This window comes from Pleurodeles waltl, chromosome 3_1 (genome assembly GCF_031143425.1).
Source record: "Pleurodeles waltl isolate 20211129_DDA chromosome 3_1, aPleWal1.hap1.20221129, whole genome shotgun sequence".
In the NCBI taxonomy this organism is placed as follows: Eukaryota; Metazoa; Chordata; class Amphibia; order Caudata; family Salamandridae; genus Pleurodeles; species Pleurodeles waltl.
The window spans coordinates 1,816,496,958-1,816,569,046 of NC_090440.1; positions in this window are offsets into that span (position 1 = coordinate 1,816,496,958).

Genomic DNA, 72,089 nt, shown 5'->3' on the forward strand with positions numbered 1-72,089 from the left:
CTTGTTCTACCAGCTTCACCTTTCAAGGGTCCAGAGACTGGATAGGGCACCACTTGGCAGGGCCAGAGTCTCAGCAGAGAGTCCAGGTGTTGGCAGAGGAAGACTTTGATTGTGCTGATACTTCAAAACAGGAGGCAAGCTCAGTCCAAGCCCTGGGAGATTCTTCACAAGCAGGAATAAACCACAAAGTCCAGTCTTTCACGCAGAAGCAGCAACTGCAGGCCAACCCAGCAAAGCACAGTCACAGGCAAAGGGGCAGTACTCCTCCTCCAGCTCTTCATCACTTCTCTTTGGCAGAGGTTTCTCTTGGTTCCAGAAGTAATCTGAAAATCTGGGGTTGTGGGTCCACTACTTATACCCCTTTTTGCCTTTGAAGTAGGCAAACTTCAAAGGAAAGTCAATGTTGTTCACAAGATCCTGCCTTGCCCAGGCCTGGCTCCAAACATACACCAGGGGGTTGGAGTCTAAATTGTGTGAGGGCAGGCACAGCCCATTGAGGTGTAAGTGACCACTCCTCCCTCCACTCTGTAAGGGGTTCCTTACATGTATAAAAAGGGAATGTTTGGGTCTGGCAAGTGGGTACACTTTTTTTTACAAATTGGCAGTTTAAAACTGCACACACAGAAACTGCAGTGGCAGGTCTGAGCCATGTTTACAGAACTACTCATGTGGGTGGGGTACAATCAGTACTGCAGGCCCACTAGTAGCTTTTGATTTACAGGCCCTGGGCACCTCTAGTGCACATTACTAGGGACTAACTAGTAAATATGCCAATCAGGGATAAACTAATCACCAGTACAATTTACACAGAAAGCATATGCACTAGTTAACAGTGGTAAAGTGCCCAGAGTCCTAAAACCAACAAAAACTGGTCAGAAAAACCAGGAGGAAGGATGCAACAAGTTTGGCGATGACCCTGCAAAAAGGGCCAGGTCCAACAGTAAAGGAAGTGAGTTTGGGCTGAGGCTGTGCGGGCTGGTATGGGAGATGAGGTCAGTCTCAGAATGGGGTATTTTGGGAGAGTGTGGTGATGTGGTACAAAAGGGGAAGTAGTTGAAGGCTGCAGGAAGGATGGCCAAGCTCAACAGACTAAGGGTGAAGCACTGCATCCGAGGCTGGGGGCTGGTGTGAGAATTGAGTGTGGACTGCAGCCTAAAGGTGCTTTGAGGGTGGGCACATGCTATAGATGTACTTGTTGACCCTCCACTTCAGCCCTCTTGGCATTCATGATGGGTACTGTGAAGGAACAGGGTGGGGATCACATGTGGCAAGACCTATTGTTGGTATTCCTGAAGCCACAATTTAGATCAGCATGTGTGCCCCATTGGACTGAACAGTCCAGAGGAAGTATGCTGCACAGGCATCTACTAGAGGTAGGAGCAAGCTGAGGGAGTTGGGGCTGGCTCTGAAGAGGGGAGCTGGTTATGGGTGAGTCAGTGCACTTAGGGAGAGTGAAATAAGGTTGTGGGTTGGTGTGGGAGAGTGATTGGCAGGAGGATTTTGGGGTGTAGGAGCACAGGCTATGACTGCAGCAACTAGCACATCAACTGAAATGTCAGAAAGGGTGGGTGTGTCACAAAGGAAAGTGGGGAAGAAAGAACATAAACAGGCTCAGACACCACTGCATCACCATACAAGACCCAACAGCCATTTTGGATGAGGCAAAAACCCTTAATGATAAGTTCTGTTCACTAATATGTCTACCTCTCATACCACTACTGGCTCACAATCACAGCATGTTCCAGGGGTCTTACTCTAACACACTGCCATGTCATTAAACTTAATTTGAGAGTCATTCATGTTAGGCAAGGGGACAGGAGTCAAGGGAAATGTAACATGCACTCTTTCTTGTATGCAGCACACAACTTTTGCCAATCCAACTACTGTACTTAAGGTAAACAACATAGGCAGATCCTTTATGTGCCTCTTAAAGCTCTTTTTAGTTGATTACACAAGGTCAGATGACAGCTGTGCTGTCAAGCCAGGCCTAAAAATTAAGGGCCTGATTTAGAGTTCGATGGATGGGTTACTCCATCACAAAGGTGACTGATATCCTGTCTGCTGTATGTCATATTACGATCTCCATAGGATATTATAGGATCATAATTAGGGCTCCCAGTTTTATGGTATTTATTTTTTTAACATTTCTGGCTGTATTTTTCCATATTTATTTTTTGACCATTTCAGTGGTATTTATCCATATTTATTTTGTGGTTTGAGACCCAATGGAATCACAAAATGGTATATTCCATATTTATTTAACTGCTAAACATGTACTCATAAATTGATGATGTGCCCGTTGGGCATTTGCAAATTAAGCAAAACACTACATCCACAGGTAAATACTAGCATTATACACTAATGTATGTTAACATATGCCTGTATTTTGGGAATCTCATCATGTTTTTAACATATCATGGAGCTTATCTGCTTAGCAGCTGGTCTGAAATTTGTGAAGTATGGTGTGGGGAGTCACTCACAAGAAGAGCTATTGTCAGTTTTTTTTCTGCTTTTAAAAATAAATACAAACAGGAAACAGATTGTTTTCTGTCTGTATTATCTGTGAAAATCAGTAAAAACGGAAAACAGGGAGCCGTAATCATAATACAGAGGCTGGAATAAATGTCACCAAACCCTAAGTCAGGCCCTAAGCATCAGAAGTTCTGAAATACATCCATGAAGATGTTCAGAAAATGGTTTGAAGCAGTATACAAGTACAGTAAAGTTTCAAGAATTATCCATCGAGTTAAGCCATTGTTCTGGAATACTGATGGCTATCCTGAATCAGTGAAGTGCTTTTTGTAACACCATTAGTCACCTTGTTTTCACTGCTTTACTGTACTGCCTTTAGTTCTAAGAGTATTGCACCATTTCCATCTGCATACTTTATATATTTGCCTCCCATTGAAAATTTAGTATTAACTGAAGGTCAGTGACTATATAGGAGTCACACCATGCAGAGTTGTCAGTTTGATTAGATTTGCTTCCTATTTGAGGACACGTGTTAGACCCAATTCATGGGGCAAGCAAGTGCTAATGGGTTTTAGCCGCCGGGGATGTTTTTGTTTTTCCTCAGGTCTCCTCGAATCCATCTTACCCCGGCTCTGCAAACAGGGCCAAATCCAATCCATTCTGTACTTGAGTCTAACTAGTACCGATGGCAAGCAGTAATAGGCTTCTCAGGAAGGTAGTGTGGGGGTGCAGAACTCAACCACTCAGCAGCACATTATCTTCTTGTCCAGCATGGTGCTTTACTTGGATAATAAAAGTATTTAACACCACATAGGTAATCACAGAAGGTACATTAATGGGCAAGGGGACTGTTACCCAGTTCAATAAGGCGTGCGCTCAGTTTAATAGGGTCACCTTAATACAGTCTTAACTCAATGGAGGTCTCCATCTCCTTTCAGCGGCACACGTGTAATTTCTGCACTTCTGGGATGAGACAAGGTGGTTGCAGGGGTGACCCTTGATCTAGGAAGTTTGCAGCACAATGGATAGCCAGAGAGGAGAGTATGAATGCAGATACTGTTGCTTGTGGGGGTACACAGTAGATATTAAATCCCTTTCTGGGTCACTTGGTGTTGAGAGGCAGATGAGCCATTGTGTAAATGAAGACACAGCAGCACATTGGCAGCCACAGAACGCACTTTGTTAATGCAGCAGTGATAATAGCCACACACAGATCTTGGGTTCAATGCCAATGACCACCATGTTCACAGTTTTTCACTTTGTCAGCAAGCTCAGCCATCATCAGTCTTACTGCAGTTCGGTGAGGTTAGCTGCCAATCTGTGATTTCCAGTTCTGTACTTTTGGAGAGACTGCACCCATACTTTTGCACCTGCCAGTCACTCTTTGCAGTCTCCCTTCCACTAGGAGGCCCTCAGCACCAGGGTCTTGCTTTTTCTGCCATTTCCAGGACAGTAACAATTCCTGCAGAGTTGGCAGGAACTTTCTCTATTTTAGCAGCCAGATTGGTTTCTAGGCACTTAAGGTAAGAGATACAGCTCTTCCAGCAGAGCAAGCTGCCAGGTGATATCCCCTCTCATCTGAGAAACTGGGTATATGACAGACACCAGTTCTGGTACACAGGAGTCCTCAGAATATACTATAGACTACTCCATTCTTTGATCAAACAGCACTTGAAACTAGAAAAATATGGAGGTCAGTGGCTCCTCTTTTAACACAGTCAAAGCAGACAGTGGATTTGAATTTTCTGTCTGCAATCTCAAAATGGATTTGAGTTAGTCATTCTTCCAGGTGTCCTCCAGACACAGGGCCATATTTATGAACATATCACGCATCACAGCAAGTCATCTTGCTGCACTGCATGATAGGGAAAGGGCAGGAATGTGCTGTCATGAATCGCAGCAAACTACCTTGCTGCACTGCATAATAGGGAAAGGACAGGAATGCGCTGCAGTTAACGTTTTATGCCACAAGCCTGCCATTTCCCCACACTGGTGCACAATGTGTTGCCTAGCGCCAATGCAGGTACCTTGCAGCATTGCACCCTGGTTTAAGGGTCCCTGCGTTGAATGCATGAATGTTTTGTGCAGGGTGTTCCCACAAAAAAAATCCCTGCGGCATATTTCTTTTTCTGTGGGGCCAGGGAATAAAAATAGGACCTTCAGACCCTCTCTTCTGTTCATTCCCAGTCCTGTGGAAGGATTCTCTGAGGACTGCCTGCTGTTGCGACATGCTGTGCACTCCACAAGACTGCTTCGCTGCACATGGAAGGACTGCTTTTCTGCCTGGAGCTTGCCTTGAACCCTCAGAGCCCAGCCCTGATGTTCAGCCCTGCATCTTCACCTGAACCCAGATCCCCCAGAGTGACTCCAAGTGCTGGCTTGCTGTCCTCCTTCCGAGCCACAGAAACACAAATGGCTTGCACCATCTTGAACCCCAACCGTGGGCATGGCCCAGCCTGAGTAGGTCCTGAACCCCGAAGTGGTATCCCACCAGTCCTGGACCCTTGGTTGTGGTGCTAAAGGTGCCCAGTTGACCAAATCCCAAAACTGAAGACTTAGATTTTTTTTTTTAAACTCTTGGTCAAACACTGCTCTGAGAACCCAGAGGAGGCCGAAGGACCAACCTATTCTCCTATCCACCCAAGGTGCATCGCTGGGAGGACTTACTTTGGGCTTCTCCCTCTACAGTCTTCTCCGCAGCAGCAAATCCTATTCAGCGGTCGTTCACCAAAGGGGTAGCCTCATGGAACTGTCTTTGGCTACATCCCTCTGCCTCATCCTGCATGAGATTGTCAACTTCCACAAAAACGAGAAAGTCCAAACATAGAAATCCTTATCAAGACTTCTACCTAAGGCTCCCCGACAATGTCGCTCCCTCCTCAGACACCTCCAGCAGCCCTGCCCTGCTTAACTTTATCTTCACAGAACATTTTACTCAAAATACCTTCTAAGTCTAATGGTAAGCAATGACTGGGCCCAATCTACTTCTCTTATCTGAACCATGTACCATTGTGGTCAGCCATATTTGTTTACTTTTTTACTTTGACCCAATCTCCCATGACTAGAATGCCACTTTGATCTTTTAGTCTCTAGTTTTTACATAAAAATATTAATAATTATGATCCTTCTGATTGGATTTTTGTTTTTTGTGTCCAATAAGTTATTAACATTTTATCTATTTTTATCAATCAATGTGGGATTTTTTTGTGTTGTGTTTTTGCTTTATTACTGCGTGTGTGCTGGATAAACACTTTACACGTTGCTTCTAAGTTAAGCCTGACTGCTTTTTGTCCCAAGCTACCCAGGGTTAAGCATTGGTTTACTTAGTGTCTTCACCGTGCAAGGGATTATGGCTGTTGCTTGACTACGACCCACACTCTGGACAACCAACAACCCAATTTCCACAACCAAGCACTGTCTTACTTACCACCAATGACATGTAATAGTGGTAGTCAATAATGTTTTGTGATATCTTGCACAGATAAAAAGTTATGGCAACAGCAAAATATCGTATGGCAGGTAATTAACTCCAGCCTATATGATTTTGAAAACAAAAACACTGACACTACAAAATAGGGACATTTATTTAACCCTTCCCATGCACGTGTAGGCCAATAGTCGCCACACTCACACCCTCCATGGTTCGGGCCTGAACCATTGCCCAACACAAGGGAGTGCTTTTAGAAATCCTCCAGTGCTTTGCACCAGAGGTTTTGTTCATATTTAAAAACCCTGGGAAGACATGGAAGAGCCTTGGTGTCTTGCATCAACCCCACCACCCGCCAATCTGTGACATTAGAGCGACGAGAGACGTGCTGACATCACACTTGTTTTCCTCATCAGAGCAGGAACCAGCAGGTAAGGACGCTTTCTACTCTTGTGGGAAAAACGGGCCCAGACAGGCCTCCCCAACTCTCAGAGAGGCCTTGTTTAAAAGGGGAGAGTCTCCCCCTTCAAACAAGGCCTTCCTGAAATGGTTCCTTGCCATGGATGGTGGCCACAGTGCAATCCATGGCCAGGAAACCCCCGAGAAGCCATGGATTACATTTGGAGGGGGGTCGGTACTTGCGGAAATGGGCCGTACACCCTCCCCCCGGGGGGGCATGATTTAAAAAAAAAATGATATGCAGGTTCATGCCTGGGACTATTTAAAGCACCTGTGAGTAAATGTCTATATCTTTACCGGCATTTGAGAAAGGCAATCTGATGAAACGCGTCCTGCTGGGTGTAATGAATTAATGAATGTGGCTGAGAATCCGGAGAGTGCTCCTTTTTGGCTCTGAAGTGGAGTCTGTTTGGTTGATATATATATAAATATATATATATATATATATATATATAGAGAGAGAGAGAGAGAGAGAGAGAAAGAGAGATAGCGAGGTCACTTTAGTCAATGTGTGGTTTCCCTGGGGGCTGCGATCGGCCGCCAGGGAGACCACACAGACATAAAAAAGTGATCTGTTTACTTATACATATGGCGAAAAAGACACTTTCTCCATATATATATATATATATATATATATATATATATATATATATATATATATATATATATATATATATAGGTTATGTATATGTATGTATGTATATGTGTACATATATATATATATATGTATATATATATATATATATATATATATATATATATATGAATATATATATAGATATATCTATATATCATTTAGGCATCAATCAAAATGTCAAGATATCTCTTGTGATCAGATCTGTATTTTATGTGAATAGCTGAGTGGATTCGGAAAGCCAGCCATTACCTGCGCTTTAAAACAAATTCAATGTATGTGCGAGGTGTCTATGGAGAGATGAAGGGCAATTTTTCTATGTGGTAGTGGGGGAATCCAAGGATGAGGTAATGGGAGGGGGAGCAGCACAAAAGCTAGTCGCACTGGGCGCTGTAGGAGGCTGGCCTGGCTTCTAGTGGGTACCTGATGGTACTTACACCTTGTGCCAGGTCCAGTTATCCCTTATTAGTAGATTAGTAGTGTTCTAGGCTTAGGTTGATAGAGGTAGCTATAGCAGAGCATCTTAGGCTGAACTAGGAGACATGCAAAGCTCCTACTATACCACTTATATCACTTAGCACTATATCATAAGAAAACACAATACTCAGAGTTACTGAAAATAAAGGTACTTTATTTTAGTGACAATGGGGGTCATTACAACATTAGCGGTAAAAGCCGCTTACTGCCATGCAGAAGACCGCCAATACACCGCTGCAGAAATCCGCCACAGCTATTATGACCCACATCTCGGAATCCGCAGAAATTCAGACACCCACACAAGTCCGATACACCAAAGGTCAGTGATAAACTGGCGATAACAAAACCTCCTCCGTCACGCCAACAGAAACACGCCCATGCTATCACGACCCACGAATCCACGCGGCAGTCTTTCAACTGCGGTATTCCATTGGCGGTACACACCGCCACGCTCAAAATACACACACATCTCCAAAACACCGCCACATTGGACAAATCGAAATACACACACCTGATACACATACAAACACCACTCCCACACACCCAACACAATATAAAACACACACCCACATCACCCACAAACCCCTACGACCAAAAATTTTGACGAAGGCCAGAGAGACAGCACAGCATAGACAACCCCACCACACAGAGGCACACACCACCATCACCCACACAACATCCATGCACAAAACACCACACACCACTACACATCACCACACTCATCACCACATACACCACCCCACACATCACCTACACCACCCCATGGCACGGCAAAGACACCACAGGTTCTCGACGGAGGAGCTCAGGGTCATGGGCCATGAACTCATATGGGTAGAGCGACAGCTATTTGGATCACAGGTGCAGCACACCTCCATAGCTAGGAAGATGGAGCTATGGTGAAGAATAGTCGACAGGGTCAACGCAGTGGGACAGCACCCAAGCAATCGAACGACATCAGGAAGAGGTGGAAGGACCTACGGTTGAAGGTGCGTTCCGTGGTCTCCAGGCACAACATGGCGGTACAGCGGACTGGCGGCGGACCCCCACCTCCTCCCCCACAACTAACAACATGGGAGGAGCAGGTCTTGACCATTATGCATACTGAGGGCCTCAGAGGAGTCGGTGGAGGATTGGACTCTGGTAAGTCAAATATTAACTTTCATATCCTCCACCCTACCTGCATGCTATCACAGACCCCCACCCTCACCCCTTCCCCTATCACTCCAACTCCTCACTAATGTACTAATAACACAAACCACCCATCCCAACACCAAGCCCTGCATGACACAACAAAGCATGGACACCCTTCACTAAAGCATGCCCACTGCACATACCCATAACACCTCCCCATCCATCATCACACAAGCCCCCACACAGGAATGCTAGCACTGGGGTACATGCTCACCCACCCATTGCACACCATGACACACAGAGATAAAATAATCATGCTTTTACACCCCTGCAGGACCACTACCCAACATCACTAGACAGGAGGGTCCAGACATCTCTACCCCACCCACAGAAGAGGCCCACAGTGATGACAGCGGCTCTGGCCAACTGGATCCAGATGACCAGCCCGGCCCATCGTGGGCCTCGGGACAGTCGATTCCCCTCGCACAGGCACAGCCCAACACAGACCTTCCACCCTCTGGAAACACCAGCACAGCACACACCCAGCGGGCCCATACCTCCGTACCCAGGACACGTCAATAAGCTGTGTGTCCACCACTACAGGGAACCCAGGAAAACCCACCACCCCAACAACAACAGGGACCTTGGGGCAGTGGTAGTGGGCACACGGTCCAGGGGACGGAGGCACAGGAACACAAGGGAACTGGGAGGGCTGCTGTGCGACAGGGGGCGGACAGGCCAAGGGAACCCACTCTCCACGAGGCCCTCTCCTCCATCATGGGAGCATACCACCACTCCCAGAAGACGATGGCTACAGTCCTGGCCAAGTTTCAGGAGACCCAACGCCTGCAGGAGGAACAGTATTTGGGCTTCAGGGAGGAACTCAGAACCATCAGCTCCGCCCTGGGCACCATCGTAGGGGTGCTGAAGGACATACAAAACACCATGAGGGACACCGTGGCACTCCAAGGGGCCCCTGACACTAGCATGGACGATGAACTGGCCACCACCTCCGCCGGCACAAGTGGACAGGACACCCTGCCACAGGACCACCACACCAGCACCCTACCCCCTGCAGACGGAGAACCACCCCGCAAGCGGTCCCTGAGATCCAGGAACAGGACAGAGCACGATGGCAAGACCTCCTCCAAGAAATTAGACCACCCTGATTGTCATCCCACTGTCCCAATTTGTAACCCTGTCCATATTGGAACTGCCCCAGCTCCACTTCATATGCCCATATGGGCAGTGCACCTGTGAGACTAATAGACTGGACTCTGCCATGGACATTCCTCCACCATCACCCCTCACCATTTTACCACCCCCTCCAATAATTAGCACTTTAATAAACACCCTTGAAGCACAAAACAATCTGGAGTCAGCCTGTAATTTTGAAAATGTGTATTAGCTATGACAGTGACAAAATCCGTTCTCAAATGTAATGTCAACATACCTATGTCACACATCACAAGTCCATGAAGAATGCAAGCAGATGACACACGTTGGTAACCACACCTGTGAAACCGTAATGGAAATGTACAACTCAGTTACCAAATACTGCTTGAAATTGACAGACAGGATAGAGGTAGAAGTGTGAAAGTACTTGTAGTAGGCAAGAAAGTGTTCTCACCTGTGTGTCACTGGAAATATTGCTGGATGACTGAGTCCCTGTTGTCAATGTCTTCTTCCTCTGCTTCCTCCTCATCCCTGTCCACAGGCTCCATAGCTGCCACAACACCGTCATCTGGACCATCCTCCTGCAGAAAAGGCACCTGGCATCGCAAAGCAAGATTGTGAAGCATACAGCAGGCGACACCTTCCTTGGTGAGTAGAATAGGGAACCACCTGTCATATGGAGGCACCTGAACTTGGCCTTCAGGAGGCCGAAGGTGCGTTCGATCACCCTCCTAGTCCGCCCATGGACCTCATTGTAGCGTTCCTCTGCCCTGGTCCTGGGATTCCTCACTGGGGTCAGTAGCCATGACAGGTTGGGGTAACCAGAGTCACCTAAGAGCCACACACGGTGCCTCTGGAGTTGACCCATCACATAAGGGATGCTGCTATTCCACAGGATGTAGGCGTCATGCACTAAGCCAGGGAACATAGCATTTACCTGGGAGATATACTGGTCTGCCAAACATACCATCTGTACATTCATCGAATGATAACTCTTCCGGTTCCTGTACACCTGTTCACTCCTGTGGGGGGGGACCAAAGCCACATGGGTCATATCAATGGCACCTATGATGTTAGGGATATGTCCAAGGGCATAGAAGTCACCTTTAACAGTAGCCAAACCCTCCACCTGAGGGAAAACGATGTAGCTCCTCATGTGTTTCAGCAGGGCAGACAACACTCTGGACAACACGTTGGAAAACATAGGCTGGGTCATCCCTGATGCCATGGCCACTATTGTTTGAAAAAGACCCACTTGCAAGGAAATGGAGCACTGATAGCACCTGCCCTTGAGGGGGGATTCCAGTGGGATGGCGGATTGCTGACATCAGGTCAGGCTCCAACTGGGTACACAGTTCCTGGATTGTGGCACGGTCAAACCTGTAGGTGATGATTAAATGTCGCTCCTCCATTGTTAACAGGTCCACCAGCGGTCGGTACACCGAAGGATTCCGCCATCTCCTCACGTGTCCCAGCTGACGGTGCCTAGGAAGGACAACAGCGACCACAGAGTCAAGCAGCTCAGAGGTATGTACCCACAGCTACACAGAACACGAAACATAATCCAAAAAGTTGTCTGTATGTGTGTTGAGTCCAGGCCTAGGTATGTGTGACGCAGTTGAAAATGAAGCCATATGGGCCCCCGAAATGGCGGCTGCCTGACCTCTAAAGTGGGACAAGGGGATGTGAGGTAACTGCGCTGGCGTTGTACACAGTCGCGGTAGGCGGTCGAAGACCGCTGCACAATGCTGCATTGGTTAACATTGGACCCTATGGGTCCCAGGAGCCAATGACGAAGTGCGCCGGCGGTGATGATACGCACCGCCGCAGACGTCACCGCCGCGGACGTCACTGCCATTTTCTATCTGTTGAATCACTCGATACCTGATCTTTGACAGTAGAGGACCTATACTGCGAGTGCTGCTGTGACCTCGGTCTGGAAGAGACAATGGCTCGTGCATCTGGGGAAAGGGACCCTGCCTTCACTGCACAGGAGATGGAGAAGCTCGTGGACGGGGTCCTCCCCCAGTACATGCTACTCTACGGTCCTCCAGACCAACAGGTGAGTACATAGGGTGCAAGTTGTATGGGCTATGCCTGGGTGGAGAGGGCTGGTTGTAAGAAGGAATGTGCCACATGGCAAGGGTAGGGATGTGGGCCACTCACTTAGATGGTGCAGTTGGTAATGACTTCTCTTCTTTCCCTGTACATGTCATGTAGGTCAGCGCCCACCAGAAGAAGGATATTTGGCGTGCCATCGCCAAGGACGTCAGGACCCTGGGGGTCCACCACAGACGGAGCACCCACTGCCGGAAAAGATGGGAGGACATTCGCCGCTGGAGCAAAAGACGGCAGAGGCTCAGCTGGGGATGGCCTCCCAACGTGGGAGGGGTGCCCGTCGCACCATGACCCCCCTGATGTTCCGGATCCTGGCGGTGGCCTACCCTGAGTTGGATGGGCGCTTGAGGGCATCACAGCAGACACAAGGGGGTGAGTACACTCTCATTCAGCTGACTTTGCGCACAGTGAAGGTGTCTGGGTGTGGGAGGAGGGCTGTGGGTTTTCCTAGGCCAGGGCGAGTTCCGTAGACTAGGCCCCCCGTAAAGCAGGCCATGTGGCACTCCACCCCACCTCTGTAGATTGCCAAGTACAGGTATACATGCCCCTGTGTCATCTATGTGTGCTGATGTCCACCATAGCCATGTAGGCCATATCCCAGGAACTGCATCAGTAGAGCCCAACAGCACGGCGTAGTGCAGGGGGCTGCTGTGTCTGTATTGTCTGCCAACGGTAGCGGTAAGCCACGCACTCAACCTGTCTTTCTTCTGTCGTCCCCCCACCCCTTATTGTGGTCTCCCTGTTCTTGTGTGCACCAGCATCATCAGGCGGAGGTACAGTGGCACCGGAGCACGAGGGAACTGCATCCCACATGGCCATGGAGGGCCAAACCACGGACTCTGAATACACCAGTGGGACGGAGGGCGAGGGGAGCTTCACGGCGGTCACTGGATCAGCAACCAGCGACACAGACTCGTCCTCCGTGAGAGCTCCCTTGTGGTGGCGGAAAAATCTGTGACCCCCCTCTTCTCAAGGTACAGCGGCCCCCCCCCCTACCAGCACCACCCTCCCAGCAGCCCCTCAGCCTTCGCCCCGTGCCCTCTCACTCAGGAGGGTGGGCATCACCTTCTCCCCAGGCACCTCAGCCCCCGCCCGTCACCTCTGCTGCCCTCAGTGAGGAGGCTATTGACCTCCTTGGGTCACTCACTGTTGGGCAGTCTACCATTGTGAATGCCATCCAGGGTGTAGAAAGGGAGTTGCAACACACTAATGCATTCCTGGAGGGCATTCATTCTGGTCAGGCTGCCCATCATCGAACCCTGCAATCTCTGGCCTCAGCACTGATGGCAGCCATTGTCCCTGTCTCTAGCCTCCCCCCTTCAAATTCCTCCGCCCAGACCCAATCCCCTGTACCTCTGCCTATCCCAAGCACACCATCAGACCAGCCTGCACACACATCAACACACAAGGGAAGCTCAGGCAAACATAAGCACCACACATCCCACAGGCACTCACACAAGCATCACACACATACAGACACACCAACATCCACTGCCTCCACTCTGTCCCCCTCCTCATCTTCTCCCTCCTCCCTCCCAGTGTCGTTTACACTCTCACCTGCATGCACTACCACTACAGCCACTAGGTCCTGCACCAGCACACCCACCACCACACCCCGCTCACCTGCACTCACCACCCCCACTCCGATTTACACATCCCCTGTGTCCTCTCCCAGTGTGTCTGTGACGCCCCCTCCCAAAGCACACAAACGCGGGCACACACCCACCCAACATCCATCCACCTCACGACAGCCTCCAGCGCATGCACCTGCACCCAAAGCAACAAAATTTACACCTCCTACAACCACCTCCTCTTCCTCCACTACCAGACCCCCTCCAGCTACCCGTCCCAGTGTTCGTAAGAAACTTTTCCTGAGCAACCTTGACCTCTTTCCCACCACCCCCCCAATTCAGTGATGCACTCTGGGCACCAGTCCCCCTCCAGAACCAGTGGAGAACAGCATCCACTCCGTCGGTCCTCAACAGGATGAAGCACTCTGGGCACCAGTTCCCCTCCACATCCTTTCCCTGGGCCCTTAAAAGGTAAAGCTATTGAACCCAAGGTAACTATCCAGGCACCAGAGTCGAGCATCAGACAAATCAAGGCGACACATGCATCGTGGCTGAAAAATCGACACAGTGCTGGTGAAATAGCCGCATGGCCAGCTCAGTGCGGATTCATTGCTGCTGTGTGTCCGGATTTTCCACACATCATCTCTGGATGTCAAAATCTTCATCACTGCACAGATCTGAGGCTGCTTGTCCGGTAATCGACGCATCCCTTTCCTGCGAAGCAAGAATCGGCACACGGCTTCACTTGAAAGTAAGAAATCGACTCATTGCTTGCTTTTCTGAAACACGATTGTCCGTGCGGCTTTATTTTTGGTCCATACCAGGTACTTTGTGCTAAAACAATGCATCCATTGATTTCTATGGATTAAGATGCTTTTTAAGTTACAAATTCATACCTTTGCTTCTGTATGTTGGAATTTTGTTGTTTTGGTCTTGTTCGATTAAGGTAAATATTGGTTATTTTTCTAAACTGGTGTGGAGTTTTTTTGTGGTGTGTTCACTGTTACTGTGTGTCTTTTTTCAAATACTTTACACATTGCCTCTGAGATATACCTGACTGCTTGTGCCAAGCTGCCAAGGGAGTGAGCAGGGGTTATCTGAGCTGTGTATCTCCTTTTCCCTGATTAGAGTGAGGGTCTCAACTTGGACAGGGTAGAAACTGACTACCATCTAGAGACCTCATTTCTAAATCCTACCCATTCAAGGGGGTACCATTTTTATGGGGAGACTTAGGGAAATGCGTGGAAGGAAGTTTTTGACTCCCCTCAGATTTCAGAACTTTGCATCGCTGAAATGTGTAGGTAAATGTGTTTTAAAACACATTTTGAGGTTTGCAAAGGATTATGGGGATATAATCTGGTGAGAGCACCATAAATCACCCCATTCTGGATTCCCTTACATATCTAGTTTTAAAAATGTATGGGTTTGCTAGGTTTCTGTGGGTGCCAGCTGAGCTACAGGCCAAAATCCACAGCTGAAAAAAACACATCCGTTTTAATTGGAAAAATGTGATGTGTCCATGTTGCATTTTGGGGCATTTCCTGTTGTGGGCACTAGACCTACCCACAGAAATGAGATAGCATTTTTATCAGGAGACTTGAAGAAACACAGAATATAAGAACAAATGTTATTGCCAATTGTCTTTCTCTACATTTGTGACTTCCAAAAGTTAGACAGTGTGTAAAAAATAAGTAATTTTAAGAAATTGACTCTTATTCACATGCTAGTATGGGTAACCCCAATTCAGAGATGTGCAAATAACCACTGCTTCTAAACTCCATATCGGAAATACACAGATTTCCTTGAAACCTATTTTTTCCTCTTTATATTTACCAAATTAATTGTTGTATACCCAGTTTACAATGAAAACCCATTTCAAGGTGCAGCTCATTTATTGGTTCTGGGTACCTTGGGTTCTTGATGAACCTGCAAGCCCTATATACCCCGCAACCAGAGGAGTCCAGCAGATGTAACGGTATATCACTTAAAAAAATCTGCCATAGATGAAAAAAGTTACAGAAGAAAATGTTGACGGAAATGGTTGTTTTTTAAATCAATTTCACTTTTCTTTTTATTTCAACTGTTACTTTCTATTGAAAACCTTGAAGGATCTACACAAATGATCCCTTGCTGAATTCAGAATGTTGTCTACTTTTCAGAAATGTATAGCTCTCCAGGATCCACCATTGGTTTTACACCCATTTCTGTCACTAACTGGAAGGAGGCAGAAAGCACAAAATTTTTTAAAAATGGGGTATGTCCCATTAAAATGCCAAAACTGTGTTAAAACATTTGGGGCCATATGTAGCAAACTTTTTGCATTCGCAAGTGGTGTGAATTGCAAAAATCAGCCGTTTGTGAATGCAAAAATGGTCCCTGCGATGTATGAAAGGCATTCGCAGTGTGAAAATATGGAATCGCTAAAATTTATATTTTTTGCAAATATGACATGGTTTTGCGTGTCGCAATCAACGTATCGCAAATAGCGACATGAAATACCGAATCGCTATTTGGGAGATGCAAACTGCGACACAGTTTAGCGAATCACAGATAGCAAGACGCAAAATCCAGGCACAATTTGCGGAATGCAGATTGTGACACGCAAAACCATGTCGCAATGGGATGCATCAAAAATTAGCAATTTGCTAAAATTCTCAGAATGGCCTTTTACACATGCAATTTACCATGAATTGAAATCAGGTAGTAACCAGGTGCAACCTAAATAAAGAGGCCCAGAATGACTCATCCGCTCTTCCACAATGGCTGCACTCTACGTGATGGCGAGGAGATTGAGGATCTTGACAGGTTTGAGGAGAGGGAGGAGGAGACAGGAGCGCATTTTCAGAGTGCGCAGAACCCTTTTTGACCAGACTGAGGAGAAGATATATGAGAAGTATAGGTTAAGCTCAGCCATGATACTTGACCTGATAGCAGATCTACCACCCCTACTGCAGCGCACCACACACAAGACCAATAGCATACCCACCCATATGCAGGTGCATCAATTAGCATGAGGGATATATCAAGGGGTCATAGCAGCAGCAGGAGGGGTCTCACAGAGTGCTCTCTCACAATTCTTCAAAGCATTTCTAAATATCATGCTGAGCAAAATACAAGAACACATAAGATTCTCCAACATCCCCACAGGAATTATAACAAACGAAAATACATTTTTATCAGATTTCACAATTCTCACATGTCATAGGTGCCATCAATGGGGCACATGTAGCTATCTGTCCACCATTGGCCACCGAGTATGTTTTTTGCAACTGTAAAAACCATAATTCCATGAACATGCAGGTGATTAGCAATGCCTCTAACATCATTACCGATCTTGTGGCCAGATACCCAGGTAGCACACATGACTCGTACATCTTTCGCCACAGCGGGATTCACACAAGAACGCTAGCTGGGGAGTTTGGCGAAGAATACCTACTGGGTAAAGTAATAGATGACTATGTTGCATTGAAGTTATATTGACTGTAGATTCCAACATTACTCATTTAACCCTCTGTTCATTCCAGGAGACAGTGCCTATGCAGTGCATACCTATATACTGACACCCTACCTGAACCCTGCAACGCCTGCAGAGAAGAGGTACAACGCTGCACACATGGCAACCCGCAGTGTGGTGGAGCGGACTTTCGGTCTCCTGAAGAGCCGCTTTAGGTGCATCCATAAGAGTGGAGGGGCACTACAGTACAGCCCAGAGACGAAGAACTGCAAAATTGTTGCTACATATGCAATGTTGCACAACATTGCAATGAGAAGGAGCATACCTGTTGAACCAATGGAGCCGGACTCAGATGAAGATGGTGATCCCTTACCACCCCATCACCCAGTAGACATGACTAGTGCAGCAGAGGGCAGGCAAAGACGTGCTGACATCACACACAACCATTTCTGATGTACATAATGACAACACCATTGCAATTTTATGTCTTTCTGTAGTTGGTAACTTTATTAGCTTGACTTCAGGTAACATATATGTCAATAGGACATAGCCATGAACCATAGGCCACCATGTGCAAAAAACTGTGTCACACTATTAGCATCATAGTATAACTGTAAAGCTACATGTTACGGTGGTCCCCTGTAGGCCTTCAAATTACTTCCTATGTCCATGCACCCCACTTGAGTGCTCAGTGGCCTCACTGGCACCCCTTGTAGCAGGTTCACTGGCAGTACTGTGTCTGGTACTGCGACACCTAGGATCCATCACAGGAGCTTTAAAACTGCTGAAGCTAGAGAACTCCTCACTATCTCCACCACCCAGTTTGCTGTTTGTAGCAATGCGTGCTGTCTGCATTGCAACCAGGACATTGGTTATTTGTACCAAGCCCTGTACAAAGTCCAGACTGCAGTGTGCCATCTCCACCTTTATGCCCACAGCATGTCGTGAGATCATAGCAGTTGAGCTAGCGAGCCGATTGACCGGTCTGCAAAACCCATCAAACCTTCTCATCAATTGGTGATGGCACCTACGGTGGCTTTCACGCTCCTGCTGAATCTCAGGGCAGAGGTCCTTAATGGCATTTGTCAGGTCCTTCGTGTTTTCGGCTGCTGTTTGCTGTCCTTCATTCAGTGACTCCAACTGCTTGCTCATTGCGCCATGCTCTGATTGAATGACACCAACTGCCTGTGCATTAACCTCATGTGTTTGCATTGCAGGAGCTGCACGTTCAGCATGGAAGCTTCAAGGCTGCCAAATATTGATGGGCTCTCTCCTTCCTCTGTGCGCTGACTGCCTGCATCGTGACGCCTCCTGAGGGGAGTTGACTGACGTTGGGGCAGGGACTGCTGTATTCCTATAGATCTATCCTCTGGGGGTGGTGTGGGGAGTTCATCCAGCATCTCATCTGAGTCTAAGTTGTACATCCTTGCCTTGTGTCTGGTTGGTGCAATACTGAGAGACTCACTTATGTTGGAGTCGGACTGTGGCTGTGTTTCAACATCCCCCACATTTCCATCTTCTGCTGCTGCAGCAGGGCCCGGGACATCTGCAGTGACAATGTGCAGCATGTCATTTATTTATATCTCACAACAAGTAGCACACTAATGAATTAAGCACTCTGACATCCTATCACTGTGACTTGTGTGTGTTGTTTCTCTATGTGGCTGAACACTAAGTTGTTTTTAATGTGGTTTATTGACCTTAGGATTGTGGACCATCACTCCCATAAGGCATTGTTGCATTGAATGTAAGATGTGGCATGGGCTACTTATCACGCTGCATCAAGCCAATAGCTATTTCTAGGGGACATTTGTACATGCATATATGGGAATTCACATCGTTACTGCCCTTACCTTTGCTGGGTGTCCCTGAGGTGTCAATGTCTGGAAGCAGTGTGGACTCCACCATGTTTTCCATTGGTGTGGACGGTGTCTGGGTGGGTGGTCCTCCTCTGGTGCTCCTTGCCTCCTTTAGCCTGCTGGCTACCCTTTCTTTGGCCAGGAACGCAGGTCAAACCATCTTTTGCATATTTCCTCTTCAGAGCTCTGCGCAACACCCACTGCACAGATTTTTGTTTGGATTTCCAACCATAGTTTTATTTTCTCACTTTCAGGGTCCTGTAGTGAGTTCTTCCAAAGAGTTTGTCATGGTTCCTGACAACCTCCTCAGTGAGCACCTCCAATTCCTGCTCCCTGAGTTTGAGCTTGCGCTTCCTGTCTCCCTTGTCCTTCACCTTCCCATCAGTGGCCATGTTGAAATTTGGTTCTGGCAGGATCACAAAGCTGGCTCCCTGGTGCTGGGCTGTGTCTCCCTGCCTGCTCCTGTGGGTGTGGCTCCTGAAAACAGAATGGGCTGACTCACCTCCTGGTTGTGATGTCATCAGGCTGTTCAGGGTTGCCATTTTCGCAATTTGCGATTTTCAGATACCGAATCACAAATTATGCGATTCGGTATTTGCTAATCGCAAATTGCATTTGCGAATTTTAAGAAATTGTAAATACCACTCACAATTTTGATACATCCCATTTTGCATTTCTTAAATAGCAATTTCTTAAAATTAGCTATTTAAGAAATGCAAACCAGGAGCTTGCTACATCTGGCCCTTGGTTTTCTGATTCAAGTCTGCCTGTTCCTAAAAGATGGTGATTTTAGCACTACAAACCCTTTGTTCACTTTTTTCCCATTTTTCCCCCCAAAAAACAAATTGTAATTGTATTTTGGCTGATTTCTCAGTCTCCTCTAGGGGAACCTGCAAACTCTGGGGACCTTTAGAATCTCCAGGATGTTGGAAAAAGAAGGATGTCAATTTTGTGTGGATAGCTTATGTGTACCAAAGTTATGATGCCCTCAGCGCGAACTACCCCAAATAGCAAAAAAGGAGCTCAGCACTGGGGAGAGGGGAGGCCGAGCAGCTAAGGGGTTACAATGTCTAATAATAAATAAAATATCAGAAAGAAGACACTTGTTTACTTTTAGCAGTTAAAGTGATTTAAGCGGGTTTACCATAGCAATTAAGCGTTACAAAGGAATGCTAATGCTTATGATGACTATTCACTAAAAGAACGGGAAGTAGCAAGCACACAATTAAAAAGCACCTGTATGCATTATTTTATATTTATCAAAGTCATACACTGATCACACACTTTTTAGTTTTTATTCAGTAATTTAACAAGGATAACCAGTTTCCCGTTTTACAAGTTTAGTTAGAGTGCAAAACATCACTACTTCAAAAGCGATCAATTTTAGAACAAGAACATTTCTTAGTGAAGGGTTGTGCTCTTAGTGCTATTAAATATAATCTTCATGACTGGTGTTAGATCTGGGCAATCTCGTGTACTTGTTCGTAATGAACTCCCCTTGGGCCTTCTTCCTGCTCGCACTGACAGCGCAACCGCACTTAAACGATTGCACTGACCTTTGTTCAGTCAGCATCAGGCGCTTACTTTTAAATGTGCCACCTGCAGACAATAACAGATGAGTCATCTTGTTGTTAAAGTCTCCCTGAAGATATCATGTGGGCCGCTGCTGCCTACACTTAGTTATGCAATCATTAAAACATCTCAAAAACACGACCTACTTCCAATCAAAATTAGAGGGTACTTTTCTTTGCTTTCATAGTCTGCGAAATCGCTCTGCTGAGAGCGACTTGTGGAGGGATTCTAATTAAATTCCTGCAGTGCCATGTATTATTGAATATGCAGAGGAATGCGACTGATTGAGTTCTAGAGTTGTGCTGCTGTGCCACTTTGAGGACCTGCGTTGCTTCCCCAAAACCCTGAGAGATGAAGTTCATGAATCTCAGGTAAAAGCCTGCCTCTATTCCACAAAAGAGAGCACTTTGACGTGTCAATTTCCTGGGCACTTTGCTATTCAGCATCAAAACATATGCTGCAAGCAAATAGGCACCCTCTTTTCTCTCACAAAGAGAAGAATATGTAATACCAGTTTCAGGATAGTTATTATTTTGGGATTGTGCTGCAATGCTACGATTCCGATAGCTAGCTGCAAACTATAATAGTCAGAGGTGTAGCTCGGTCAGTAAGATTAGGGGAGTGTGAGCTTCAGATTTTCAAATAAGTAGGAAAGGCAGGGCTCATGAGAGGGACTAAAGGGGCAGTGGAAAGGAAGACGAATGTGTATTAGCAAGTATAGTAAGTGAGAGATGACACCATTTTCTGAAAAATTAGCAACTTTTTTGAAGACTTTCAGAGTGGAAAGGAAGAAAGTTTGCGTGAGTTTTAGCCTGTGTTTACTTAAAAAATTCCTGGTGAAATCTGACAGGTACCTCACCGTCCCGGAAAGCACCTGTACCCGACTATTTGCCACAAAATACATTTATTGGGGGGTGCAGCACCCCAAATACCACTTCTGCAGCCATTTCCCCGATAATAATGTCCTTCACATTGAATACCTACTATTTAAACTGCAATATTGATATATACACAGTGCTTTAAATGGAAAAATAGAAGTGCAGGTACTCTGTACCAGAGTACCTGCTTGTTTCTGAGAAGTGCCGGTACTCTCCAATTAAAAGTATTACGTTTTTCTTGAGATATGCCGGTACTCTCCCTCTCAAAATAAAAAAGTGCCGGTACTCAGTACCGGAGAGTACCGGCCCATTTAAAGCACTGTATATACAGATAATAAATAATCTGCAGGTTTCCTAATGCCATAGGCTTAGGGCACATATAAGCATCCATATCGGTCCCATTACCACCTGGTTAAAGGATCTTGTGGTTTTCAGCATTTTATGAAGTCTCTTCAACCACTGCCTTGCTCCATATACAGCTAACTCTTTTTCCAGTGCGCAGAATAACAACTGCCGTTAATATTAATAAGTATTCGAGGTAGGTATACTACTGCTTTGTTCTCTGTCAGCCGACGCTGGCAGTGGGGTAAAGTGGCAGGACAGGGGCAGGTGTGTGAACAAACAAAAAGAAAAAAAAATCTTACCTGAATCACTGCCGCATCCGCATTGCCGCTCCTCTGGCTCCACAGGGCGCAGGCTCCCAGACTGCGCTGTGGCCAATCCTAACACTACTCTCATGCTGCTGGCAGCAACAGAGCTGCATCAGGATTGGCCTGAGTGCCCTCACTTTGAGCTCCCAGACAGACTGGGAGCCTGTCACTTCTGTCTCCAACCCAGAAACGTAGCTCGAGTTGGAGAGAGCTCGGTCCTGAGAAGGCCGGTTAAACCCACATGCGCACTGACAGCAGTGCCTCCTCTCCTCCTCTCTGCCTGTTATCCCCCATGGCCCCTCACCCTAGATTAATAAAATGATAATAAACATTGTCATTACTGTTTCATATTTAAAGTTTTGCAGCTGCTGCTGCTGGAGAGAGGTGATACTCCTTTGCCGTAGCGGAGGGGCCGCGAGCCGCCCTGTAAAGAACCATGCTGAGTGACACAGCCACAATGAAACCGTTTGTCTGTAATTATTGGTCTTCTTCATTGTACAAATTATGCTTTTTTATTATGAGAGCCCTGGTGTGCATCAATTCATAACGCAAAATGTTCACAGAAGTGAAGCTTGGCATAAAGCAGAGGATTTTTAAACCATCACTAAAGTACTCTTGCTTGAGATTTTTTGTCATGCTTGTGCCCGCCTAATGACTGAGACAATGTTTCTCAGAGCCCCACTCAGCTTGGCGTCCAACAGCACAGCAACTAACCATCAACACTTAACGGTATTTACCAGCATGTTAATGTGATGCTGAAACGGAGTCAGGTGGCACCGCAGTTCATGCCCCAACCGGAGAATGATCATGATAGTCATGGTTCTGGCCTCATACTACAGCAGATAGGGAAGAGAATGCCCACTCTGAAAGCTACAAGTCTTCCCCATCCTCTTGGTGCATACTCGTACTCCCTTGAGAAGTCAGGAATGAGATTCATTCGAAGTAATAGTCTAAGAACTGGGAAATCAATAAGCAAAAACTCCAGTCTACAGCCTCATTAAGAGAAATTCTATCTTGGAATTTGAAATCTTTACATGTATTGATCATAGGACTGCCTGCAGAAACAATTGACATGACTAACCAGAACACCTCCATATTCGATGTAGGTTTCACAGAAGAAGATGAGGATGTAGAATTAGCTAGGCCTCTCCTCCATCCACAGATTACTATGGAGTACACAAATGACCCCACAACCAACCCAATGGTTTCGATAAAGTAACTGATAAAACTTAAAACTGTTCAGTGGTCAATTGTAATCTGAAAAATTCACTAGACAACAGCTTTCTGCAAAACACCTGGAGCAAAGTAAATAACAGTGAAACGTAGATGCCTACCGTAGGGAGATAACTACTAGAGAAACCTTGGTGGACAAGTCTATTCCCAAATACAGAGGAAAACCTGTTCATTCTCTTGTTGAAATTGGTATTAATGCAATTAACCCTTTCTGCCACCTTAGACTCAAATATTAAAGCTGCTAATTTTTAATCTGCTCATACTCATTATTTAAGGAAGATTGAGGGAAACCAACACTAACTGTAATAACATACTATTGTAGTCTCCATTTAGAAACATTGGTGGTCATTATGACAACGGCGATCAGCTGACTGCCACGCCGGTGATGGTGGTAGTACAGTTGCCATGCCGGCAGTAATGACTGCCAAATTATGACCATAACGGTAATCCCTCCCATAGACAGCCAATGTACCACCCCAACTGCCAGTGCCGCATGACCACTGAACACGGCAGTAGCCATCTCCAGGCAGGGGGAAGACAAGGATCCGCCAACCATATTATGACATAGAAGACCGCCAGGATTTCCGGGGCGTTAGCAAAGCCACTAAAAGCCTAGTGGAAACACATGATATAAAAGGAGACACTCACCTCCAGGGACACAAAGGAGTCCACGGCCGCCATGGAACCAGAAATGGAAGTCTTCCCAATGCTGTACAACGCCATAGCTGCCTAACACACAAGGGAGAAAGGGAGGGGAGAGTGACACACCCACATGCACAGCACACACCATACACACACACCATACACCCAGAACAATCTGCAGAGTAAACAACAGCAACATCAGCCAGAAGTAAAGAAATCCAGGACACATACCTTAGGTCCAACCTCTGTATTTCACTGGACCAGCACCCACAATTGAGGCAACTAACTACAAAGGGCCATTGTGCAGTCCAATGTCAGCCATTAGTCAAAGGGCAATGTCCAAGGCCCAACTTGACTCTTGACAGCCCAGTCACTCCACTGGGCCGGGGCATCATGGTGATGGTAGGCAGGCACCTCAGGGGCTGGGGGTGTGGGGATAGGGGTGTTTCTTCTTTGTAGGGAGGTTCCTGGGTTTGGGAGGGGGCTGGGCCTTGCTCTTCTGTCCTGGGGCAAAGGAGTGGCCTTGGGATGGGGTCAGAGTGCCACCCTACTTCTCCTTAGTGGCAGGAGTAATGTTAGGGGGAGGAACAGGAGTCGATTTGGAGCTGGAGGTACTGGGCTTGGGGGGGTGGGACTTTTCTCTTATGGGCAGGACGGGGTTAGGCGAGGGAAGAGGTCAAGGTGGGAAAGGAAAAGCTTCTTAGGACCAGTGGGGAGGGCTCTGGAAGGAGGTATGGGAGAGGAGGAAGAGCAAGTGGTTGTTGGTGGAGTAGGATTGCTGGACCTGAGTGCCAGTGCATGGACAGTGTGCATGTGGGAGGTGAATGGCTGTTGGGGGTCTGAGTGGGAGCGTTTGTGTGTCTTTGAAGAGGGGGCAAACACGGTGGGAAAGGACAAACAGGACCTGTGGATGTATTTTGAGGTGGTGTCTGCAATTGAGGTGGATGTGCTGCATGAGGTGGTGATGACTGCCCATGTGGTGTGTGGGGTGCATGTCTGAGGGTCTGCTGTTGTGGCAACTCTGGGCAAGGCTGTACTGGTGGCAGGATCTGGGACTGTTGATGCTGTGCATGCAGGTGTGAGTGCTGATGTGACTGTGAGAGAGGAGGAGGAGGGGGAGACAGTGTAGGCAGTGGCTGATGTTGTGTGTGCATCTGTGTGTTGGCTGTGTGTGTGCTTGTGGACTGAAGTGTGGTGCCTGTGTTTGTCTGAGCGAGTCCTGTCTGTTGTTGTGGTTGCATGCTTGTCAGAATGTGTGCGTGGGACGGGTTTGGGGAGAAGAGACAGGGACTGGGAAGAGGTAGTTGGAGGGGGATGAATGAAACAGGGACACTGGCTGCCATCAGAGAAGAGGCCAGAGCCTGAAACGATCTCTGTAGGGCCGCCAAGCCACTGTGAATGCCCTACAGGTAGGCATTGCATTGCTGCACCTGGTATGCCAGCCCCTGGATGGCATACCAGGTGCTGGTTGACTGCCCTACAGAGATGGATCTCAGGAGGTCAATAGCCTCTTCACTGAGGGCAGCAGGACTGATGAGTGCAGGGCCTGAGGTGCCTGGTGTGAAGAGGGAGGGAGAGAGAGAAAGGGAACACAGGGTCAATCACAGCATCAACAGCACATATGGCAGACACATCACATTCATTCACTGGGACTAATAACGGGCAGTATGGACCACAGTGGCATAACATTGCCTCGGAACTACAGCGGGTAGGACCCAAACACTAACATCTGCAGACCTACTGGGACCAACTAAGCTCTGTCTGCCATGACAAGCTAACTACTGAACAATATCAAAAATGCAGGAATATCTAAACCAGCATATTGGGGCATCCACTGACTAAAACCTTGCAGCCAAATCCCATGCCAGGAAACAAACTCACCAGTGGCTGCTGTGATGCCCTCAAGCGCTAATCTAGCTCTGTGTAGGCCACCGCCAGTATGCAGGTCATTAGCGGAGGTCAGGCTCCGATGAGCACCCCTCCCTCGTCGGGAGGCAGTCCTCAGCTGGGCCTCCATGGTCTTCCAGGCCCAAAGTCTTAGGTCCTCCCACCGTTTCCTGCAGTGGGTTCTCCGCCAGCTATGGACCCCCAAGGTGTGCACGTTCTTGGTGATGGCATACCACAATCCCTTCTTCTGATGAGCGCTGACCTGCAGAGGAAACACAGACAGAAGTACGCCATGAACCAGACAATCCAACCTGTCACACATATGGCCTACATACTGCATTTGCCCCTCATCAAACACACACATGACCTGTACCTCTGCATTCACATTGCCTGCAGCCATACCCCACCAAATGACAGACTGCTAGCACATACCTACATCTACATGCAGCCATGTAGCATGCAACGTACCCATGATGTACTCACCTGTTGGCCTGGAGGCCCATACAACAGCCCATGAAGGGGAAGGACCACATCTACAAGTCTCTCCAACTCCTGACGTGAAGGCTGGGGTCCTTTCTCCTGTTGCACAGGCCATGGCAGGTTCCAGACACAGGTCACAGAAGCACACTCAGTTGAGATGTCATCCTGTGGAAAGTCGGGAATCAAGTGAAGTGGTAGAAAGAAAATGGGGGTCACGTCTGCGGCGGTGTACACAGTCACCGCCGACGTTGATCATCATTGGTTCCTGTACTTCATAGAGCCCCATGTTAGGCAATGAGGAATTGCACGGTGGTGCAGACCACCGTCCGCCATGACACCTAACGCTGGTGGAGTGAAGTCACTTCCACCTGTCCCTACATACAGATAAGGGGGTTGTTATTTCCTACTGCTAGTACTCATGTATTGAAATAAAATGTGCGTCACTGGTGTCGACTGTCCACACTTAGACAATTCTAGTGTCCAACATACATAGATGCTCTGTGTACTCTGATGTAGTGTGTCCATAGGTCATGTTGTCACACCCATTTTACTTTTGGCTCACTTAAATACCAACCACTGCGGAGAAATAGGAGGCAAGCACCTGTGTACAGACCCTTTGTGGACTTGGCTACACTTGAGGACGGTCACATCATACTCACCTATCGTCTGGACAGGGCCACAATCACAGAGCTGCGTGCACAATTAGAGCCTGATCTTCTACCTGCTATCTGTTGCACCACAGTAATTATCCCTCTTGTGCAGATACTATCGGTGCTCCATTTCCTGGCAACAGGTTCTTTCCAGGTGAATGTGTGCTTGGCAGCAGGAATGTCACAACCAATGCTCTCGATTTGCTTGGAAGGGTTTTGGCTGCCATGCCCAAACACATGTGCAGCTACATCACATTCCCACAGGTTGATGATTTGCCCACTGTGAAGGCTGGATTCTACACAATGGGACACATACCATATGTAATTGGGGCCATTGACGGGGCCCATAGTGACTTAGTCCCTCCCAGGGCTAGTGAGCAGGTGTACCGGAAAAAGGAAAAGTTTCCACTCTCTCAATGTCCAAATTGTGTGCCTTGCTGACCAGTACATCTCCCTTGTCACTGCCAAGTATCCTGGATCTGTGCGTAATGCCTTTGTCTCAAGAAATAGCAGTGTTCCACAGCTGATGGCACAACTACAGAGGCACAGAGTGTGGCTTATAGGTGACCTTGACTCCCCACCCAATATTTGTCAGTGTATGCCTACAGGAGTCATGCCCCATGCAATTGTGCATGGCTAATGTGTGTCCCTTGCTTCTTCCAGGTGACTCCGGCTACCCAAACCTGTCCTGGCTGTTGACACCTGTTAGGAATCTGAGAACAGGGGCTGAGAATAGGTACAATGATGCTCATGGGCGTACCAGGATTGTGGAAGGCACCTTTGTTTTCCTGAAGGCCAGGTTTAGGTGCCTCCATTTGAATGGTAGATCCCTATGCTACTCCCCTAAGAAGGTCTGCCAGAGTGTGGTGGTATGCTGCATGCTGCACAATTTGGCCCTCAGACACCATGTGCGCTATTGGGATTGGGGTGACAATGCACCTGTAGCAGCAGTGGACACTGAGAATAGTGAGGAGGAGGATGTGGACAGTGGGACACATATTATTCAGCAGTACTTCCAATGACACTCAGGTAAGACTGTTGACCTTTACATTTCTCCATTTAAGTGATGTGCTGAGTCACTATACTTTACATCCCAATTAACTGTCACCTATGCCTTCTCTTACTGCAGATGTTGGTGTGGTTACAACAGTGTACTGATGTGATGTGTACAGACTTCTCAGTCATATGTAGGATGGATTCAGACATTACAGGACATTTGCTCAGGATCATGCAGTTCAATACAGTTCAATACATTGTACATTTCTTTCTGATAAAGCACTATTACTCAAGTTGTGTCCAAGGGTTTTTATTTGTAAAAAAGGTATTCAATGCAAAGTGCAATAGAGTGGGGTGATGGTTGGGAAAATTCCAGAGTAGTGGGCCAGTCTGTTTGTAGCACACATCCAGTGTCCAAGGGGTCATAGGAAGAGGAGCAATGACAGTCCATAGTGAACAAGGTGACACAGTAGAACACAAGGGGGACATTCTGGAGTGGCTAATTTCCTGGCGGTCATCTTGGTCTTGGCAATCGTCTCTGGTGTCTGTCTGGGTCGCATGGAAGGTTTGTGGGGTGCAGGGGGAGGGGTTCTGGTGGCCTGTGAGTCCTGTGTCAGGGCCTCCTGTGCACTAGCTGCAGCAGATGTTGAGGGCTGGTCAGTACATATGCTAGTGGTAGGGGCCTGCTGTGTGCTGTGTATTCCCGCATGATGTTCGCTATGTCACCCAGGACCCCTGCAATGGAAGCCATGATGGTATTCAATGTTGTCTTGTTTTCTTTTTGGGTGGCCATTCCCACCTTTGTGGTTTGCACCGCCAATGGTTTACCACCGTTGAATGTCCGATGTGGTGGTTCATGGGTCATTATTAGGGGGCATTGTTTTGGTGGCGTAATGGTATGGGTGCTAGTTCCAACAGTTTATCGTGTTTGTTGGGTCTGGCGGATTTGTGGTGGTGGCTTGTTTCTGTCAGTTTTGTGTGTGTATGTCATTATCTGGCTGCCCTACACGGCAGTATGTTGGCGGCAGTCACCGCAGTGGTATTCGGAATTTACCACCAATGTCATAATGAGGGCCAATGTCTTCATTTCTAAAATTCCATGAAGCGAGAATAAGCAAACAATAACTTACAGATCACTAAGTTCAGTGAAGGCAAAATGCGAACAAAAAAGAAGATGCACTTTCTTACCAAAAATCAAGCTGCTACCCTTGCACAAATGTGCAAGTCTCCTTAGACAAGCCTAAAGCTAAGATCTTTAGTGCCTGTCTAGAGGCATTTGATAATGCTACAGCAACAATTGCACATAACTTAATAATAGCACCTGCAGCTAGTTCCAGACCAACTTGACAACATTTGTTAGTCCACATAGCCAAACTTAACTTCCAGTGACAACTACAAGATTGTCCCTTCACATTTGAGTGCATGGGGAGTGCAACCAGGTCCAAAATCAAACCGGAACACCAAGGCCCTGATTTATACTTCTTTTGTGCCGCATTACTTTCATTATTTGACACAAAAGTGGTGCATACTTACAAAATACAATTGTAATGTGGCACAAAAAAAGTATAAATCAGTGCCCAAGTGTCTCATGCCATAAATCTGCTCTATCAGTCTCTCCTAGTAAAGAGACAGTGTTTATGAGAGAAATGCTCTCTGACTTCGCTGTATTTCAATTGCACATCATCTACTGAGGTATCGGAGCATGTGGAAAACAATAAATAAAAGGATAGTAACATCTTGGTGCATGTAAAAGTCCAGAAAGTGGGAGAAATTGTTAGGCATCTGACAGGTAGGAGGAGAAGATTGAGCAAAATGTTTGAGGCAGTTATGTTATCCAAATGCCAGGAAGAAGAGGAAGGTGTTTAATGTCTTTAGGGATCAACTGAATTTGCAGTGACCCTGTTCCATAGGTATGTGCATTGGTGAAATAGGGTATAACTGCCATATCTTATATGTCTGAATTGATGTGGTGTCAACAGCCTTTTATTAGTCGGTCTGGGCGGCTCATAGAGAAAGCTGGCAGTGTGGGTTGGAGTACAGTTATTTAACACTGTGTGGACAAAATAGTGAATAATTGAATTTCATTGACTGTTCAATTAGTTACAATCATTAACGTAAAAAAGTGATGTACATTCCCCCGTGCCCCCAACCGTTACAGTTTAAAATGATGTAATACAAGCAAATCAGCAAATCAACAATCCACTTTAACTACTTATTCATATTATATACTCTCTTTCATCTTCTTAAAATAAGATAGCCTGTCCTTGTGAGAAAGTAGCCTCTTTCTAACATGGCTACCCCCACTTTTGGCCTGTTTGTGAGTGTGTGTCAGTGTGTTTTACTGTGTCACTGGGATCCTGCTAGCCTGGACCCCAGTGCTCATGGATAAAAATCTATATGTCAGTGTGTTTTGCCTGTCTCACTGGGGTCTTGCTAGCCAGGAACCCAATGCTCATAGTTTGTGGCCTAATGTGTATGTCTTTATAGTGCTTAGCTGTGTGACTGAGGCTCTACTAACTAGAACCTCAGTGCTTATGCTCTCTTTGCCTTTAAACTTGTCCCTATAGTCTAGTGACTTCATTTACCTATTTCAATTGGCACACTGGACCCCCCTTATCAGTCCCTAGTATATGGTACCTAGGTATCCAGGGCATCGGGGTTCCAGGAGATCCTTATGGGCTGCAGCATTTCTTTTGCCACCCATAAAGAGCTCAGACAAACCCTTTCACAGGACTGCCACTGCAGCCTGCATGAAATAGTGTACACATTATTTCACAGCCATTTTCACTGCACTTAAGTAACGTGTAAGTCACCTATATGTCTAACCTTCATTTAATGAAGGCTGGGTGCAAAGTTACTAATGTGCCCCGGTGCTTTCCAGGGCCAACTCCCCAGACTTCGTGAGTGCGGGACTCCATTACACGCGTGCACTACATATAGATCAATACCTATATGTAGTGTCGTAGTTGGACTCTTGTTCTAGGCAAGACTGCTGGTTTAAGGATGACAGTACTTATGTTTGAAGGTGACTATGCCAATCCTACAGCAAAATGCAACTGTCGTCCCAACCATTTCCGGCTCACAAGCAGCACCTCGCCTAAGCCCCAAACGGGGAAAGGTGATTTGTGGCAGCCTTTATGCATGGACTCAAAAGGGTTCCAGGAGATCCTTGTGGGCTGCAGCATTTCTTTTGCCACCCATAAAGAGCTCAGACAAACCCTTTCATAGGACTGCCACTGCAGCCTGCGTGAAATTGTGCACACATTATTTCACAGCCATTTTCACTGCACTTAAGTAACTTATAAGTCACCTATATGTCTAACCTTCATTTAATGAAGGCTAGGTGCAAAGTTACTAAGTATGAGGGCACCCTTGCACCAGCAAAGGTGCCCCACATAGTTCATGGCCATTTTCCGGAACTTTGTGAGTGCAGGGACGCCATTACACATGTGCACTACATATAGGCCAAGACCTATATGTAGCTTCACAACGGTAACCCCAAATATGGCCATGTAAGGTTTCTAAGATCATGGAATTGTCCCGTCATTCAAAATCTGGTATTGAGGAGCCAATTCCATGCATCCAGGGGGCTCCAGCCATGGACCCCCAGTACAGCCAAACTAGCTCTCTGAGGTTTGCAATGCAGCTGCCACCTCACAGACAAGGTTCTGCCCTCCTGGGTTCTGAGCAGCTCAGTCCCAGGAAGACAGAACAAAGCATTTCCTTTGGGAGCAGGGTGTTACACCCTCTCCCTTTGGAAATGGGTGTTACAGCCTTGGGAGGGGTAGCCTCCCCTAGCCTCTGGAAATGCTTTGAAGGGCACAGACGGTGCCCTTCTTGCATAAGCCAGTCTACACCAGTTCGGGGAACCCTTGTCTCCTGCTCTGGTGCTAAATTAGACAAAGGAAAGGGGAGTGACCACTCCCCTGTCCATCACTATCCCAGGGGTGGTGCCCAGAGCTCCTCCAGTGTGTCCCAGACTTCAGCCATCTTGTTTTCCAAGGTGTGGGGACACTCTGGAGGACTCTGAGTGGCCAGTGCCAGCAGGTGACGTCAGAGACCCTTCCTGATAGGTCCATACCTGATAAGGTAGCCAATCCCCCTCTCAGGGCTATTTAGGGTCTCTCCTGTGGGTTCTCTTCAGATTCTACTAGCAAGTTTCCAGCAGGAATCCTCTGCAAACACTACTTCATCCTCTGACCTCAGATCAACCGCAGCCTGCTCCAGGTACCTCTGTAACTGCAACAAAGTATCCACAAGGGATACTTTTCCTCTGCAACTTCAGCTCCAGCCAGCAACTGCAACAGTTTTAATGGTGTGCACACTCTGAGGACTCCCTGTCTTCACCCTGCACCAGAAGGACCAAAGAAGTCTCCCGTGGGGTGACGGAGTCACTCCCCTGCTGAAGCAGGCATCTTCTAAGTCGACGACCAGTTCTCTTGAACTTCTCTCCCGGCAACAAGCGTGCTCCTTGGAACACAGAGGGTGGACCCCATCGACACACTCTATCCTGAGGTCCTGCTTGAAAGAGGTAAGACCTTGCCTTCCCAGAGAACAACAGTACCCCTGAGCTCCCCGTCTTCTTCACCTCCAGAGGCCTCTGTGCACTATTTACAAAATTCCTTCATGCACAGCCTGGCCCACGCACCCAGCACTCACCCTGTGATGCTCAAATCGCTGAGTTGTTCTCCGGCGGCATGGGACCTTCCTTTGTAGTGATGCACCAACTGCATTTTGCATCTCCTTTGTCCCCATGTCCTGGGATTCAAGTGGGTGATATATGGTGCTCTGAAGGCTCTCTGAAGTACTGAGTGCGCCCTCTTCCTCCTCACTCAGAGTTGAGGCCCCCAGGTCCCTCCTGGCTCCAGATAGCGCCTACTTGATGAAAAACACGTCTCTGCCGGAACCAAGGCTTGTTGGAGGAATCCAGCACCAAAACTCACCTGCATCCAACTTCACGATGTGAGACATCCTTTGCATCCTGCAGGAACCCGCTGGCATCGTCCTACGGTGCATTTATGCAGGCTTCGTCCAACTGAGTACTCTTCTTTTGCACCCTCTTCTGGGTTTGAAGGGCTCCTGTCCTTCCTGGAACTTCTTTCGACTTCTGGACTTGGTCTCCTTCCTTTTCAGGTCTTCAGGTCCAGGAATCCACCCTTTGTTGTTTGCAGACTTGGTTGGTTCTTGCAATAATTCTAATCATGACTTGTAGTGTGTCCTAAGAAAACTTGCAATACTTTACTCCTGCTTTTCTGGGCTCTGGGGTAGGGTAATTTACTTACCTTTACTGTATTCTTACTCTCCCAGTGATTCTGCACACACTACACTTGTCTAGGGGGGAATTTGTGATTTGCATTCCACTTTCTTAGTACATGGTTTGTGTTGCCCCTTGACCTATTTTCACCCACTTCATTCTATAGCATTTCCTATTCTTTGCACTATCCTATGTCTAATCACTTGCCTTATTTTGGTGTCTAGTGTATATATTTTTGTGTATAATACTTACCTTCAGAAGGAGTATTGCCTCTAAGATATTTTTGGTACTGTGTCACCCAAATAAACTACCTTTATTTTTGGTAACACTGAGTATTGTCTTTATTTGTGTATAAGTACTGTGTAACTATAAGTGGTATTGCAGGAGCTTTGCAAGTCTCCTAGTTCAGCCTAAGCTGCTCTGCTATAGCTACCTCTATCAGCCTAAGCTGCTAGGACACTACTACATTTCACTAAAAAGGGATAACATGACCTGGTGTAAGGTGTAAGTACCCAAGGTACCCACTACAAACCAGGCCAACCTCATACATTGGTGGTGCAGTTTGTTACTGGTGCTTTTCACAAGAAAAGCTTGCTCCAATACTTAGAGCATACACAGTGTATACCCAGAAGTAATTTTCAAACTTTCTAAAAAGTTCTTTAAACTTTGCAAAAGTTTTCACAAAGTTCTAAAAGGTTTTCTTCTTTGTCTCAGAAGTTAGCTCTGTTATTCTACACATTTTGTACTCACTTTCCTAACCTTTTTCTCTTTCAATATGTCTTCTGTAGAAGCTATCCCTAAGGTTGTGAAATCAACATATGAGAATCTTAACTTTAAAAGTTTGAGGGGTCTCTGTATTGAAAGAAGTTTAGGGATTGGGAAGAACCCCCAATAAGGAATTCCTCTTAAATCTTTTCCTACAAGATGACAAAGGACTCAGCACTGGTCCAGATCAGACAGAGGGGAGGAAGATTGGGGAGTAGAGGATGATTCCAACCAGAAAGGCTCAGAGTAGCAAACTGACAATCCTGGGGAGGTTCCTTCCACTGATCTATCTGTTAACAAACTCCTTAGTACAACTGGGAGTGGGAAGGGTTCACAAACCAATAGGTCTCCCTTTACACCTAGAGGCCAGGTCACTAGGGTGGCTCCAGTTAGGGATAGATCAGCCTCTGCACATTCCCATGTTACCTCTGTTTCAGAGGTATCCCACACATCTAACCCTGAGGACCAGTCCCTAGATAGGGAACTCAGAAAGCTGAGGTTAGAGGAGGTCAGACTAAGGCTATAGAAGCAACAGTTGGTCTTAGACAGGGAATCCCTGGCTGAGGAAAGGGAAAGGCAGGGGTTGGGGTTAGTTCCCCATGGTGGCAGCAGTGGTTTCAGAAATTCAAATCTTAGGGAACCCTCATTTGACTCTAGGAATCTGCATAAAGTTGTCCATCCTCACAAGGATGGAGATGACATGAATAAGTGGTTTGCTGCACTTGAGAGGGCCTGTAAAGCTTAGAGGGTCCCACATGTTCAGAGACTGCTATCCTGTGGCTATCCTTCTCTGGCAAGGTGAGAGACATACTCCTTTTTGTTAGAGAGGATAATGCAAATAATTACCAAAGTGTACTCTTAGATGGTCTGGGCTTAACCACTGAACAATTCAGGATAACGTTAAGAGAGACCAGGAAGGAGCATCACAGGATTGGACAGACTTTGTAGACTGTTCAGCGACGGCCCTAGAAGGTTGGTTAAATGGCAGTAAGGTGACTGACTATGAAAGCCTTTATAACTTAATTCTGAAGGAGCATATATTGAATAATTGTGTGTCTGACTTGTTGCATCTGTATCTTGTGGACTCAGACCTGACCTCTCCCAAAGAATTGGGAAAGAAGTTAGACAAATGGGTCAAAACAAGGGTGAACAGAAAAGTTCATACGGGGGTGACAAGGGCAGCAAAAAAAAAAGATGCTGAAAAATCTCAGGACAAGCATGGGGATAAAAGTAAACATAAAGATCCTTCTTCAGGTCCAAAACACTCCTCTGGGGGTGGGGATAAAACTTCTTCATCATCTTCCAACTCTTCACACAATAAGAAAAAGCCTTTGTGCTAGGTGTGCAGAGGTAAAAGCCATTGGCCGGGGATAAGTCCTGCTCAGTCAAAGCCCCTGAACCTACCACCACTAATACATCAAACTCTAGTGCCCTTAGCAGTAGTGGCAATAGTTGCGGGACTACTGGCAATAGTCAAACTAAAGGTGTAGTTGGGTTCACTTTTGGGTCCATAATATAAACTGGGGTAGACAGTCCCAAGACAGTTTCTGTCACACCTGGTGGCATTGGCCGTGCCACCTTGGTTGCTTGTCCCCTTAACATGGATAAGTACAGGCAGTCAATCTTAATAAATGGTGTTGAGGCCCAGGCCTACAGGGACACAGGTGCCAGTATCAGTTTGGAGATTGAAAACTTGGTTTCACCTACACAATACCTCCTTGAACAGAAGTACCAAGTCACTGATGTCAATAACTCCACTAAACTATATTTATTTTTGGTAACACTGAGTATTGTCTCTACTTGTGTACAGTATATAAGTGGTATTGCAGGAGCTTTGCATGTCTCCTAGTTCAGCCTAAGCTTCTCTGCTATAGCTTCCTCTATCAGCCTAAGCTGCTAGAACACTACTACATTTCACTAATAAGAGATAACTGGACCTGGTGTAAGGTGTAAGTGCCCAAGGTACCAACTACAAACCAGGCCAACCTCCTACAGTCTTCTTTGGGGAGTGCCTGGTTTACAGTTACATGCCAGAGGGGCACACCTTTTGAGATTGCTCTAAATGGTGAACCCCAGAGTAGTCCTACTAAGGCCACAATGTTAGATGGGGTAGCTGTGTGAGGTTATCCTGAACTGGCTAGTGGTGGGTCTTACAGAGATCAAAACTGGAGTGGGAGAGGTCTCATTACTGCCCGTAGGTGTAGCAGGAATCCTCAGGAGAAGTTCTATACCAATCGAGGGATTTTAGATAGTCATTGCTGAAATCCCATTATTTCACGAACCATTCAATGGCATAATTGGCCACTTTTTGTTTGTCTCCTCTGCACTTTGCCATTGGCCAATGGCTACGCGACAGCCATTTCCACACAGAATAGTCTCTGGAGATTCTCTAGGCAGTATACTAAACCTATCCGGGCGATACAGTAAGCGGTATATTAAACCTATTATTGCATCAAGCCATTTGAAGGTACCCTAGAGCACAACACCCCACCTCACACGCAACCTAGCCACCTATACCCTAATTGATTCACTGCAACATTGTTTGATGAGCTCTAGTTGATGTTGCTTTAACCATGTTCCTTCTTAAAGGTATTGCTGTCTGTGCAGACCTTTTTGTTTCACTTCCCATGCAGAGTTAACCTGGTCATTTAACAAGAAATCTCTTTGTCTGCATTCCATCTTTCCAGGGTCTATGTCAATGTGGCCAATGAGGTTCTGCTTCACTGACACCGCTCTTTTGTACCATATGAAGCAGCTTGAGAGCTGCCATGATTTGCTTTTTATACAGCAAAATATGGCACTCCTACAGGATCGGATATGTGAAATACAAAACATTGGCCGAACCTAGGCCTTGATTTATACTTTTTTTGCACCCACATTACTGTCATTTTTTGACTCAAAAGTTGCGCAAACTTACAAAATACAATTGTATCAGGGCCCTAAAGTCTCTGCAATGGAATTAAACTCTTGCAAATACAGATGACATGAATCAGTCTCTTCTGATTTTCCGAACAACCTACATTGCTTGTTTGTTTCTCCATTTTGTTATCACAACCAGTAACTTCTTAAAGGAAGCAAGACGAATCGCCATCTCATGAGGCTGCTTTTTGATCTGATGGGCAGTGATGAGCGCAGATATGTAGGGAGGCAAGCTGGTAAATACAGTTCTGTCGCGCAACTGTCATGCTTTTTACTCCTTAGGTCTTTTAGGTCTTCTACCAGAGATAAGGCCGTTGTGTTCTTGTGCAAGTTTAACAATGTTTTTTTATCAGGAAGCTAGAATTGGCAAGGTTCTCTAATTCCAGAACCTGGATGGCCTTCTTTAGACATGCCCCTATATAGAATTTGGCTCCTGGATTTTCTTCCATAGCAGCTGCTTTAAGGTGTTGGGTATGGATATTTGACATTTTAAGCAATATGCTACCCAATTCATATGCAGGACTAGGGCTTGGGATTGGCTAGTGCACTCTGGCAAGGCAAACAGTTTTCTGTATTGCATGCTTTGCAGTTTGTCTAACAGCTCCAATAGGTGATCTTTGAACATTATGGCACCACATGATAGGGACAAGATAAGGAGATTTTAACTTGGTCGTTTCCTGAATTGGGAACTACTGCAGAGATTTGAGAGCTGCAGTAAGATGATCATGCCAGTTGGTGCTGTAGACTAGTTGGGCTTCAAAGTTTTGAACTCACTGACGTTTCTTGAGGGAGGTGGTAGAAAGGCCAATGTAGAGACCATTGCAATAGTCTAAGCAGGACAAGATCACTGCTAAGTTCAAGTTAATTTTTTGCATGCAGTGTAGCAAAGAGAAGAACCTCTTCAGGTGCCAGAGGTGAAAAAAGGCATTTCTGAAGACCTTGTTTATCTGTGGGGTAAAAGTGATATTGCTATCAAAGATAAATCCCAGGTCCCATGCTTGTTTCACAGGGGTGAGTAGGATACCAGTTCAGCAGGCTAGCTGAAAGGGAGTGGGAGTCTCTGATCCAAAAAGCAAAGGTTCAGATGCATCCCCATTGAGACATAGCCAATTATTTTACATCCACCTGTGAATGTGTAAAGGGCTTGAGAAAGCATGGGATAATTACTGGAATTTTCTTCTAGCTCAGTAAGAGTTATCTGTAATCTGCATACAAATTCTACTCCTGTATTGTAGGATTAGGGGTGCCAGGAAACGGGGCCATGTACACGTTGAATAGGATGGGAGAAAGTGCTGGTTCTTGGGGAACATTGCACACAATGTAAGCTGCATTAGGCAGAAATGGGCGTAGTTTTACTTGCCACGTTTGGTTTTGGGAGAATAAGAACAGTGTAAGGGCCATACCGCTGATTCCTGCTGATGATGCCAGTTGGTTTATGAGTACATTATGATCAATGGCATTGAATGGGGCTGAAAGGTTCTGTAGTATCGGTATGCAAGGAAGACAAGGTTTTAGGCAAATAGAGGTTCCTCTGTGTTTAAGAGAGTGGATTCAGTGCTTCTTTTCAGCCTGAATTCTGTTTGAAAGTCACTGAGGAGGTAGTTACACTCAAGGTATTAGGATAGGTGATGGGTTACTATGGTGTGAAGTTCATTGGCCCCACAGACAAGGCTGGAGATGGGTCAGTAGTAGTCGAGAATGTTCAGTTCCAATGAGGGTTTCTTTAGGATACAGGTTACTCACGATGGCATGCTTAAATGACTGAGGAATGGTCCCCAATGGCTAAGGAACAATTTATTAGATTTGTGATGATAGGTGCTAGGCCTTGAAGGCCACCGTTGATAATTTTACTGTTGGTTATGTCCTAAGGGAGAGAAGGAAGAAAGGATTTTGCCTAATTTGGATTCTGTGGCTGGCACAAGCTCAGTGACAGCTGTTTGGGTGGGGAGAGCAGGATGTTGATGCTCAGAGGGGGTAATACTCAATCAACAATTTTGGATCTCATGGTATGGATTTTGTGGTGAAAAATGTAAATATTATTGCTGTGATTTTGAGAGTGAATGATGGAACTGTTGTCACTGCCAGCAGAAACCATCTGTTTATAGTTGCAGTAGTACTCTTTGGAAGAGTTGGGGGATGAAGTGATACAGGACTGGTAATAAACTTTTTTTGTCCTCATGCAGCCAGCCTTGCAGGCCTTGCATGCATACAGCAAGTGGTATGGCCAACAGGGGACATAGGTGGTCATTATGACCCTGACAGTCTTGTGACCACCAGGGTTAACATGGTGGTGTCACAGCCAACAGGCTGGCAGTAATGGCTGTCAAATTATTACCATGGTGGTGATCTCTCCCATAAACAGACAATGTACCACACCATCCGCCAGCATGGCAGGAACACCTAACCTAGCGGTAGCCACCTATAGCCAGGCGGAAGACAAGGACCTGCCCACCATATTATGACATAGCACACTGCCACTATTTCCGGGGTGGTAGCAATGACATCAAAAGCCTGGCAGAAACACATCATTTAAAAGGAGACACTCACCTCCACGGACACACAGGAGTCTGCGGCCGCCATGGAACCAGAACTGCAAGTATTCCCAATGCTGTACCATGTCAGGGTTGTCCTGGAGCACCAACGCCGATGAAGACGATGACAGTAAGTACAGCCGCCTAGCACACAAGGGTGGGAGAGAGGGGGTGAGTGACACACAACACACACCCAGAAACACATGCACAGAAAAATAAAGTTCCAACAATTGGATTCCTGTTGTATGAATATGTAAAATGCAAAAATATGAAGAGCAGAAATGAATAAATGCAGGCCCAAAGGCCAGACTAAAGTCGCAAATGCCCACACGGCAAAGTCCAAGCCCCAACTTGACTACTTACAACATCTGGACTCCACTGATCAGGGGCATCATGTTGGAAATGAGCAGGAACCTCATGGGTTAGGGGGGTGGGGTTGGTGGGGGTTGCATCTTATTGGAGGGGGCTCCTAGCAACTGGTTCGGGAGTGGGCTGCCTGCCCACTTGTTTTGGAGGGGGCTCTCTTCCCACTGGTTCTGGAGGGGGCTTCCTGACAACTGGTTCTGTAGGGGGCTTACTGCCCACTGGTTCTGGAGGAGGTTTCCTGCCCACTGGTTCTGGAGGGGGCCTACTGCCCACTGGTTTAGGAGGAGGCTGCTTGCCCACTGGTTATTGGTGGTGCCCCTTTGCCTCTGGTTCCGGATGCTGCTCCTTGGCCTCTGGTTCTGGATGCTGCTCCATGCCCTCTGGTACCGGATGCTGCTCCTTTGCCACAATTTGGGTGGGGGATCCTTGCCCATGGTTTCGAGTAGGGCCTCCTTGTGCAGGGATTTTGTTGGGACCTCCTTGTCCAGGGATTTTGTTGGAGTCTACTTCTCCAGGGATTTTGTTGGGGCCTCCTTGTCCAGGGATTTTGTTGGGGCCTCCTTGTCCAAGGATTTCATTGGGGTCTTCTTGGCCAGGGATATCTGTGGAGCCTCCTTGTCCAGGGCTTTTTCTTTGGGGCCTCCTTGTCCAGGGATTTCGTCAGGCCCCCTTGGACAGGGATTTCTGTGGGGCCTCCTTGGCCTTGGATTTCAGGCCGTAGATTTCTGTGGAGCCCCCTTGGCCTTGGATTTCTGTGGTGCCTCCTTGGCCTTGGATTTTTGTGGGGCATCTTGGCCAGGAAATTTTGTGAGGCCAACCTTGGGCAGGGATTTTGTTGAGGCCTCCTCGGCCTTCGATTTCTGTGGGGCCTCCTTGTGCTGGGATTTGGGTGGGGCCTCCTTGGTCCTAGGCTTTGGAGGTGACCCCATGGTCTTGCCAGACTTTTTGGGAGGGGGTGGCACTTTAGCACCACCGTGCAATTCCAGGGAGGAATTGCAATGCAGTGCAGACTGCCTTCCGCCAATATGTGAACGCCAGCGGAGTGAGGTCACTTCCACCTGTCCATGAATACAGGACAGGCGGGTGCCATTTTATAATGTGGGTATACATGTACAGATTAATTAGTGCGTCATTGTAGTCGAATGTACGCACCTATACTATTCCAGTGTCCAACATGCAAGCATGTTCTGTGTACACTGCTGTACTGTGTTTATGGTTCCTGTTGTCACTCCTTTCTTAAATTTGGTTTCCTTAGGTACCAACCACTGTGGAGGAATAGGAAGAGGTACCGACCTCTTGTGGACTTGGCTGCACTGGAGGACCTGCACATCATACTCACCTATCGTCTAGATAGGGCCACAATCACAGAGCTGTGTGAACAATTAGAGCCTGATCTTCTACCTGCTATCCCCAGCACCACAGCAATCCGCCCTCTTGTGCAGGTACTCTCAGTGCTCCATATCCTGGCAAGAGGCTCTTTCCAGGTGAAAGTGGGCTTGGTTGCAGGGATGTCATAGCCAATGTTCTCTATTGTGCTTGCAAGAGTTTGATCTGCCTTGCTCAAACATGTGCAGCTACATCACATTCCCCCAGGTAGATGTTTTTCCCACTCTGAAGGATGGATTCTATGCAATGGTACATATAGCTCATGTTATTGGGGCCATCAACGGGACCCATATTGCCTTAGCCCCCCTGGGCCAATGAACAAGTGTACAGAAATGAGAAGAATTTCCACTCACTCAATGTCCAGATGGTGTGCCTGGCTGACCAGTACATCTCCCACGTCACTGTCAAGTATCAAGGGTCGGTGCGTGATGCCTTTGTCCTGAGGAATTTCAGTGTCCAACAGCTGATGGCACAAATACAGAGGCGCAGAGTGTGGCTAATAGGTGAGCCTGTGTCACCACCCAATGTTTGTGAGTGTATGCCTTCAGGAGTCATGACCCATGCTATTGTGAATGGCTAATGTATGTCCCTTAATTCTTACAGGTGAATCCGGCTACCCAAACCTGTCATGGCTCATGACCTTTGTTAGCAATCTGAGAAGAGGTGCTTAATATAGGTACAATGATGTACATGGGTGTACCAGGAGGATTATAGAAAGGACCTTTGGGCTTCTGAAGGCTAGATTCAGGTGCCTCTATCTGACAGGTGGATCCCTATGATACTCCCCTGAGAAGGTCTGCAGAATCGTTATTGTGTGCTGCATGATGCACAATTTGGCCCTCAGGCGGCATGTACCCTATCTGCAGGAGGAGGGGGGTGACAATGCAGCTGTGGCAGCAGTGGACACTGAGGACAGTGAAGAGGAGGAAGAGGAGGAGTATGTGGACAACAGGTCACATTTGATCCAGCAGTACTTTCAATGACACTCAGATAACACTGTTGAACTAAACATTTCTACATTTTAGTGTTGTACTGTGTGACTGCAGCATAAAGCCAGTCATTCCCTTCGCATCTTTCCTGACTGTTACCTATGCCTTCCCTTATTGCAGATGTTGGTGTTGTTCCAACAGTGTACTGCTGTGATGTATACAGACTGCTGAGACACATTTGTTGAATGGACCAACATGTTAATGGACATTTACACAGGATCATGCAGTTCATTACAGTTCATTACATTGTACATTACCTGTAGATAAAGCACTATTACTCAAGTCGTGTTCAAGGGTATTTATTGAAAATTGTTCTACAGTGGGAAGAACAATAGAGTGGGATGATGGTTGGGAATAGTCCAGTGTATTGGGCCAGTCTGTTTGTAGCACAGGTTCAGTGTCCAAGAAGCCGTAGGAAGGGGAGCAATGACAGTTCAAAGTGGACAAGGTGATACAGTGGCACACAAGGGGGCATTCAGGAGGGGCTCATTTCCTGACCGTGGTCCTGGCAGCTGTCTCTGGTGCCTCTCTGGGTTGCAGGGAATGTTTGTGGGTTGGTCCACCTTCTGCAGATTGAGGGGTGCTGGTGGCCTGTGGGTCCTGTGGCAGAGCCTCCTCTCCACTAGCTGCAGCAGATGTGGAAGGTTGGTCAGTTGACTGGCTAGTGGAAGGGGCCCGGTGGTGTGACATGTACTCCCTTGTGATGTTGGCCATATCACCCAGCACTCCTGCAATGGAGACCATGGTGGCATTCAGAGACTGGAATTCTTTCTTGATCTCCTGGTGGTGTTCCTCCTGCAGCCAGTGCTTCTCCTGCATGATGCCTATCACCTGACTCATCTTGTCCTGGGATTGTTGGTATGCCCCCAGGACATTAGTGAGTGCTTCCTGGACAGTTGGCTTCCTGTGCCTGTCCTCTCCCTGGCGTACAATTGCCTTCTGAGTGTCCCTGGCCGCCTGTGCCTCTGCCCCCTGAATGGTGTGACCACTGCCACTGACCTCAGGACCCTCATTGCCTGTGAGGTGTGGACTAGGGTCCCTGTACAGGTGGGAACACTGCTGATTGACGTGTCCTAGGGACAGAGGTCTGGGGATGTTGGGTGGCTGCTGTGATGTTGGATACTGAGTGGGGAGACTCTGTGGTGGATTGGGTGTGGGATGGGGTAGCCGACTGACCAGTGGTCCCTGATGGGCTAGGAAGTTCATCTAGATCCAGAACTCCAGAGTTGCTGTCATCACTGGGGGCATCTTCTAGTGGGGGACTAGGTAGCCGTGGCACCTCCTCTGCACTGATATTGGCTGGGCACCTGTGGGGATGTAAGTTGTGTATTATGCTACATGTTTGTGACATATTCTGCATCCCTAGCTTCCCCTATATTGTTGCTGTTGCCCTCCCACCTTTGTTTTTGTATGGTGATGCATTGTCGGATTGTTAGTTCCCCATGCTGTGCATGCATTGGTGCTGGGTGTACATGCAGGGCTGGAAGGGATGTGCATGCAGTGGGTATGGCATGCAGGGCTTGGCATTTTGGTTTGTTAATTGTGATGGTGTTCTGTGTGGGATGGAGTGGAGTGATAGGTGTCAGGGTGAGGGGTGGTGGTGACATGCAGGTATGGGGGGTGATAGGTAGTAAATGTTGACTCACCAGTGTCCAGTCCTCTGGCATCTGTAGGTAGTGTCTCAGGTTGCAGTCCTCTGGAAGGCGAGTTGGTGCCTTGATACAATGGAACCCACCTTCCCGTTAGGTCGTTCCACCTCTTTCTGAAGTCATTTCTTTTTCATGGATGCTGTACCATGGAGTTCACCCTGTCCACGATCCTCTGCCATAGCTCCATCTTCCTGGCAATGGATATCTACTGGATCTGTGCTCCAAATAGCTGTGGCTTTACCCTGACTACTTCCTCAACCATGACCCGCAACTCCTCATCAGAGAGACAGAGGTGCCTTTGTGGGGACATGGGTGTTGTCTTGTGTGTGTATTGTGCAGAGGGTGTTGAGTAAGGTGGTGGGGTGTGGGGTGCGTGGTGCGTAATGGATGAATAGGTGCTGTAGTAAGTGTGTGAAGTTGTCTCTGTGATTTGGGTGGCTAGCCATTGCGGTCTTTTCATGTTAGCAAAGGATTGTGGGTGATGTGGGTGTGTGTTTTATGGTGCTGTTGGTAGGTGTGTGGGGTGTGTGCATTTGTGTCAGGTGTGGGTTTTTTGTTCTGGCTAATGTTGTCTTGTTTTGTCTTTGGGTGGCCTTATCCACAGCTGTAGTGTTCACTACCAATGGATTTCGGTTGTTGAATGTCTGCTTTGTCGATTAGTGGTCATTATTTAGAGGGCGCAGTATTGGTGGCGTAATGGTATACGTGGTAGTATCGACAGTTTATCACATTCAGTGGGTCTGTCAGATTTGTGGTTGTGGTTGTTTTCCGTTGATTCTGTATGTATCATAATGTGGCGGACGGATGTCCGCCTCCACCGCAGTATGCTGACGGCAGTAAGCATGGCGGTATGCGGTATTTACCTCCAAGGTCATAATGAGGGCCATAGTTTTATACCAGTATAATTCTAGTTCGCGCCCTTTCCTTTTCAGTTGAAGCAACTTATCTTTTAACCAATAAGTGGGTCTGTAGGGATATTGAATTCTGAGAGAGCGGGGAGTCGGGCAATTTAGAGTATTGGTTAACATGAGATTCAGACAACTGATATCTGCCGTAGAAGTGAGTGGGAGTGTCAGGGATTGAAAGAAGTGCAATCAGCTCACAGTTAACCAAATTTCACCATAGAGTTTGAGGGCATTCCATGTGGACGGTTGATGTTCTGGAATGAGGTGACCTGGAAGATGTTAAGAAGTTCCAGCTCAGGGATCATAGTGAAGATTAAGTTAAGGTAATGCCCCACTTTGTGCAAGGGATCCTAAACCAATTGTTTGAAATCAATAACATCCATGTTTTCAGTTATGTTTTGACAGTAGTTATTTGACTGAGTTTCAGCTCATATATTTGGGAGATTTATAATATGATGTTCACCACCTTCTTGGGCTTCAGAGACAATTTATACATACACACAATGTAATTAGTGTTACATAATATTTGATATTTAATGCTATAAAAATTAAATTACATCTGCTATTACATTTAAATCATATATATACAGGCTGATGAGGCAGAAGTGATTGGAGGTGAAGAAGATGACAAGTTTGGAGAAACCTTTGTAAAGAGTGAAACAGTCCACACCAGTATGTCCACTAACGAATTAGCACAAAAGCATGGTAAAGTTACTCAAAATATAAATTTCATAACACTAGCCTACTACACAACAAACATCAAGGTCTCAGAGTTTTAATGCACCAGAGCCTTGATTTCAGAGCTCGGGTAATGTATGTTCTTGATGCTGGTGTGTATGTATTACGTTCAGGCATCTTTACAGCCTAGAGGGTGTTATGTTGTCAGCAAGTGTCTGTAATTGAGGCACTTGGTACTGTTATGTTATGTTATGTTATTTTATCTTATCTTATCTTATCTTATGTTATGTGATGTTACGTGATGTTATGTTGTGCTGCTTTGCATTACCTTACCTTGTGTTTACTTTACCTAACATCATATTATGTGTATTTATAAGTGGGAATCCTAAGGTTGAGCAAATGTCTATGCTTAGTGCTGCCTATGATCAGTTAGTTAAATGAAAAGCCTGGTCTTCAGCTTCTTATACAATTCAAGAAAAGAAAAGGAGTCTCTAATGTTGAGTGGAAGTTGGTTCCATGCTTTAGGTGCAATGTAAGAGAATGCCCGTCCTCCTATTATGGTTCTGTATATGCATGGGATGTGTGTGAGTAGTAGTCCTGAGGAGCGGAGGTGTCTGGGTGATTGGTGGAAGAAGATGTGATTGTTCAGGTAAGTGGGGCCTGAATTGTGTAGTGTCTTGGATGTGTTTAGGGAGTTTACATTGAGCATGCTTGTGTACTGGAAGCCAGTGGAGCTCTCTGAGATGAGGTGTGATATCAATTCTATGTGGGAGGGTGAGGATGAGTCTGGTTGATGAATTCTGGAAGGGTTGAGTGTGAGTTGCATGGTGGTCCCAGCGTAGAGGGTGTTCGCATAGTGTGAGTGACAGTTTTTCTAGTGTTGCTTGGGAAACACTTGAGATCTTCATTTACAGAGTGTGGAAGCCGGATGCATTAACGGCATTGACGTGTGCAGTCTGGTCCAATTTGCTCTTGATTCTGAGGTTCCTGTTGTGGATTCCAGGTGTGGGTGTGGGTCGCCACCAGTTGGATTCCCATTAGAAGGTGTCCTTGCTGAAGATCACTACTTCTCTCTTGTTGGTCACAAGGGGGGAGGGAGCACGCTGCCTCTCATGCCAGCACAGTTCACCCTATTGCTTCCTAATAAATGTAGTACATTTATTTCAAAGTTGACATCGTTTTTCACCAAAGCTGGAGCAGGTAGTGCTGTTATCTCTAGACATGTTTCTGAGTTTAGCCCTTCATCAGTAGAGAGCAGAAGTAGCTAGCCGAGAGCAAACAAAAGTCATCTGGGTTGGTGGTATGCTGCCAAAGTCGTCACAGGTCAAAGTTCCACTCCACAGCTAAATCTACTTGAACAGGCATTTTCAAGTGAATATTTAAGTCCAACAGACAGTTCAGGTTGTTTTTCAGTGGAGAAGCAACTTTTCCATTTGACTTTTTTTTCAACAGGAAGGAAGTGTCACTGAGACTCCAACTTCCTGTGCCTGTCCAGCAGGCTCCTCCCAGTGCTTTTCCATTTCCTGGTCACTTTTTTGAAGGATTACTCTCTCTGTCTGCAAGTCCTGCTGCAAATCTACCGTTGGATTTTAAGTACTTTGTTTTTGTGATATCACAAGTAATTTGATGGAGGGCATGCACCAGCATTTATTCGTACTTTAATTCAAATTTTAAATTTGATTGTGGTTGTGGTGGGTGGCCTGGAGTTTCAGTAGGGGTCTAGTTTCTATTTTGCATGTAATTTGTTATCTTTTGTAAGGGAAAAAGGTTGCACAGTTCAGTACATTTTCTCCATGTTTGTTAAATTTGCACTATTCATTTATTTTACTTTGTGGCATAGTCTGCCCATGGGCCTTTCAGCAAGTACTAGTCATGCATATATGAAACAACTATGTCTTAGGTATATGTTGTTTTAAAACACAATGTAGGCCACAGATGGCATTGGATTGAATGAAAAATTGTGGGGGGTTCTTTTGCATTTCACATTTGTTTCTACTAAAAGTTGGTGGGGTAATATCCGATGCCCTGGAAGGATGTGTGCTGTTCTATAATTTTTATAGCTCATTTAATTTTCATTTTTGGCACTGCTGAATTAATGGTAGTGTTTTCTGCATTGTTGTTACCATGCCTACTGTGTCTCGCCATGTGTGTGTGTGTTTGCCATAGACCACCATTTGTCTTTGTTTGTTTTCCATGCAATGTGGCTGGAGGGCATTTTTTGTAGTAGCCAGTGTCCATAGGTGTCCATGTGTCCTTTGTTATCCATGCCTCCTTCCTTGTTGTTTGACCATTTGGTTGGTGGCCATTTTGTGTAGGCAGTCAGTGTGCCTTTGCCATAAGTCTGCATGCTTTGTTGACCATGTGGCCAGTGGCCATTTTGTGCAGCCAGTGTTCTTTTACCACAGGCCTGAAGGTGTTCTGTGTTGTCTATGCCTCCTTGCTTGTTGTTGTTTGATCACGCAGCTGTTAGCCATTTTGTGTAGGCAATCAGTTTGCTTTTTCCTTAGGACTGCATGTGTTCTGTTGTCTATGTTTTCTTGCTTGTTGTTTCACCATGTGGTTGGTGGCCAATTTGTGTGGCAGTCAGTATGCTTTTGCAATAGGTCTCCATGTGCTCTTTTTTGTCCATGGCTCCTTGCTTATTATTGTTCCATGTGGAAGGTGGCCATTTTGTGCAGCCAGCCACTGTGCTTTTTCCCTGAGCCTGCATGTGTTCTTGGTTGTTGATGTCTCCTTGCTTGTTGTTGTTAGACCATGTGGTCAGTGGCCATTTTGTACAGTCAACCAGTGTGCTGTTTCCACAGGCCTGCATGTATTCTTTGTTGTTCATTCCTTCTTGCTCATTGTTGTTTGAGCATGCAGCTCGTGGTCATTTTCTGTGGCAAATAGTGTGCTTTTTCCATAAGCCTGCATGTGTTCTGTTGTCCATGCCTCCTTGCTTTTTGCTTGACCATGTGGTTGGAGGCCCATGTGTGTAGGCTGTCAGACTGCTTTTATCATGGGCCTGCATGTGTTCTTTGTTCTCCAATGCCTCCTTGATCACTGTTGTTCATGTTGTTTGACCATGTGGCCGGCGGCCATTTTGTGCATCCAGCCAGTGTACTTTTGCTTTTGCCACAGGCCTCCATGTGTTCTTTGTTTTACAATGCCTCTGTGCTTGCTGTTGTGGATGTTGTCTGACCATGTTTCCGGCAGTCTTTTTGTGCAGCCAGCCAGTGTGCTTTGCTTTAGCCATAGGCCTGCATATATTCTTTGTTGTCCAAATACCTCCTTGCTTGCTGTTGTCGTTTGACCATGTGGCATTGGCCTTTTTGTGTAGCTAGTCAGTGTGCTGCACTTTCTTCATAGGTCTGCATGTTTTCTTTGTTCTCCAGTGCCTCCTTGCTTGCTGTAGTTGTTGTTTGATCATGCGGCCAGTGGCTATTTTGTGCAGCCAACCAATATGCTTTAGTGTCTAGTCCTCCTTACTTGTTGTTTGACCATGTTTTCAGCTGCCACTTCTGTGCAGGCAGTCAGTGTGCTTTTGACATAGAAGTTTGTGTATTCTTTTATATCAGTTTAATTATTATGCTAGAGGATCATAGTAGTATAAATCTGAACAATGTTTAGTAATGCATTTTCCACCATTTTTCACATGCACTTCCTTGACTTCTAAATCCCAGTGGGTTTTTCCCCGGTACACCAGCAATTATTGTTGTTGTTTTTTTTTTTTGTTTGATATTTATATTTTTAAAGTTTTTCTTATCTCTTTTTTTAATTATTTGCTTTTAGTTTTTTTAATTGTTTGCTTCTTATTCATTTTTTTATTTTTTATTTTTTTTAAAATTATTTATTTTTTACATTTTTTTTTACATTTCTGTTTACCCACCCCCAAGACGCACATTGAGTCTACAACCTCCTACATCTGGAAATTTGTCTGTGTCAGTGGCACAAGGTTGTTTAGGTTGTGGGGGGCCCTAGACCGCAACCACCCAAGGGCCCATTTCTACTATGGGAATCCAGCTAAAATGTTAGCACTGGACGGCCTCCCTTTTTCATTTGTGGAAGGAGTGGGATTTTTAGAATTTGTTACAGTCATGTGCGCGAAATGTAAGGTTCCCAGTCGGACCTTTTTTGACAGAGTTTTTCTTTCAGGGCTCCATCTTGATGTGCTGTAATTGGTTGGACACGCTTTGCTGCAGAGTGCTGTTCACACTAACCACCTGATGACAGACATATGGACCAGCTGTCAAGCAACTGATTACATGTGTATCACTGCCCACGGGATCTCTTTTGTGGGGTTAAATCAACAGCAATCTACAGGTCTTGACACTGAAGAAAGTTTTAAGAGTCTTCAGCAGCATGCAACAGTAGCCATTTTCACCACTGAGAAATCCCACAGCTGCAAATATTCTGGAAGACTTAAACTGCAAGGTGCTTGAACGGCTGGGACCCAGACTTCTGACAATTGGATTTGCTGCCATGGACAATGGTAGCAACATAGTTAAGGCCATGGCAGATGCTGGCTATTTCAGGATACTTTCTTAAAAAAGAAGACATTGTCAGCAACATACTCACCACCTGCAGATGATTCTTCACTTATTTCAGCCATGCTTTTAAATCCCAGAAGCAGCTAGGGATCATCCAGTAACTAATAGAGTACAAGTTAAAGGCTTCATACAGGAGGTGCTGACACATTGGAACTCAACCTATTACATGTTGCAACATCTGTATGAGCAGTACAAACAGATCAATGACTATGCCATTCAAAGAGGAGGGCATGCAGTTAAGAAAAGCATGGCCATGGATGTGGACAAACGGGGCCCAGTCAAGTGCCTGAGGCAGATGATACTTCCTTTTGAGGTTTTCAGATGGGAAGTCAGCAAGGAGGACAATACAATGGGCCAAGCTATCCCTTTGTTGCACCTGTTACAGTACAAGTTAATAAAGGTCTCGCAAAGGTTCAGGAAAATGTAAAAGTGCATGCCTTGGTTGAGAGCTTAATTCTTCATTTGGTTGTTAACACAAGGCTGCAAAGAGACATTATGTTGTCCGAAAAGTGCATCTGTTCCAAAATACTTGATCCACAGTGAAATTAAATGCTGTCCACTTTCATTCCTTTTTCAGAAGGGAATGATTCACAATTTGTTTTTGATTTACAATGCACTGAAAAGTCTGTAAGTGCCACAATAAGTGAAGCAAATGCACATTGAACAGCCAACACTGTAATGCCAAATTGAACCATGCTGCTGTTAGATCATGGGTGACTAAATGCCATGCGTGTGGCGGTGATGAATGATGATGGACGGGGGGATACATTTCTGTCCTTCTTAACAAATACAGGAGTAGGTAGAAAATTAAAATACCCCCCACTTTGAATTAAAGCTAAGATAAGAAAGCAAGTGAGATAGATGAACACGTCCCTCTCCAGAAGAGCTCCCTTGTTTCTTCATCCAAGCAATTATTCATTTGTCCTTTTGCTGTTTTTTTCAAACTATCATACCAACAGTAAAGGTTTATATTCTCTCATCTAGTCTTTTACCATTCCAATCCATCCATCCATATATCCACCCAACCATTCATTCATTCAAATATCCACCCTTTCAACCAGCTTTTCACCCATGCATCCTTTGACCCATCCAACCATCCTTCAACTGACCTAACATCGTTTTACCCATCCTCCCTTCCCCCAACCAAGCATCTTTTAACCCATATACCCTTTCATCCATCCTTTCACCCACCCATGCATTTCCTATCACCCACCTACTCATCCTTTTAAAACATCCTTTTACTCATATACCATTTCTCACATTGTTTCTGTTAGACCTGAAAGCCTAAGGTTGGTCACCCCTAACTTTTTGCATGCCTCCCTCCACTTTTTAATACTGTTTTTGTTGGTTTTAAGACTCTGTGCACATTACCACTGCTAACCAGTGCTAAAGTGCTCTCTCCCTTTAAACATGGTAACATTGGATCATACATAATTGGACTATTTAATTTACTTATAAGTCCCTAGTAGAGTGCACTATATGTGCCCAGGGCCTGTAGATTAAATACTGCTAGTGGCCCTGCAGCACTGATTGTGCCACCCACTTAAGTAGCTCTTTAACCTTGTGTCAGGCCTGCCATTGCAAGGCCTGTGTGTGCAGTTTCACTGCCCAAATCGACTTGGATTTTAAAAGTACTCGCCAAGCCCAAAACTCCCCTTTTTCTACATATAAGACGCCCCTAAGGTATGCCCTAGGTAACCCATAGGGCAGGGTGCTGTGTAGGCAAAAGGCAGGACATGGACCTGTGTAGTTTACATGTCCTGGTAGTGTAAACTCCTAACTTTGTTTTTACACTGCTGTGAGTCCTGTTCCATTCATAGGCTAACATTGGTGCTGCCCCCATACATTGTTTGAGTGGTAGCTGCTGATCTAAAAGGAGTAGGAAGGTCAAATTTAGTATGGCCAGAATAGTGATACAAAATTCTGCTGACTAGTGAAGTTGGATTGAATATTACTATTTTGGAAATGACACTTTTAGAAAGTGAGCATTTCTCTGCACTACAATATTTCTGTGCCTTACAACCCGCGTCTGGCTGGGTTTAGTTGACAGCTCCTTGTGCATTCACTCAGACACACCCTAAACACATGATACTCACTTGCATACATCTGCATTTTGAATGGGTCTTCCTGGGCTGGGAGGGTGGAGGGCCTGCCTTCACACAAAGGACTGTCACACCCCCTACTGGGACCCTGGCAGACAGGATTGAACTGAAAGGGGACCTGGTACACTATTAAGCCACTCTTGGAAGTCTCCCCCACTTCAAAGGCACATTTGGGTATATAAACAGACCTCTGCCCCTCCTCCTGAAGAAGAAACTTGAACCAGAACCTGCATCCTGCCAAGAAGAACTGCCTGGCTGCCCAAAGGACTCACCTGTCTGCTTTCTGTGAAGGACTGCTGCCTTGCTGCACTCTGGCTGTGGTGAAGAAGTGCTCTCCAAGGGCTTGGATAGAGCTTGCCTCCTGTTCCCTGAAGTCTCAGGATCAAAAAGACTTCATCTCTACAAGAAGGCCTCCTTCCGCGGCGAAATTCTAAACAGACACTGCTAGAAACGACGCACGGCCTGCAATGTGGTGAAAAGTTCAATGCATGCCGAACCAGAATGACGCAGCCCGACTTCGAAATGAGAAGATTGACGCAGCACCTGCGTAGTGACCGGGAATTTGACGCACCACCCACCGAATCGACGCACAGCTGAGCCGGAACGACGCAGCCCGACTTCCAGGGAGGAATCGGCGCAGAGCCTGCCATGCAGTAGAAAATTTGACGCAATGCCCACCGGATCGATGCAGCTCCTGTGACTTCACCCTGTCAGTGCCAGAAATCCATGCATCGTCCCTGGGGCATCTGAAAACCCCGCAACCAGAAGAGGATCCATGACCGAGTGCTGGAAATCGATGCACAGCCCTCCCTGTGTGAGAAGTAAACGACACATCACTGTGTGCGGCCCGAGAAATCGATGCACACCCCTTTGTTTCCAGGCATCTCCTCATCTGCAGTTCTTTGTGGAGATTTTTCACGCAAACCTGGTACTTTGTGCTTGAAAGAGACTTTTCTTGCTTTGAAAAGATTTAAGACACTTTATATCACTTTTCAGTGATATCCCAACATATTCTTATAACATTTTAATCGTTTTGACCTGCATCTTATCAGATAAATATTAAATATTTTTCTAAATACTGTATGGTGTATTTTTGTGGTGCTAAATGGTGTTATTGTATGATTTATTGCACAAATACTTTACACACTGCCTTCTAAGTTAAGCCTGACTGCTCAGGGCCAAGCTACCAGAGGTATATATCTGGGCACAGGATAATTTGGATTGTGTGTGACTTACCCTGACTAGAGTGAGGGTTCTCACTTGGACAGGGGGTAACCTGACTGCCAACCAAATACCCCATTTCTAACAGTTTCTTTTAACCTTCCATCCCTCTTTCCCTTTTTCATAAACCCATAATTTTTAGCATTCATTATGAGTTTTTGTGTGCTAAGTTGTTGATAGAAGAGACCATTAAGAACTCAACCCCTGTTGTAGCTGCTAAAGTGGGTGATTCACAATGTCCTTGCAGTGAGTATACTAGTAATTGGCCACAAGCACGCAATGTGACTTACCACTGCCCGTCCCTGCTGCCGCTGGTTCTACTCCTTTAACCGACAATGCGTCTGTCTCACTGGCGCTGTTGCTGGCCCCAGCACTTGTGGACTGTCTGGTTGGAAAAAACATTACACATTTCAGCTGCCAGATACGCCTACCCTCATTATTATTTTTTTTAAACATTCAACACAATACAACCAGAATAGATCACTACAGTTCTATTGTCTTTTGTCAAAAGCACTTTGGGTACTTTTTGGGTTGGCACCGTTAGGAAAAACAGTCAAGTCAAACAAAAATGTTTCATAATGGAGGGGCAGAGCTATGTTGACTCTGACCCACAGAAGCACAAAGAAGGGCTAGAATAATTTGTCAATGAATGATGGATAGCCTTGGTTAGCAAATGCAATGGGACCACCCTCATACTACCTTCTAGCCATAATGCACTTCAGTTGAAACTTATGGTATGGTATAATACTATAAATGAATGATGATACATACAACACAACATTGAGGGGTCCACCATCAATATAGCCACTCTCTCTTTGACTGTTGTGTGCATAAACAACAAAAAGAAAGCCTTCTCAAAAAACTGCATAGAAAAGCTTATTTGGGCATGCAATCTTCACAGCAGAGTACCTGTCTTGAAGTCTGTTCTCTTAGAATTACAGAACCAGTCCACAAGACATATAAGGGAAGACGGAAAGCTTATAACAGAGCAGAAGAAAACTACAGACTAGTACAAACAGGAGGAAGCCAGCTACAGAAATATGAATTTTTATTTAAAAAAAAGGATAATTCAGGGATAATAAGAACTTAACAAACCTCAAATAGAACAAAGAGGAGTACTAGGACACAGGTACAGTAAAAAAGGAATCATTATTTAAAATGGGGAGAGGTAAAAGTTAGGGAAATAATAATAATATATGAACAAGAGGACTGACTGGTGCCAGCAAATCCATCAGCTGCAGTACTGGTGTTGGTTACGCCCACAAGTAGAACTCAGCTCCACCAGTGGAGTTTGCAGAATTCAGGAACTTCTTGCTACACTGAGCAGAGCAGAGTTCCTAAATTCTGCATTCCAGTGTGGAGTTCGTACACACATGTCAGATTTGGTTTTGGTGCTCTCTCGCAAATGCTACAATACTCTAAGGTTTCTAGTGCATTCATGAAACTTTGTGCTCACTAACGCTGTTTCTGGCTGCATATGTGTAGGAAAGTACCATCTTTCTTGGCATGTTACCCCCAATTTTACATGTATGTCAGTATGTTTTTGCCTGTCTCACTGGGATCCTGCTAGCCAGGACCCCAGTGCTCATAGTTTGTGGCCTAAATGTGTATGCCTGTGTAGTGCCTAACTGTGTCACTGAGGCTCTGCTAATCAGAACCTCAGTGCTCATGCTCTCTCTGCCTTTAAATTTGTCGCTATAGGCTAGTGACTACATCTACCAATTTCAATTGGCATACTGGAACACCCTTATAATTCCCTAGGTACCTAGGGTATTGGGGTTCCAGGAGATCCATATGGGGTGCAGCATTTCTTTTGCCACCCATAGGGAGCTCAGACAAACCTTTACACAAGACTTCCCTTGCAGCCTGAGTGAAATAACGCACATGTCATTTCACAGCTATTTTCACTGCTGTTAAGTAACTTATAAGTCACCTATATGTCTATCCTTCACTTGCTGAAGGTTAGGTGCAAAGTTACTAAGTGTGAGGGCACCCTTGCACTAGCAAAGGTGCCCCCACATAGTTCAGGGCCATTTCCCCGGACTTTGTGAGTGCTGGGACACCATCACACGCGTGCACTACATATCAGGTTTGCCAAGGAAACAACTCTGCGTCCTCCAGCATGCCGTAGTACATCTTCATCACAAACAAAAACTGCCTACCTCATTTTGTTGTTGCAAAACCTGCAGCTTCTTCCAACCGGAGGCAGGCATGTTGTACCTTCATCCGGGGCTTAGTGGGTTCCTGCCCCCCCTGGACACTTTAGCGACTCTTGGACTTTGTCCCCTTCCTTTGCAGGTCTTTAGGTCCAGGAATCCGTCTTCAGTGCTTTGCAGTCTGTTGTGGTCCTTGCAAAATCCTTTATCACCACTTTAGTGTGTTTTTGGGGAAATAGTAGTACTTTACTCCTACTTTCCTGGGTCTTGGGGTGGGGTGTCCTTCACAGCCTTACTGTTTTCTCACACTCCCAGCGACCCTCTACACACTACACTTGCCTAGGGGTGCATTCATGGTCCGCATTCCTCTTTCTTAGTCTATGTTCCTATTTGCCCCTAGGCCTATTGCATCCTTTTTGCGTTTTACAGTGTTTGCACTACTTTTTGACTGTTTTACTTACCTGATTTGGTTAGTTGTGTATATTATATGTATGTTACTTACCTCCTAACGGAGTATATCATCTGAGATATTTTTGGCACATTGTCACTAAAATAAAGTACCTATATTTTTAGTAACTATGAGTATTGTCTTTCCTATGATATAGTACCTATATGATATAAGTGGTATTGCATGAGCTTTCCATGTCTCCTAGTTTAGCCTTAGTTGCTCTGCTATAGCTACCTCTATCAGCCTAAGCTGATAGAACACTACTATACTCTACTAATAAGGTATAACTGAACCTGGAATAAGGTGTAAGTACCATTGGTACCCACTACAAGCCAGGCCATCCTCCTACAATATGCATGACGTCACATTTACCCACGCTGCTTCCGACTCAGTCGGCGGACAAAACAGTCCATCTTGGGAGTATGAATGCATCTGGATTTTCTACTCGAGATACATCTAAATCTCATCAAAAAGAGGTTTTTTAGTGGATTGTCTTCACCAATGGACCTTCAAAGTTGTTTTTTCAGTTTGAGAAGCATTTTTTTGGAAGGAAGTGTATCAGGGACTCCAACTTCAAGTTTCTGTCCAACAGGCTCCTCCCAGTGCTTTGTCCATCTCCTGGTCACTTTTCACTAGGAATTTGAGATAGAAGGATCATTCTCTTTGTCTCTGGGATATACTTTTAGATTTAAGGACTTTGGCCCTCATTATGAACACAGCTGTAAACACCGCACCGCCGGCAGTGGCGGTAACAACCGCCAATAAGCATGCGGTCCGAACCGCAAAATAATGAACCAACTTAAACACAGGCATCCTGAAAACCAATCGCCGCCAGCAGAGGAATGCCGACAATGACGGCAGATCCCGCCCACAGGCCAACCGAAAGGCCCTACCCTCCCATCAAATAATGAAGCACTAGACTGGCGTCAGTTCCGGGGTGGGAACCACCACCACTCAAAGCCAGGTGGAAATGAACCAAATGTAAGGAAACAATCACCGGAGGCTCACACAACACGCTGAAGCAGACATGGATAGAGAGTTGCAGATCATGCCAACCCTGCTCCTTGCCATATACCTCTACGACTGAGACCGCCGACGAAGACAAAGACGGTAAGTACCGCAACCTACTAAAAAAGGGAAGAAAGGGCTCAGTTCCATACCCACCCACTCCACCCACCCTGCAACACTCCCACAACCCTTCACATCAGCACAAGCCATACACCCCACAGGAAGAGTTACTTACTCGACACAAGGCAAATCCAAACTGCCCAAAGTACACACATGTGCTCAACACCCCCAAACAATGAAACAATAAACCACAGATCCAGAGTGTGCCGTAAACAACATAGGTCACACATTAACTTTTATTCTGCTCATGAGACCAATGGCTAGTCCAGAGTAAGTAGTCCGACTGGCCACATTGGCTCCAACTTGACTCTCACAAGTGCAACAGTACTCCACCTGATAGGGGCAACAATGGTGCATCCAGGCACCTCAGGGAACAGGAGCAGGGTGTGGTGTGGGTGGCGATCTATGTCTGGGAGGGGGGACTTAGATTTATGTTTGGAAGGTGGAGTGGGTGTGGGGTTTGTGCTTGCAGCTGGTGGAGCAGACTTGGCCTGGGGTGCGGCAGATGTTCCTGGGCCAGCACGGGGTCTCTTCTTTACAGGGGTGGTAGCATGGGAATGGAAAGGGCAGACAGGGGCGGGCTGTGACGTGGGAGGAGTGGACAGGGCAAGGAGGTGGGCATGTTTAGGGATGAGACGGGGTGGGCCAGTGGGTTCAAATAGGTCTACACGGGATAGGAAAGGTTTCTAAGGTGGGGTGGACCTGGAGGAAGGCGTGAGAGTAGAGGTGGAGGGAGTGGCTGTAAGAGGTGTAGGTGTGCGTGACTTGGGTGCAGCTGACTGGACAGTATGCTGAGGTGTGTTGGATGTGTGATGGGTGGGTGTTTTGATGCGTTTGAGTGTCTTGGGAGGAGGGGAGGTGGACACAGTGGGACAAGACAGGCAGCCAGTGTAAATGTATGTTGTCTGGGTGCCTTCAAGTCTGGTGAGTGTGCTGCATGTGTCAACTAAAGTCGTTGTGATGAGTGCAGGTGTGGTGTCTGGGGTGCATAAATGGATGTTTGATATTGTGGTGACTGCAAGAATAGGGTCAGCTACATTGAATGAGGGTGTAGTGCCCGTGGGTGTGCATGTAGAGGGGACAGACAGGGAGGTGGAAGAGGTGGACACACTGGGGGAAGTGGATGTTGGTGTCTGTGCATGTTGGCTGTGTGTATGCCTGTGGATGGGAGGTGGGGTGCTTGTGTTTTGAAGTATGCTTCTTGAGGTGTGTATCTGCGTCTCAGAATGTGTGCTTTGGATGGGATGAAGGGAGTGGGGTTCTGGAAGGGGTAGAGGTGGTTGGAGGGGGACGGAATGACCAGGGACACTGGCTGCTGTCAAAGAGGAGGCCAGAGCCTGAAAAGATCTCTGTAGGCCAGACACAGCACCGTGAATGCCATCCAGATAGGCATTGGCCTGCTGCACCTCTGATGCTAGACCCTGGATGGCATTGACAATGGTTGTCTGCCCTACAGAGATGGTTCTCAGGAGGTCAATAGCCTCCTCCGTGAGGGCAGCAGGGCTGACTGGGGCAGGGGAGGAGGTGCCTGGGGTGAAGGAGAGGCCCACCCTTCTGGGTGAGCGGGCACGGGAAACTTTGTGGAGAGGAAATGAGAGGGTGGTGATGGTGTGGGGGGTAGCGGAAGATGAAACAGAAGGGGTGGGTCCACTAGGGTCTGCCACCGCCAGGGAGCTCCCATCGGAGGAGGTATCAGAGTCACTACCTCCAGGGGTAGTTGCTTCCCCCATGGTACTTCCCTCGCCCTCCAACCCGCTGGTCCCCTTGGCATCGAATGACTCTGCCTCCGAGGAACCGTGGGCCGCTGCATCCCCACTCAACGGTGCCTCAGCTCCCTTGCCAGATGATGCTGTATACACAGACAACACAAAAGAACAGGGATAGGGCGACAAAACAGGAGAGACACTTGGGGGGGCATTACGACCTCTGCGGTCTTTTTGCAAGACCGCTGAGAGACCGCCGTGCGGAAGACCGCCTGTGCAGGTGGTTTGCCGCTCGCGTATTATGACTGTTGACTGCTCTCCGTCGTTATTCCGATGGCGAGGCGCCAACAGCCATACTTGTGGCCGGCGGGGAAGTGGAAGTTGCTCCACCTCCACCTCCACGCCAATAGAACACCGCCCAGCGAATCACGTCCTGTGATTCGCCATGGCGGTGTTCTGTTGGCGGTGTGGTGTCGGCGGAGCTGCCCCCATGGCTCCCGTCCCCTCCCAGAGGATCAACAGACCAGGTAAGTCGATCGTCCGTTAGGGGAAGGGGGTGGGTGGTTGTTGTGTGTTGTGTGCGTGCATGGGGGAGTGCGTGTGTGTATGTAGAGGGGGTGTGTGAGTGCGTGTATGCTTGCGGGGTGTTGTGTGTATGGGAATGAGTGCGTGTATAGCTGTGGGTATGGCTGTATGGATGTGTGTGTGTATGTTTGAATGTGGGTGTGCGTGTCTGACTGTGTGTGTGGATGTAGGCATGTATGTCAGGGTGTGTGCGTGTGTGTGTTGGTGGTGCCTGCACTGCGTGTCGGGTGTGTGTGAGTAATGTTATGTTGGGGGTCGGGGTGGGGAGGGGGGCCCTGCCTCCTTTGGGGGGTGGCAGGGGTGGTGGCGGGTGCAGGAGAAGGAGTCGGGTGGGGGTGTACGGTGGGGGAGACCCCTATCAGTGCCAGAGAAGGAATTCCCTGGCACTGATAGTGCTTACCGCCATGGATTTGATGGCGTTTGAAACCGCTGGAAATCCACGGCGGTAAGCCGGGTCCAAATACCGCCAGCGGTATAGTGACGGCCGCCGGGCTGGAGACCCAGTTGTAAAATTCACATCTACACCATGCAGGCCCTATTGTCTCCTATACACCAATAAGCTTGAAACAATATACATTACCTCACCTGAACAGTCTTGATATATCACTGTGGTCATGATGCTGTAATGTCACACACACTAAGCATTTGTGTCGTCGACAATCATGCCAGCAGTGCTGATTAAGAAGCAATGTGTGCAGATGTATGCGTGTTCCTCACATGTGTTCTATACTCCTCCTAGGTACAGACACTAGTGGCGAGGGAGGGCCTCATCGGTGTACAGACCACTTGTTGATTTGCAGACCATGGTGGAGCATCACATCATTATCAATTACAGACTCACTCATGCTACTATTCATGGATTTTGTGCATTACTGGATCCTGCACTGAGACCGGCTAATCAGAATCAGCATGCAATCCCTACTGAAGTACAGGTGCTCTCTGCTCTCCATTTCCTGGCCACAGACTCATTTCAAGTGACAGTGGGCATGGGTGCAGGTTTTTCACACCCAATGTTTAGCATTATGCGGTCCAGATTCCTGAATGCATTTGTACGACACCTGCAGTCGTATGTGAGGTTTCCCCAAAGTGCTGACCTCCCTGCCATCAAGTCCGACTTCTATACCTTTGCCAACATACCCCATATGATAGGTTCCATCAATGGCACCCACATAGCTATCATCCCCCAAAGAGTCAGTGAACAGGTGTACAGAAACAGGAAGCACTTTCATTCCATGAACATTCAATTGGTGTGTACTGCAGACCAGTACATCTCACATGTGAATGCCATGTTCCCTGGATCAGTCCATGATTCATTTGTGCTAAGGAACAGTAGTGTGCCACACAAGATGGAACAACTACAAGGGGGCAGAGGATGGATCATAGGTAGGTGTTTCTGACATTTATTGTCACATTGCCACTGAGGGTTGTTATTGACAGTCCTGTTTTGCCCCCTTTTTTAGGTGATTCTGGCCACCCCAACATGTGTTTGGCTCCTGACACAAGTGAAGAATCCAGGAACAGATGCTGAGAGGAATTATAATGAGGCCCATGGACGGATAGGAGTGTGATAAAGAGCACAATCGGTCTCCTGAAGGCTAGATTTCATTGCCTAGATATCTCTGGCGGGTCCTTGGCCTATGGGCCTGAAAAGGTGTGTAGCATAGTGGTGGTCTGCTGCATGCTGCACAACGTGGTTGTGAGGAATTCTATTCCCCTCTTGGAGGAGTAGGGTGCTGTATATCCAGACTTGCTTCCTTAGAGAGGGGATGTGAGTGATGGTGTTGATGAGGAGGGAGAAGATGCATATTCCAGGACCCAACTGATACAACTCTACTTCCAGTAGCCTTGTCGAACTAATGGACGAGATTGCTGTCTGTGCAGCATACTGTCAGTGTACCTTTTCATCTACGGGGCTGTTGGGTCAATACTTATTGCCACTGTGGCCAGGTCTGCATAGGACAGGTAACATTATAGTATAATAGTTTGACACATCTGCAGGCACATCAACAATTCCTGCTACTCAGCTAAGAATAAATTATTTGTAATACAGTTGCATCAATACTTCACTTTGTTTAAACATAATGACAGGGGACAATAGTAATAGGTGAACTGGTGTTTTATTTGGTGCAGGGATTACTTCATGCAGTTTACAGTGATGGGAGTGGGCTACTGGTGGTCTTACAATATGGTAACATGGTTGCAGCATTTGTTGGCAGTAGTGGTATGTCCATCTATGTTTTCCAGTGTTTGTTGTTGTTTTCACACGGTTTGGTCGTTGGTTGAGTGGGACACTTGGAGGACAGTTCTTGCCAGAGTCACTTCTTTGAGGGGGCCTAGATCTTGGCAGGTGTTCCTGTCCCATATCTGGGCCTGAGGGACCGTTTGGGTTCCTGGTGTTGGCCTGTACAGGTTGAGATGCATGTCTACTGTGTGTCCTGAGATGGTGGGACATGTCCAGTTGCTGCTGCTGCTGTTGTTGTCTGGTCTGTAGCTTGGCCTGTAGTAGGGGCTTCCTGGCCTGTGTGGGCCTCAGTCTGTGTTGGGACAGGGTGCAGCAGCGCACCTGCTATGGTGGCCATTGTGCAGTTTCCACTGCTCCTTGGCCTCTTGGTGGTGTGCTACCTGCATCCTTTGACTCTGCTCCAGGGTGGATACTATCTGGGCCAATCTGTCTTGGGTATGGTGATATGCTCCTAGGACCTCAGAGATCATGTCCTGGGCTGCAGCATCAATCCTGTGGCCTCCCCCCTGGGCCAGTGATGCCCTCCCACTGGGCCTAGCCCCCTGTGCCTGTGTCCCCTGCACAGGTCTGGCAGCACCACTTGTACTGGGGCCATCGTCTTCCTGCCTGTTTGTAGTGGGTGACTGTGGCCTCTGTCCATGTGTTCCACCAGTCTGTGGCCTGGATACACAGGTGTGGGGACGGTTGCCCAGGGCTGATGTTGTTGGCTGGGTGGTAGGGGTGTCAGTGGTGTCCTGGGTGGGGCTGCTGGATGATGACAGTCCAGGACTGTGTGAGGGGCCAGGGTGATTGTCAATGTCCAGGGTTCCATCCCCAGTGTCCTGGGAGGTGCCTCTGTCTCCCTGTGGGGCACTGCCACTCCTTTTCCTGTCCATCAGGCTGGCGTGGGTGGTGGTGCCTGGTGGGGGGAATGGACATGTCTGTTACAATTGCATGATTGGATGGGGTGCACAGGACTGGGCGGATTTGTGCAGGTTTTCATACTTTGGGGCCATGCAGAGTGCCTTTGTGAGGTTTGCATTGCATTTTGCTTTGGATGTGGAGGTGCATTGTGAGTGGTGTAGTCCCTTTGTGATTCCTTGCAGGGGTAGATGGCTGTGCACAGGGGGAGGGATTTGGGACTGTTAGTGGGTTTGTGGGCATGCAGGGTGACTGGATGTAGTGATTGTGGCCTGGGTGGGGTAGTGGTCCTGGTGGATGTTGGAGGGGTGGTGTAGTGTATGCATTACAGGTATGATGGATATGATGTAATTGTAGACGACTTACCCAAGTCCATTCCCCCAGTGAGTCCCTCAGGGTGCAGGATGGCCAGTACCTTTTCTCCCAGTCAGTGTAGTTGGGTGGTGTTGGTGGAGGACCTCCCACAGTCTTCTGGACTGCAATGTTGTGCCGGGATGCCATGGACCTGACCTTCCCACGCAGGTCATTCCATATCTTGCGGATGTCGTCCCTGGTGTGTGGATGGTGTCCCACTGCATTGACCTAGTTCACTATTGTCTGCAATAGCTCCATCTTTCTGGAGATGGGTGTGTGCTGGACCTGTGCCCTGAATAATTGTGGCTAGACCTTCAGTATCTTGCCCACCATGGTCCTTAGCGCCCTTTCTATGAAGCGTGAGTGTTTGGGGGGTGCCATGGTCTGTGTTGTGAATGGTGTCTTGTGTGGATCTAGGTGAGGGTGCTCTTGTGTGGATGGGTGTGTGAGTCGTGTGATGTGGCCTTCAGTGTCTGCCCGTAGTGTTGTCCGTCTGGCTTCTCCTATTGGCGATGCAAAAGATTGTGGGATGTATCTGTGAGTGTTTATAGTGTTGTGGATGTGTGTCAGGTGTGTGGGTTTTAAACTTGACAATGTATTCATTTCTTACTTTTGGGTCCACTTGCCGCCCGTGGCCATCTGTACCTTCAATGGTCATTCGACTTCCACTGACCACTGATTTGTGCTTCTTTATTTGGAGGGCAGGGTGTTTGTGTGCTCGGCGGTGGCGGGGTGGGAGGTCCAGCATTTCCACCGACAAGGTCCTGGCGGTGTCTGGTGACAGGGAGATTTTTGTTGGTGTCTGATTTTTGCATCATTATATGGCGGGTTTCTGATCCCTGCCAATGGCGGTCTTCTGTTCGCCGTCGCTACTGTGGTTGACGGTGTTTACCGTTGTGTTCATAATGAGGGCCTTTGTTTTTGTGAAATCACACAAGTTCCAAAAATATTGAATACAGGTGTTTCACAGCTCTGTACCTTTTCTACATATTTGTAACATTTGCAATATTATTTTACTATGTGGCCTAGATTTCAGTCATCAGTACATGGAATGACTGTTTCAGTAGTATATGTTTTTAAACCTTGTGGGGTAATATTTGATAGCATAGGAAGATGTGTTCTGTTGGTGTGAAATTTTTATAGCTGAGTTAATTTTCATGTTTTACATTGTTGAATTAATGTTAATGTTGTATTCAATGTTACCACCATTCCTCTTTATGGCCATTGTGTGTGTGTTTGTGTATGTTTTCCATTGTCCACAATTTGTCTTCGTTCTCCATGCCGTATGGGTAATGGTAATTTTGTGTGGTCTATGCCCGCAGACTTGCATGTGTTCTTTTTTCTTTGTTCTGCCTGCTTCCTTGTTTGCAGTTTTTGCATGCCTCCTTGTTGTTTCACCATGTATCTGGCAGCCATTTTGTGCATCTAGCTAGTGTGCTTTTGCCATAGGCTTGCATGGGTTCTTCTTTGTTCCCCAAGCCTTGTTGCTCCTTGTTGTTTTTTTTACCATGTGGCTGGCTGCATTTTTTGCATCCATCCAATGTCCCTTTGCCATAAGCTTTCATGTGTTCTTTGTTTGTCATGTCTCCTTGCTCATTTTGTTGTTGATTTACCATGTGACTGGCAGACATTTTGTGCATCCTGCCAGTGTGTCTTTACCACAGGCTTCCATGGGTTCTTCCTTGTTCACCATAACTCCTTGCTCCTTGTTATTGTTGTTTGACCATGTGGCTTGTGGCCATTTTGTCCATCCAGCCAGTGTCCCTTTGCCATAGACTTGCTTGTTTTCTTTGTTTGACATGCCCCCTTGTTTCACCATGTGGCTGGCAGCCATTTTGTGCATCCAACCAGTGTTCCTTTGTGATAGGTTTGCATGGGTTCTTCTTTGTTCACCAAGCCTTATTGCTCCTTATTGTTGTTGTCTGACCATATGGCTGCCGGTCATTTTCTGAATCCAGCCAGTTTCCCTCTGCCATAGGCTTGCATGTGTTCTTTGTTTGTCATGTCTCCTTGCTCCTTGCCATTGTTTTACCATGCGGCTGGCAGCCATTTTGTGCATGCAAACAGTGTGCCTTTGCCATAAGCTTGCATAAAAACATTGCTAATTATTGATCATGTGTTTAAGTTTACATTTTTTCATTATTTTTTTATTTTAATATAATTCTATTTTATTTTTTTATTTTACGTATTTTATTGTATTTTCACTTTATTTTTTATTTCATTTTTTGTTATTTTATTTTTGAATGTTTCATTTGTAGATTTTTTTTTAATTTCTTGTTTTTATTTTAATTCTAATTTATTTAATTTTGTACATTTTTGATTTCTTGTTATTTAATTCTGCATTTTGCCTTAATCTATCCATCAACATCCATTCCTACATTCATCCATCCAACCACCAAAGCATTCCGTTTCCTTAAGTGTATAATAATTCAATATCCTCCTTGACACACCGGCTTTGGTGCACTGTAGACAACTCAGCAGCATAATTCAGTTTTTTAAGGATTATTCTATTTCCCCTGGACCACCTTTGCCACCGTAGGGTTTTTAAGGATGATTCCATTTACCCATGCACTTCTCTCTGACTACCACAGGTGTCTCCTTTAAAACAGATGACGATAAAGTAAAGAGCTTTATCTGCATGTGGGGCTGCCCAATTTGAAATTAAATTTTATCCTGTGGTGGTGTGGCTTGCCTGTACAATGTTTGATTAAATTGGTATTTATTACATAAGTAACCAACACTGCCACACTTCACTAACTACATATTTTTCTTGTTTGGTTGTTTTTAGGTCCTTAGGTGCACAAGAGCAGAGACGTCACATCTTCTGCAGTACTGCCAAAGAGAAGGCCTGTACAGTTAGTCCTGCAATATATTGTGCTTATGCAGCTTTATGCCACTGCCAACTGAGAGCTTTAAGATGGCCCCAAAGAAAGTTGTTCCCAAGAAAGTGGTCAGTGAGAAGAAGCAGCTTTCTACCAATGGTCTGCCGATTGCAACATTTTTTTTTTAAACGTGTGCCTGCCACACTGGGCGCCAGAGAGGAACCTGGGAACAGCACTTCCCCATCTAAAGTACCACCCAAACCTAAGCACAAGGCCATGTCTGACACTGAGGCAGACACACCGTCAATGGCAATGCTGACAAACAGTGATGTTTAATTGGGTTTGTCCTTTTCGCGAAGTATTACCCAAACATTTCCAGAAACAGAGCAAAGTGAACAGCAGACGCTGAAAGTAGATCTGCCTACAGTTGAAGCAGAAAAGGAGGTCAAGCTTATTGCCTAGCAAGACCCTCCTCTTTTGGAATTAATGGCTCCTAGATCTCCAGCAAAAAAACAAAAGGTACTACTCCACCATCTTCTTCAAGCACCACTTCTGATTACAATGGTAGGGACATGGAGTGGACCCCAGCAGAGTCTGGGTGATGCCAAGAGAGGCAAGGGAAAAGAAAAGTTCCAGAAAGCCCTGGAATCATGGAGGGGGGGATGGTGAGGAGGATGATGCTGATGAGCCAGTCATTGTGGAAGCTGTCACAGAGGAGTCTGTCATTGCTATTCAACATGCTATGAGGGCGGTGGTACAAGGGACACCACCAGCTCCCATATTTGTAAGGCCCCGGCATGGACTTGCACTGACCTGTACTTCAGCAGAAGTATGCAATGCAGAGAGGAAATCAACACACCCACCTTCCTCCAGTTCTTCTTCAGGCATTGGCAGTGGCCTAGTAAGAAAGTACTTCTTCCCAGTTTGGAACTTTTTCATGATTAGCAAACAGGAGGAGAATATCGCAATATGCTCCATTTGCCGTGCAGATGTTTGTTGAGGTAAGCCTGGTTCACAATATGGTTCTGGAGGCCACACGATCCATGTGGAAAAACATCATGCAATATAGTCGGAGGAGCACCTTATAAAATTGCTGAACGTGGTCGCAGTGGTGAAGGTGAGGAGCGCCAGCAAACATCAGCCACATCTGAAAAATCCATTCTACTACTAAGGGCATGTTTAGGTGGGGGGGTGCTTATGACTGCAACCACCTAATGGTACATTTGTACAATGGAAAGCTGGCAAAAATGCTAGCACTAGACCTCCTCCCTTTTTCTTTTGTGGAAGGAGTTGAATTCCCAAAGTTTGTGGCAGCCATCTGCCCGAACAAGAGTCGGACCTATTTTGCCAGACTTGCTGTTCCAGTGCTGCATCACGATGTGCTGCAGTTGGTTGGACAAGCTGTGCAACAAAGTGTTGTCCACACTATCCACCTGACAACAGACATGTTGACCAGTTGTCAGGATACTGATTACATGTGCATCACTACACACTCGCTCTTTTTTTCACAAGTAAAGTAACAGCTATCTAAATGTCTTCACCCTTCAGAAGTTTATAAGACTGTTCGGCGGCATGCAACAGTAACCATGTTTGCCATAGATAAATCCCATACTGCTGCAAACATCGTGGATGGATTTAATTGCAAGGTACCTGAATGGCTGTTACCCAGAGGTCTCCAACTTGGAGTTGATGCCACAGACAATGGCCATGGCAGACAGTAGCCATGGCAGACAGTAGCCTTTTTCAGTGTCCTGTGTTTGATGCACTGCATCTACCAGGTTGTGCAAGACTTTCTAAAAAAAACAAGACATAGTCAGCAACATACTAACCACCTGCAGATGAATCTGCACTCATTTCAGCCATTCTTTTAAAGCATGGAAGCAGCTGCAGGTTATTCAGCATGGTAACAGATTACCAGTTAAATCCCTCATACAGGAGGTGCCAACACATTGGAGCTCAACCTATTATATGTTGTAATGTCTTTTTGAGCAGTACAGGTAGATTGATGACTATGTCATTCTAAGAGGAGGGGATGCAATTGGGAAACTTTGACCATGATTCGGGACAAATGAGGCATAGTCAAATGCCTGACACAGATGCTGCTTCTTCTGGAGATTTTCGGGTACTGTAGGCCAAACTATCCTGTCATTACATCTGCTACAGGAGCAGCTAAAGAAGGTGTCTGAAAGGTTCGTACTCGGAGGTGTGAACGAAAACTCAGAAGCACATGCCTTGGTTGAGAGCCTAACATATCTTTTGACTTTTGATGCAAGGCTGCAAAATGACATTATCAAGTTCAAATAGTGCATCTGTTCCACCCTACTTTATCCACGCTACAAAAACTGAATCCCACTTTCATTCCTTTTTCTGAAGGGGATGTTTCAAGATACAAGAGGTGGATTGTTGTGTAACCGGGATGAGGCATAGTCAAATGCCTGACACAGATGCTGCTTCTTCTGGAGATTTTCGGGTACTGTAGGCCAAGCTATCCTGTCATTACATCTGCTACAGGAGCAGCTAAAGAAGGTGTCTGAAAGGCTTGGCAGTTCGGTCTGGACTGTTCCCATGAGGAACAGGGTCAAGACTGATTTGCATATGGCTGGGTCCAAACTGGGGTGGCATGGTGAGCAAAAGAACAATGGATTAAACCCAGATCTATGACTGGGGGTGAGTGTTTGACAATGTTCAGCATTCCGTCCATCACTTGTTGTTTTTGCTTTGTCGCCCTAAGTGGGAAGGGTATGCCCAGACGTGGGTCCCGTGCTTCCCATGCCACTGGATTCAAGCTAGCCTGGCTGATGAGGGGTGAAACCCCGAAACCGGTCCCAGGATGCTTGTTTCCGGTCCAGTGAGGACCTGGCTTGGCAGTTCGGTCTGGACTGTTCCCATGAGGAACAGGATCAAGACTGATTTGCATATGGCTGGGTCCAAACTGGGGTGGCATGGTGGCATGGTGAGCAAAAGAACGATGGATTAAACCCAGATCTATGACTGGGGGTGAGTGTTTGACAATGTTCAGCATTCCGTCCATCACTTGTTGTTTTTGCTTTGTCGCCCTAAGTGGGAAGGGTATGCCCAGACGTGGGTCCCGTGCTTCCCATGCCACTGGATTCAAGCTAGCCTGGCTGATGAGGGGTGAAACCCCGAAACCGGTCCCAGGATGCTTGTTTCCGGTCCAGTGAGGATCTGGCTTGGCAGTTCGGTCTGGACTGTTCCCATGAGGAACAGGGTCAAGACTGATTTGCATATGGCTGGGTCCAAACTGGGGTGGCATGGTGAGCAAAAGAACGATGGATTAAACCCAGATCTATGACTGGGGGTGAGTGTTTGACAATGTTCAGCATTCCGTCCATCACTTGTTGTTTTTGCTTTGTCGCCCTAAGTGGGAAGGGTATGCCCAGACGTGGGTCCCGTGCTTCCCATGCCACTGGATTCAAGCTAGCCTGGCTGATGAGGGGTGAAACCCCGAAACCGGTCCCAGGATGCTTGTTTCCGGTCCAGTGAGGACCTGGCTTGGCAGTTCGGTCTGGACTGTTCCCATGAGGAACAGGGTCAAGACTGATTTGCATATGGCTGGGTCCAAACTGGGGTGGCATGGTGAGCAAAAGAACGATGGATTAAACCCAGATCTATGACTGGGGGTGAGTGTTTGACAATGTTCAGCATTCCGTCCATCACTTGTTGTTTTTGCTTTGTCGCCCTAAGTGGGAAGGGTATGCCCAGACGTGGGTCCCGTGCTTCCCATGCCACTGGATTCAAGCTAGCCTGGCTGATGAGGGGTGAAACCCCGAAACCGGTCCCAGGATGCTTGTTTCCGGTCCAGTGAGGACCTGGCTTGGCAGTTCGGTCTGGACTGTTCCCATGAGGAACAGGGTCAAGACTGATTTGCATATGGCTGGGTCCAAACTGGGGTGGCATGGTGAGCAAAAGAACAATGGATTAAACCCAGATCTATGACTGGGGGTGAGTGTTTGACAATGTTCAGCATTCCGTCCATCACTTGTTGTTTTTGCTTTGTCGCCCTAAGTGGGAAGGGTATGCCCAGACGTGGGTCCCGTGCTTCCCATGCCACTGGATTCAAGCTAGCCTGGCTGATGAGGGGTGAAACCCCGAAACCGGTCCCAGGATGCTTGTTTCCGGTCCAGTGAGGACCTGGCTTGGCAGTTCGGTCTGGACTGTTCCCATGAGGAACAGGGTCAAGACTGATTTGCATATGGCTGGGTCCAAACTGGGGTGGCATGGTGAGCAAAAGAACGATGGATTAAACCCAGATCTATGACTGGGGGTGAGTGTTTGACAATGTTCAGCATTCCGTCCATCACTTGTTGTTTTTGCTTTGTCGCCCTAAGTGGGAAGGGTATGCCCAGACGTGGGTCCCGTGCTTCCCATGCCACTGGATTCAAGCTAGCCTGGCTGATGAGGGGTGAAACCCCGAAACCGGTCCCAGGATGCTTGTTTCCGGTCCAGTGAGGACCTGGCTTGGCAGTTCGGTCTGGACTGTTCCCATGAGGAACAGGGTCAAGACTGATTTGCATATGGCTGGGTCCAAACTGGGGTGGCATGGTGAGCAAAAGAACGATGGATTAAACCCAGATCTATGACTGGGGGTGAGTGTTTGACAATGTTCAGCATTCCGTCCATCACTTGTTGTTTTTGCTTTGTCGCCCTAAGTGGGAAGGGTATGCCCAGACGTGGGTCCCGTGCTTCCCATGCCACTGGATTCAAGCTAGCCTGGCTGATGAGGGGTGAAACCCCGAAACCGGTCCCAGGATGCTTGTTTCCGGTCCAGTGAGGACCTGGCTTGGCAGTTCGGTCTGGACTGTTCCCATGAGGAACAGGGTCAAGACTGATTTGCATATGGCTGGGTCCAAACTGGGGTGGCATGGTGAGCAAAAGAACGATGGATTAAACCCAGATCTATGACTGCCCAGACGTGGGTCCCGTGCTTCCCATGCCACTGGATTCAAGCTAGCCTGGCTGATGAGGGGTGAAACCCCGAAACCGGTCCCAGGATGCTTGTTTCCGGTCCAGTGAGGACCTGGCTTGGCAGTTCGGTCTGGACTGTTCCCATGAGGAACAGGGTCAAGACTGATTTGCATATGGCTGGGTCCAAACTGGGGTGGCATGGTGAGCAAAAGAACGATGGATTAAACCCAGATCTATGACTGGGGGTGAGTGTTTGACAATGTTCAGCATTCCGTCCATCACTTGTTGTTTTTCCTCAGAAACTTCCGGCCTATCTCCCTGCTCCCCTTCCCGACAAAAGTCATCGAGAAGGCTGTCAACAGACAACTAACCTGCTTCCTTGAGGAGAACCGCACTCTGGACCCTTCCCAATCCGGATTCCACAGCAACCACAGCACGGAAACTGCCCTCATCGCACCCACTGGAGACATCAGAACCATACTGGACAGTGGCAAAATCGTGTCCCTCATCCTCCTGGACCTCTTGGCTGCCTTCGACACAGTCTGCCACCACACCCTACTACGCTCATGCTTCAGCAATGCTGGAATCCACGACTGAGCCCTGGCCTCTGTCACCTCTTTTCTCACGGGCAATCAGTCAATTAATTAATCAGGAATTTGTAAAGCTCACTACTCACACGTGAGGGTTTCAAGGTGCTGCCCAGAAAGTCCGCCTCCCCCCATTCGGAGGCCACCGAAATCATCTGCGGCGTACCCCTGGGTTCGACCCTCAGCCCGACCCTCTTCAACGTCTACATGGCCCCGCTCACTAACATCGCCCGATCCCACAACCTCAACATCCTCTCATACGCTGATGACACCCAGCTGATCATCTCCCTCACTAAGGACTCCACCAAGACCTACCTCCATGAAGAAATGAAGGTCATCGCCGAATGGATGAAGAGCAGCTGCCTCAAACTAAATTCCAACAAGATGGAAGTCCCCATCTTTGGCTCCACCCCCTCCCTCCACCCCCTCCGCATGGGATGACTTCTGGTGGCGTGCCACTCTAGGAACCACTCCGACTCCCACAATCTTGGACCCCTCACTATCCATGACCCAGTAAGTCAACACCATCTCCTCCTCCTGCTTGAACACCCTCTGCATGCTCTGAAAGATCTACAAATGGATACCCACCGAAACCAGAAGAACAGTCACCCAAGCCCTCGTAAGCAGCAAGCTGGACTACGACAATGCCCTCTATGCAGGATCCATAGCCAAACTCCAGAAGACTGCAGCTCCTCCTCATGCCTCATCCTCGACATGCCCCGCCACTGCCACATCACAAACCACCTGAAAAGCCTGCACTCTCTCCCAGTCAACAAGAGAATCACCTTCAAACTCCTCACCAATTTTCACAAAGCACTGCACAACACCGATCTAGAATACCTCAACAGACGACTCTCATTCTACAGCCAGACCCGGCATCTCCGCTTCACCAACCTCACCCTTGCACCCATCCAACTCATCCGCAGAACTACAACTGGTGGTAGATCATTCTTGCGCCTCACTGCCAAAACGTGGAACACTCTCCCCACCTGCGTCAGACCAAAGACCTCCTTACCTTCAGGAAACTTCTCAATACCTGGCTGTTCAAGCAGTAGCAGCACCTTCCCCCCTCTTCTCACGGATGAGTAGTGCGCTTTAAAAATTTCTGATCGATTGACTGATTGAGACAATGCCTGCCTCACTCACATGCCATTGCCTATTCTTTTTCAACAACACCT